This window comes from Drosophila hydei, unplaced genomic scaffold, assembly GCF_003285905.1.
Source record: "Drosophila hydei strain 15085-1641.00,03,60 unplaced genomic scaffold, DhydRS2 tig00000237-arrow-arrow-pilon, whole genome shotgun sequence".
Lineage (NCBI taxonomy): Eukaryota > Metazoa > Arthropoda > Insecta > Diptera > Drosophilidae > Drosophila > Drosophila hydei.
The window spans coordinates 1,506,969-1,567,916 of NW_022045691.1; the positions used below are offsets into that span (position 1 = coordinate 1,506,969).

At 41.0% G+C, this 60,948-nt stretch overlaps 1 protein-coding gene across 1 annotated transcript; it reads right to left on the reverse strand.

The window, feature by feature from the left end:
- Positions 1-24,414: 24,414 nt before the first annotated feature.
- On the reverse strand, positions 24,415-48,651 carry LOC111593989 (carbonic anhydrase-related protein 10). Its single transcript, XM_023307080.2, has 8 exons — positions 47,927-48,651; positions 33,437-33,484; positions 30,240-30,376; positions 29,935-30,126; positions 29,671-29,833; positions 26,690-26,844; positions 25,848-25,979; positions 24,415-24,933 (listed from the first exon to the last, which is right to left on the reverse strand). The coding sequence occupies exons 1-8, from the start codon at positions 48,006-48,008 to the stop codon at positions 24,847-24,849; spliced, it is 996 nt and encodes a 331-aa protein (XP_023162848.1). The 5' UTR covers positions 48,009-48,651; the 3' UTR covers positions 24,415-24,846.
- Positions 48,652-60,948: the final 12,297 nt, after the last annotated feature.

Genomic DNA, 60,948 nt, shown 5'->3' on the forward strand with positions numbered 1-60,948 from the left:
GATTTATGCAGCGCCATAAAACAAGCGGAGAATCGCCTTAAAGCTTACAACCAACAAGAAGACAAAAAAGCACCCAAAACAGACAGTGAAAGAGAGCGAGAGAGAGTCAGAGAGAGAGAGAGCGAGAGACGAAGAAGAAGAAGAACCAGGGCCCTCGCCAATGGTAACTGCTCCAACCGTAAGCCAGAGTTGAGTTCTTCCTTGCTGAGCCTTCGCTGGCAGCCAGCTCAACGTGTTGCGACGCGTCGCTGTCAAAGCGGAACGAGTTGGCGCAAATAAGACAAGCCGGACTTTTTTAAAGGGCCGTGCCCGACTAGCAGATACCCTGACTCGAATTATATTAAGCCAGACGGCAACTTTCTCCTACTGCAGCTCACATTTTATGGAAAAAAGTTCCTTGACTTGCATAATTTCCCATTGTAGAATGCTTGAGGAGTCTACATTATGCTTGAATATAACTAAAAAAATATGTAAACGAACCAAAGACCAACATGGAATGAGCTTACACTACGGAGATTGAAAATTCAAAAAAAAAAAAAATGCGGAAATATATTCAATATATTAATTGCGAGAAGCTACTTACCAAATTAGCCCTCTGGAGCTGTTAAGGCCTTTTAGTTAAGCTGCAATAACCAAGTCAATATATCGAATTTAAGCGGCTCGAAGCAAAGGCGTTCGTGGCTAGATCGTGGCAGCTGGCAGTTACATATATATCCTCTATACCCACATCTGCTGTCTCATACACTCGCCTCTAGTCAATATACCTTGCTCATCCATTGGCAGGGTATGCAAAATGTGGCGCTTGCAGCGAGCTCTATTGCACTTTCGCTTATGCGACTCAAGACCTTTGAGTGAAGCGCCTTAAGCTTAATTTTTTGGCAAGGAGTTTATGTTCGCCTTGGCTCACATTGGCATTAAAGAGACGCTGTTAAAGAGCTGCTCGAACCGAAACAGTTGCGCTGCTGTAAAAGGCTAAGCAGAGCTGTGCATGTTATGTTAAGTAACAGGACTGCAATTAGTTAACAGAATGTAGCTATGTTAATGTAGAAAGCCGGCCAGAGCTGACCTTTTAGCTTATCTCTAGTCGATTGTGTGAAGTTTTTTATTGTTCTTAGGCCAAGCCAAGCGAAGCAAAGCCAAATCCTGTCTGCAGCTCACGTAGCCTTTGCATGGATTCTCTGGAGTCATCAGCATTATAATGCATCTCGCCTATTTCTTTTTCCATTTCACTCAGAGGGTAAAGAGAGTATATTGGCTTTGCGCAATGTCTAACTGGCCAAAGGCCTGCCTGACTGCAAAGTTTGACAGTTTCAACTCTCCCACAGCTAGACCTATAAATCATTTAAGAAATACCTGAGATTTTTGAATGGAATTGAAATGTTTTTGAACCTGGGTCGCGTATTAGGCAGTCGTCACACTCTGCCCATAGCAACGTTCTTACTGCCTTTTATAATATCTCTTGGCCTTTTGTTGCACTCATTATGGAGCAACGTCTGGCTGGCTGGCTAGCTGGCTGGTTCGCTCTTGGTTATTTGCCGAGGCAATGCAACAGGCATCAAACTTGACGCCTCTTTTTTCTCTGCTTGTGTCTCGTATAAATTCAGTTCAGGTCTCGTGCGATTTTTCTGGCCACATGGCTGGCTGCACTTCAATCAAAATCAAATATTACAAGCCGTGGCAATGGGACCTGCTGCTTGGCCATAACTCACAAGCAGCAGCAGCAGCAGCCGCAGCTACAGCCACAGCAGCCATGTGGCATTCGACCCTGGACGACAGACACATTCATATATCCATCTATTCATCTATCCATATGCATTTCGCAATTCTTTGGGTCCTTTGTTGTGGCTCGACTCTGGCTCGAATGGCTTGATTACGCACGTTTATTGCTGGTTGCGGCATCGATTCCGTACTCTTGGCCATACGGCTTACGGTTACGGTTACGGTTACGGATGCCGGATATGCTACGGGTATCGGGCTGCGTTAGGTAAGGCTAGGGCTGGGCCTGGGCTATGCTTAGCTCATCAATATGCAACGTGTGAGCTGCAAATGTACAACATGATTACTTGCAAATCACGTGATTGTGATTGGGATTATTGCACACACACACATACACACACACACACACACACCGACACTTGTAGTGGGTGTTGCATATTGTATTGTTGCTGCTTCCAACAATTGTTGGACATGCTCAAAAATTCATGGGAGCGTAACGCGCTCTACTTCTTCATTATATTTCTAGTTTTCCAGGCAATACCCTGTACTTCGAAGTGCTACAAGTGCTTGATAGATATGTAGCGAGTCATGCACATGTAGACATAGAGTTAGATATAGACATAGTAGATAAAGTTGCCTCCCCCCTTCCCATCCACTCACATGCCTCGCTCTCTGTCAATCTCTAACTAACAAATCTCTGTCTTGGCCAGTTCATCTCTCAGTTTACAGGGTATACGGCTAGCAACTCAACGCTTGACTTTCGTTCAGCATGTAATTAAGAGTCGAGCAGTCAGAGTATAGAGTTCTTTTGGCATATTTTCGAGTTGGCTTCAGTTAACTTCGTCTAAAATAATGCATATTTTTGATCAGAGGCAATGGCATTGATATATGGCAGAACGTGTCATTGTCTTGCATCGCAATGCGAAAATGCGAAAGTCTAAATCAAAATTTGGCATTTGAGCAACCGAAGCTTTTCCTCATTGCAGCAGCAAAATATAACAAAAGAAATTTGGTTCGCAATAATCAAAAGGGGCAAGTGGAGTAGAAATTTGTAAATTGAAACGAAATTGAAATTCAGATTGCAACTGGTTGAGCTGCTTTGCCAATGATAGTAATCGGCTTAGTTTTGATAAACTAATCGACTAATTAAGCTGTGTGACAAGTAGAGCGAGAGCGAGTAGATATCATTGAGTGTGAGTTGGTTCTGTTGTTAGTTGCTCTACTGCTACTCGACAAGCGAAAAGCATTTGTTTGTCGGTGCTCGTTGGGTTATTAGACAAGTGTGGAGTTCCGTTTTACTGCTCGTTACTCGCTGCTATGTTGGACGAGCGAGTAGTCGCGCCGCTCGTTACTTACTCTTAAGAAAATAGTTGCCTTTGCTTGTTACTCGTTACTTTGTGTGACGAAAGTGAAGTTGACTTTTTCCTATTTTTTCCTTTTTTAGACAAGCGCGTAGTTACCATGTGCTCTTTACTCGTTACCATGTAAGAAAAGAAAGTATTTGTGTCGTTACTTAGATTAGAGCGAGTGCTGCTCTGCCACTCGTTACTTTGTTAGACAAGCGTTGGGCTGCAGTAGTTGCCTTTCTTTACATGTTGATTTGCTGTTGCCTTCTGCTGCTCGTTACTCTTTTCCAGCTGTTACTCGTTACTTTGTAAGAGCAGACGCCTTGCGCTACTCGTTACTTTGCTAGACTAGCGAGTAGTTTGATGATTGCGACTCGTTACTTTTGTCAGACTCTTGAGTACATTCTTTTCTGCATTATAAGTCTAGCGAGAGCTTGCACATTTGCTGCTCGCTGAGCGAGTGAACGCTTCGATTGCTTGGAGCATAGCAACAAGTTGGCTCAGCTAGTGGCCCAGCTTTACTTTAACAGTTATCAATAATCAAACGCATTTTCTGCAAGTGTCGACATTGACGTTGACGCACATGTCGCTGTCGCTGTCGCTGTCAGCGTCAGCGTCGGCGGCGGCGTCTACGTCAGCGTCAGCTTCAAATTGTGCTATGAATATTAATTTGGTTTTTAAGGGACGGCCGCAACAATGCAAACTAAAACCTGAATTACAACTAAATATTTATAACTCATTTTGTGTGTGCACAACAAACACACACACACACACACACTCATATCTCTATAAATAATAGAAAAACTGCAGACGCACACACACACACACACACACACTCGCCAACAGTTTTTGGCGTATACAAATGGATATATTTTGGGGCGTTGGTTGTTATGTGTCGCGTGAAAATACACAAAATTAACTTGTATTTAAAATTTAATTAAAACTTTTGCTGTTAGTTACATATATCAAATGCATACGTGTGTGTGTGTGTGTGTGTGCGTTCGTTTGCCCTTTTGCCCACGCGCTGCAAAGTAGGCAACACTTTTTGTGCGTCGCTCAACTTTCGCTGTTCGTGGCGCCTGGAGGCGTCGTGGCGGCAGGGCGTGGCAGGCGGCATACACTGCGCCATTGAATTAAATCATATTGTATTAAGCACACTTTATGTGCGTGTGTTTGTGTGTGTATTTAATTGAAATTGCGCTCACAATTTTTGGTTTGCTGAAAAAAGGAGGAAAACCCAGCGAAAAGAATTGAAGATCTTTAAAAAGCTGCAAATGAAATACCCTTCTTACATAGAAATCTGCCATGCTACAAAACACTCAGACTCTTACCTGAACTAGACTACAACACTATTGCAAAATCGATAGTTATCGATGATTCGATCGATTAATGATGAATTGAAAATATAATTCATTTGTTTAAACTAATCTCCATCATATACACTCTATGCTATTGCGCTAAATACTCACATTCAAAATCGATAATTATCGATAAGAAAAGATACTTAGAAAAAGCCACTTCATATGCTAATAAATCAGGTTACGTTCTTTGTCCTTGCTACACACAATTGCTCGCTTGAGCTACATTGCACTGGCATAGACTCCACCCTTATCGATAATTATCGATAAGCAATAGAACGAGTATATATCGATAATTACAAATTCCCTTAATTCGCTTAATGATCAATAAGCATTTCCTCGTTAACTTACAGACACTACTATAGGCAGAAAATATCGATAATTATCGATAAAAATTATAAAATTAGATCAGCTTCGCCGTTTCTTGGAGTACACCACACTCTCACCAATAACAGGGTATCACTAGGTGCTGAGCGTATTCCGTCGTGGCATTGGACTGAGCGATAGCAAACATCATTGACCATTGACCATTCAGGCCAGTCTGGCAGTCGGGGGCAGCAACGGGCCAGTCGCTCTATCGGCCATGGCTAAGTGGTTGTTGCGGTTTTACGCTGTTTAGCATAATTAGTCCTTTTGACCGCGTTTTGCGAAATGCGGTTTCAGCTTAAAGCCTTAACCCAAAAAATGCATTCAATAATCGTGCCACGCCCACCAGCCTGACCCCTGCTCCCCGCGCCCAGTTCGCATCAATTTCAGCAAGAGCAGCAGAAAATTATTCAAAATGTGCAAAAATTACAATTTATTTACAGTGATCACTCGCTACGATGAGCTGGCCGAATGACTGCTAGGCAATACTAGGTAATACCAGCTAATACTAGGTAATGCTCTAAAGTCTATATTTCGAATTGAATAGATTATAAGCATAGAGTAAAATGTTAATCTTGATGTTAGTCTCACTTTCTCTTTCTCTCTCTCTCTTCTGTTTAACATTGCTCGCTCTCTTTGTCGCGCTGTCTGTCTCTTATCTCTTTTTATATAGCCCATTCTCTCTCTATCTCACTCTTTATCTATATCTTTCTCAGCTTCATTCTTTTTGTCAGTCTCTCTTTCTTTTTTTGCGTTCATCTCTCTCACTCTTCCTCACTCCTTAACTTACTCTCTGGATTACTCTCTGGATCACTCTCTCTCTCTCTCTCTCTCTCTCTCACTTGTCTCTAGGTCTTTGCCTCTGTCACATTTCTTCCGTCTCTCTTTCACTCACTCTTAGTTTATTTTTTCCTCTCTCTTGCTTACCTTCTCGTGAGAGCAAAAGGAGAAGCTTATAGCTGCTTTAAGACAGCATATTCTGCCTTTATATTTCTTAAGCTTAGGTAGAATTTGACTAAATACAAAATAGCTGCTTTTTGCGAGGCTTCACTGTGCTTTGTTGCGATTTGCGGTGCTAATGAACAGGCGCTGGTTGCCACATCCACATCCATAGCCGCAGCCACATCCACATCCTCGTCCAAACTTTTTCGGGTGGTGGGTGGCTTGAACCACTCGACTGACCGTCGACGCCTTTGGTTGCCCATTGAGCGCAATTTCAATTTATGGTAAATTAATTTGTAATTAATTTTTCGTGCAAATCTAAACAACAAAACGCGACGAGACGAAACGGAATGGAACGGCCAAATGAAATGAATTTCTATTACCATATTGCGGCGCAAGAGACGTAGAGTTGAGTAAAGCTTCTTTTTTGGTAGCGATGGCTATTTGTGTGTGTGTGTGTGTGTGTTTTTATTTCGATTTTACGCTAGTTTAGTTTCAATTGCGTCCAATTAAACATGCGGTTGCCCATTTCCGATTACGACTCGTCGTTAGCCAACACTGGCCCTTGGCCCCTGCTGCTCTTGGCCCTTACTCAGCCATTCATTTGAGTGAGCAGCGTTTTGTGCTTTGTCGGAAATTGAAATTGAATATTTAAATGGCCAAACACAAAATAAAAAAAAAAAAACATTTGTACATTTGCCCCACTGTGCCTGAGGCATAGCATAATTCTGCCCACTGGATGCTGCTTGCTGCCTGCTGCCTGCAGCCTGTTGCCTGATTAGCTGCACGCAAATTTCAAATTTCAAATTTCATTTGTATTTCGACAGAATTCAGTGATTAGTCGAACAGGATATGGCCTGGCCTCTGACGCTCGTTGCGTTCTGTAAAATCATTTTCAGGGCTCATTCCAGGAATACTCGGAATTTGTATTCGTATCTTTTGTGAAAGTCCAAATGAGTTCGGGCGTTTGCTGATATGTGCCGGAGCTGTTCTTTAACCAAGCTAAATCAACTTGACCGTTCGCCTGTCAAGTCTGAAACTGCTGTAGGCTGTGCTATTCCAACATTCCTCGGCGTTTTCTCAAAGTTCCTATGAAACATTTCAGAAACCACTTTCATTGAAACAAGCTGAAGGAAGAAGAAAAATTCGTCTGGTTCATAAATATGTCAATGATACCTTGATAATTCGTTCCAATTCCAGCATTGCTTTGTGATTCCAACATTTCACTGGCAGAAGAGACTATGTGATTATATGATAAGAGATATAGCTATGACACATTAACAGTTTGTTTCATTTCCACATTCCACTGAAAATATCTCAGAGTTTGTTGTGTTGGTACCTTCTAAGCAGATGTTCTGCTTTTATTTTCCTTTGTGAACAATATATTTTTGTTTGGCAGATTGTGTTTCAATTTCACTGTTCCACTGTTTTCAATTACAACTGGAATTTGCTAGGGAATGCACTTGAAGAAAAGAGCATTTAATTTCAAGTGTATTTCATTTAATTGATGAGCTAGTTCATTTTGATTAGTTAACTTCGAATGAACTAGTTCCAAAATCATAAACATTTTCTTCAGGAAAGAAAATAAAAGTTTGCTTAAATTTTATTTTTTTTAGCTGAAAGAGGCGTACGTGAGCTAGTTCTTTTTGACTAATAAACTTTGTATGAACTAGTTCTAAATAATTCTCACTAAAAGAAAGTCAAAATTGTACTAAACTATTTAAAATATGAGTTAAATAGCTTAAAGATGACAAAGTAAACCAGTTCATTTTGGGTGGTTCTTTTAAACTAGTTCAAACAAAACATAAAAATAAAACCTTTTTTCAGCAATTTCAATTTCTATTTGAATTCAAAATTTGTTGCTCCTCCGCTCCGCTGAGTGAATAAAAAATGCGCATTTAATTGAATTTGTTTATTTTCGTCTTTATTTTTCTTTCGTCACATAGTACTATTTGCCTTTGCCTTTGCCTTTGCTTTTGCTTTTGCTTTTGCTTTTACATTTGTTTTTGTTTTTGTTTATTTTGTATTAATTTGCATTTCATTTTCAATTCGTTACTCATAATAATATTTGTTGCTGTCTTTTATGTTATGCATGGGAAAATAATATTAATAATATTACATATATATGCGTATATATAGAGAGTGGGCGGGGGGTGGGCGGTAGGGGTAGAGCGGGGCTGTCGGGTAGATGCATTTATAATTGAAGTTTTGTCAGCTGTTTTGTTTTTTTATTTGAATTTTTTTTTCAATTTTTTTTTTCTTTTGTTATTATTTACGTTATTTATGCAATTGTTTCTTTAATTTCAATTTATATGCGCTTCATAATTGTAGTATAGGATGTTTATATATATGTAAATATATATATATATATATATATATGTCGTATATGTATATATATATATATGTTTTTTATATAGTTAGTCGTATAGGGCAAACACATTAGTAACTTACAGTTGTCGCACGTGTTTTTCTTCTTTTTTTAGTTTCGCATTTTATACAAATAGACAATTTTATCTACTACATCTAATTCGTGTGGCTATTCTATACCATTCCATTTCATTCCTTTGCTTCAACTTAATTGCACAAATTGTTCAGAACAGAATAACCTATATCTTACAAACACAAAAGCTAATTGCTATGAAACTAAGCGCTATGCATTTACTTGTCCGCTGTCCAGCACTGTTTACTCTTACACACACACATACAGACGCACATACATAAATATATATATATCGGCAAAGTTCTTAACAATATACATATATATATAGTTATACCAAAAAAAAAAAAAAAAATCTGATTATATATTTTTTCTTTTGTTTTTTTTTCTGCACCTACTTAATATAAGCCTAGAAGTTTTTGTCGTTTTGCCGTCAACAAGCTAATCTAGTTAGAGTATAATTTATCGATACTTTAGCTATCGATGACATTTTGCTAATAAGTTATATATATATATATATGCATATAGCTTGTAGTATGCGTCTTAATAGACTTCATATAGTTGTTTTTATTTCACTTACTGGCTGGCCCTTAACTTGTTGTCTAGTGTAGCTCTTAGCCTATGTTTTTAACTATATATGTTAATATATATGTTAATTATGTGTATATATATATATATCTGCTTTATATAGTTAGTTTTTTGATGCCTTCAACTTCCATCTGCATTGCTCAATAGTTGTGGGTGGCGGGAGAGAGGGGTATTCCATCTAAGTTTCAGGCATGTCTGCCAAATGCTTTTCCACACACACATTTATGTGTATATATATAAAGAGATTTTTCTTTTGCTTTGTGTATACCATATCCATATATAACTATATAGTTTAATGCATATTTCATATGAATATTTATATGATTTTTTTGATTTATTTTTTAAATATGTATTTATATAGGTTTTGCTTTCATTAGTTATTGTCCACCCATCCAGTTTATGGAAATTCTTATTTCATTTGTTGTTTTTGTATTTTGTTGTGGCTTGTGTTTGCTTGAAGCGCTTGCAGCTAGTTCATTTAACCAGTTCTTTGCGGAACTAGTTGCTATTTTGCAACATTGCTCATTGACAATTCCTCTTTCATCGCCATAGTTTTAAGTTTTGCTACTAATATTCACTGCTAATGGGGTAAAGCGGGCATATTAGTTGTCAAAAAAGTGAAGTTGACAGGAAATCATTCAACGATAACGATCGATTTTTAAGATCGATTACGAAGAGCAAGAGTAGATTGATACAACCTGCTGTAGAGGTCAGCTCTGACCTCCTTTCTAAATAGATCTATTAGCCATTAGGCAATTGGAATATTTGGATCCTGAACGAGTATTAAGCAGTCGACTGCAGCTGTTGCCTTATGATTCATTTAGCAAGGGCATGTGCTAGTCGGTGTACCGATTTGAATATTGTTTGAAGTAGTTTTTCATGTTCGCCAAAATGAAATATAAAATTGAAACAAATAAAAAAATATTTAAATCCACAAATAATATTTAAATAATCAATAATTGGTCATAAATAAATGTGAACAAAAACTCGAACAGCAATTTAATAATACATTTCTGAGTGTGTGTGTGTGTGAGTGTGTTTGAAACTAATATTTGGCTTCGAAATATTTTTATTATTTCACAAATATGAAAAGGCAGCAATTAATTTGTGGGCACAGCATGTGGGCGCGTAAGTTAACAACTAACCCTCGCACCACTACGATAGATCCCAAGCAGAGCTCGAGAGCATAGCAGCGGTAACCTGATACTCGCAATATGTTGCAAGAGCAGCTTTATCACTAACGCTAGGTCGGCCTGCCGACGACTTTGTAGCTGCATGCGCCGAATTGTTGATGTTAAGATTATTCAGAATATTCCATGTTCACTAGCTTTAGTTCTGATTACTCCGGTTTGGCCGTTGACTTATTATTTCAAATGTTATCATTGAGCCACAAGGCCAGCGATTAAAATTATTTTCCCAACATAATCTTCTTTGAAGTACACCATCCACTGGAGGAAGCCCAAGGAACCAGGACATCAGGAAGAATCAATTAATTGGCGCCCAACGTATATTTGGGACCTACCCTAAATCGAGCTAGGAACCACAACTCATAAAATAACATGTAAGTGGAGTGCTCAATAGGGAGATAAAGCAGAAATACGATAGTGACGACAGCTGGTCTCAAGAGAGTTTAAGCGCAGACACACAAACAATAAACGAGCCGATAATAGCTCCACTTCAGTTAAGAGCTATAGTAGAAGGTGCAGTTAACAGTGCTTTAGCCGAACAAGAGAATGGATTACGACGGGCTTTTCAGGCAGAACTGGAGTCTACAGATAGAAGCAACCCAAATAGAAGTTTTCACTAGAATAACTGCCAATCCCTAAATTCAGTGTCAGGTTTGACTGCACCTAATAAACGAAACAAACAAAGCTGAGAAAGAAAAATAATAATTCAAATATATTAAATATTAAATAAATCCAATTCAAGTGTTTAAAATTTGAATCTTTGCATACAAAATTTTTAATAGATAAACAGTGAAAATCTTATGAGTGATCGTAAAGTTGAGGAACTTGACACTGAGTTAGAAGAACTAATAGGCGATTTAAAAGACAGATTAATACCAAACCAAGTAAAAACAAAAATGCCTTTTGACGAAACAACTATTAGAAGTCTGCCTGAGTATGCCGTTAATACTGCACTTGAAAACCAAGCAGCAATATTTAAAAGACAAAAAAACGTAAAACAAATCCTCGGCGATTACTATTTCAAAAATGTCTAAGCTAGTTACAGAGATAATTGTAAATTGGTAAGGTTGGAGAAAAAGATTGAGGACACTGTAGAGCTGATTGTGCTAGCAATCGTCGAATAGAACCGGACAATCCATTCAGTGGATAGAAACCGACAGATCCACGCATCGAGTGAAGGAATTGAGATGGCAAATAAAAAATAAGATAGTTAGTGCTCAGCAAACCAAATGGACAGAAATAAACCACATCGATGAAACAGGGTCTTCGAAGTAGGGCAACAATGTGTAGCCCCGCACAATCAATCGCATTATAACTTCTAATTGGCGCCCAACGTGGTTAAATCTACGCACCCTAACGTTTACAGAAGAAAGAGACAGTACAACACGTGTCCAGTAAATTCTTCAACCGATCAGCAGCAAATTCCTTAACAACTAAAACGAGCTAAGCCAGAACCAAAATCATGTAATGGAGTGCTTATTTAAAAAAGAAAAATAATAACAAAAAATATAGAAATAAATTAAAGATTAAAACCATTGCAAGTGTTTAGAATTTGAATCTTTGCAAAAATAAATATTTTAAAAAATACATAATTGAAACCTTATGAGCGAATGCAAAATCGAGGAATTCAACAGTGAATTAGAAGAACTAATAGGAGACTGAAAAAATAAGCTTATACCAAACAAAATGTCATTAAGCGAAGCAAGCATTAAAATCCTGCTCGAGTATGCAGTTAACTCTGCACTTAAAACTCAAGCAACAACGTTCAAAAGGGAAATAGAAGATTTAAAGAATGAGTTTAAGAACGCATCAGTGTCCGTACCCGAGGTAGAAATTATTAAAGATGCTGTAATAGACCGTAGTATACCGTGTGAAGAAACTTTAGACATGTGTAAGTTAACTGTGAGCGCCCAGCGAACCCGGCTGAGAAAGAGTATTCCCGCAGCGTTCACGTAACCGCGGCCGAGTCAGCGTTATCAGCGGTCAGCAAGAACGCTCCAAGTCGAGGCGTCAAGTTCAACGACGTCGCCGTCCTGTGAAGCTCCCGCAACTCTGTTGCACAACGTCCGCTGGGTAACTTAATACCCCACACGTAGCGCAAGCTTGCAGATTCTTCGGCGCGGCTACCAAGAGCCAGCGTCGGCAACTTTAAGTTAGATGTTAAGTATTTCAACAATTGTACTTTTAGTCTATAATTGAATTCAAAAGAGGCACACGGCCCTTAATAAATAACATTCATATATTCTCGCTAAAAAAAAAAAAAAAAAAAAAAAAAACAACAAGCAGCAACAAGCGGCAACAACGAGCAGTAACAACACTCTACGTATCTAGGATAGGAGCATGTAAGTGAGTTTTTTTTTCATGTTTAACGCTTAAGATTAGCGATACAAAAATAAAACAGTGAAAAAAAAAATTGCATGTGTGAATTCTGTTTCGTTGTTGGTCCATTCTCTTTGTCCCTCCATTTGCGCGTTGTACTTCCGTGACGCATTTGTAAAAGACGGTAAAGCTGCGATAGCGACGATAGTGTTTTAGAGGGTTTAATTCAAGATTTTCAACAAATCCAAGTGGCAGACTCAGTGACGCGCGAATCAAACATGAACGCAGAACAGGTACAAGCGGTTATAGAAGCGGCCTCAGCGACCCAAGCGAAGGTATTCGAAAAGAAAATTGAGGAGTTGACAGGGCGTTTTGAAAAATCGAATATAGCAGTGCCCACGATTAAAGTGTACAAGTTAACAACTAAACATATAAGATACACCCTCACAGTCAAACATTGTTATTTTTAAGTACACAACAACATACAGCCTTAAGCATTTTGGTTGCCCCCAGCAACAAAGTAATATTCTTGTAAATAATGCTGATCCGCTGCCAAGAGTTCTGCGCACAGCTGCTGCTTGCGCAGGAATGCTGAGTCGGCATGCCGACTCTAGCGTATGGCGTGATGCATTGTCTTGACAGGGAAAACCTAAGTCAGTCTCAATCTAGATCGCAACATTATAAGACGAGCGAATGATTAAACTCCGGCATTGCCTTTAATAAAATTTGTTTGCATTTTCAATCATAGTTGACCACGTCCGAGACGGGCAACTGGGAAAGTTCCCACAACCTAATCACATTGTTCCAATAGTGACCTGTTGGATTCATCACCACCTCACAAAGAGAAGAAGTCACCACCGTCCGATCAACCACACATCGCCGCCAGACAACGAAGTTACGACGGAAGACTTAATTTGCACACATACAAGTTAACACATCCGGTCAGACAAAGTCAACGACTGCAGATCTGCACGATCAGCAAAGCTGCAACAATGCCTAATGCCAATTATGCCAAACTCCACAATACGTTGCCGTCAACATTCCATGCGCCGTCGCGACGTTGAAACATAATCCATTCAGCATAATCGCTGACACAGCGATTATAGGTCAGCTTATGTTAAGAATATTTTGTCATTTATATTTTAGTACGGATTTGACCAATAAACGAACAAGTATAATTCTATCCCACTGATTTAACTTCGTGCAGAGATCACAAGTAAACAGTTTGAGTATATTAATTATTAACTTACATTCAAATGCGTGTATTCTTTTCTATTCCAAGAATTGAAATTGCGATTGAATTGTGCTGAATATTAGCTGCTACTTATGTTCAAATTTGCAACAGCTCGCGTAAGAAGGACAGTGGCTGCGTTGGTAGAGGCGCCGCTCGCTCGCTCAGTTTTGCTACTAATATTCACTGCTAATGGGGTAAAGCGGGCATATTTGTTGTCAAAAAAGTGAAGTTGACAGGAAATCATTCAACGATAACGATCGATATTTAAGATCGATTACGAAGAGCAAGAGTAGATGGATTGATACAGCCTGCTGTAGAGGTCAGCTCTGACCTCCTTTCTAAATAGATCTATTAGCCATTAGGCAATTGGAATATTTGGAGCCTGAACGAGTATCAAGCAGTCGACTGCAGCTGTTGCCTTATGATTCATTTAGCAAGGGCATGTGCTAGTCGGTGTACCGATTTGAATATTGTTTGAAGTAGTTTTTCGTGTTCGCCAAAATGAAATATAAAATTGAAACAAATAAAAAAATATTTAAATCCACAAATAATATTTAAATAATCAATAATTGGTCATAAATAAATGTGAACAAAAACTCGAACAGCAATTTAATAATAAATTTCTGAGTGTGTGTGTGAGTGTGTGTGTGTGTGTGTGTGAGTGTGTTTGAAACTAATATTTGGCTTCGAAATATTTTTATTATTTCACAAATATGAAAAGGCAGCAATTAATTTGTGGGCACAGCGTGTGGGAGTGTACGGTCTCTGTGTATTGTGTCTGTGTGTGTGAGTGTGTTTTGTGTGTGTTTAGAACTCTGTTTCGGTTTAGTTTAGTTTTAGTTAGTTTTCATGGAATTTCATTTATTATTTGTTATGAGCAGTTCTCTTTTAGTTGAGTATGTGCATATACCCTGGCAGAGGGAGACGGGGTAGCTTAGTGTTCGCTTATCAAATAAACATAAATTAAAGTAAGCTCATAGTTGTATAGAAGTTAATGAGTGCCCCTCGCACAAGTTATGCAACCAATTAAAGTCGCACAAACAAATAACATAATTGTACAAAAAGCCAAAGCTGGACAAACAAATAAGCTTATGCATGGAAATGCTGATAACGACGAGATCAGCATAATCATGCAGAGGTACTTGAACCGAGATCAAATTTCAAAAGCATAAACAACGGAAACGTCGCCGTCGCTTCCGTTGCAAATGTTCGATCAGCAATTTATGAAACAAACGAAATGGGCATTTGCATATGCCAAAGCAAATTATACTCGAGTCTTAAGATTCAATTGTAACCGGACAGAAGTTCCAGTTCTAAAAGCTAATAAAGAAACCCACGATATCTAAAGATATCTGTTGTCATTTAATTCAACAAACTTAATCAAAATTTAAATCTAAATTTAAATAAATAAATAAAGATATCTAAAGATATCTAGCGAATAAAAATTCGTTCTTTCAACAAATATAATTCACATGGTTGTATGAACTATACAAAGCTAATGTTGGCCAACAGCTACACTCGAGATGCTGAATCAGCAGCTCAGCTGCATAATATAATCAAACTTTAGCAATAAGACGCAGCTGCCATAGTCTAAACATAAACTTTACCATGATCGGAACCTGGAATCGTATAAAAGGCTCCTTAGAATTGAATAAGAGTTGAGTTTTATCTTATGCCACGAATAAAGAATCTTCATATGAAATGCGAGAAAATCGCATAGGCTAAGCGCACAACGATTCTTACTCCCTCTTTCTTTATTTGTTGCAGGTTCAAACTTGCAGTCCTTCACTGCCGGATTATCGACTACACCCACGCCAACTACATTCCGGTAATAGACGGGAAAGTATTGGTATGGGATCAAAGGGACTATCTGAGGGATTGAATTGATTTAAGTAATGAGTTGCAAGAAGGCGGACCATCTCAGTCCCCTCTCAGCTGCCCCCAATAAGCCGCCTCGCCTTGGTGCTGCATAAGCAGTTCTCTAAATCGTGTGGGCGACACTTGCTGACCAATACTATGTTGCCAAACTGCAACATCAGCTTTGGGCAGGATGTCGCGACACAGAAATATAGTCATACGATGCAGCTAGCTTGGTTTAGGGCTAGATATATAAGTTAAGACATAACACTTAATTGCCGATCATGACATTGTGGCGTGATGCGAGTTTTGGCTTAGCTTAAGTGAAATATTAGAGTTTAGTTTTTGAATACTGCGCTCTTCTAGTAAGTCGCTTAAATAAATATTCACTCCGACACTTGGCCGTTAAACAACTTGTTTCATTGTCTGAGCCCGAGGCCAGCAATAAGAGGCACAGTTGCCTCTCAACCTAATCTTCAGCCACCGCAGGACTGGAAGAAACCTAATTGGCGCCCAACTAGTGGTCGGACTCCACAACCAACAAGGAATATAACAGCAGCACAGGAGCTGCAACATCCAACATCAATTAAGACAGCAGCGCGGGAGCTGCAAGTGACTAATTATAAGGAGAATTTTTTTTAGTTGAATCATGTAAGTGGATACTCTAGCCAAAATGTTTCCTCAAGTTTAATTCTTAAAAAATTAGTTAGTGCTAGTGAGAGTGACTGCTTTGAGAATTTTAGTGGAAACAATTTATCATCCAGATCGTTAATAAGACTACTTTGTGTTACTCTCTGTGTGTCTAAAATTGTGCATACAGTTCTCGTAGTTCAGAGCTGCAACGTAATTCGACCCATCTTTTGACGGCCCGTTTTATTTTTCGCGGCCACTGGCCTGCGCATGTCCCGGTTCAACCAATATAGAAACCCTCGCAAGCAGTCTAGCGACTCAGATTCCGACTGTGACATTCGCATCAGAGTCCCGCCTACAAGACTTCTACCTGCAGTTCCCCCACCATCAGGTAAAGTGCATCCAGATCAGCTTAGGGAAGTAATAAGGACGCCTATCAGCAATGCTTTAGCCGAACAGGCCGCTGCAAACCAGCAGAGGGAGCTTGCATTGACTCAAAGAATTAATGAATTAGCTGAGCAAATAGCAGCAGCAAAGTAGTAGCATATGCTGCTATAGGAATTAGAAACGACATTCACTGTGACGAGATGCTAGATGCCGTCAAGTGCAGGAGTACAGGATTCTTATGTATCTTGGAGGCAGGCAGCATTAGCCGCTTATGAGATCTTCAGACCACATAATGGCAGTTCTCGTCATTATCAGGCTGTTATCATTATAAGAAGCAAGATTGGGGGCCCCGCAGATGCGGTGCTGGCCTCATTTGGTACTGTATTGAATTTTGATGCGATAATAAATCGCCTAGATTTCACATACAGTGACAAGAGACCAATTCATGTCATTGAACAGGAATTAGGTACCTTGGGGCAAGGTGGCCTGTCCCTGCTTCAATAGTACGATGAGGTAGAGAAGAAACTCACTCTTTTCACTAACAAAGTTAACATGTCATATGAGCCGGCTTTAGCAATGGGCCTATGTGAAAAATTCCGCGACGATGCGTTGCGTGTGTTCATATCGGGTCTCAAGCGCAGTCTGACAGATGTGCTCTTTGCAGCACAGCCCAGAGATCTGCCTTCAGCGCTAGCTCTCGCGCAAGAAGTCTAGTCGAATCATGAAAGGTATGCATTCGCAACATTTATATATAAGTTAACAACTAAACATATAAGATACACCCTCACAGTCAAACATTGTTATTTTTAAGTACACAACAACATACAGCCTTAAGCATTTTGGTTGCCCCCAGCAACAAAGTAATATTCTTGTAAATAATGCTGATCCGCTGCCAAGAGTTCTGCGCACAGCTGCTGCTTGCGCAGGAATGCTGAGTCGGCATGCCGACTCTAGCATATGGCGTGATGCATTGTCTTGACAGGGAAAACTTAAGTCAGTCTCAATCTAGATCGCAACATTATAAGACGAGCGAATGATTAAACTCCGGCATTACCGTTAATAAAATTTGTTTGCACCATCAATCATAGTTGACCACGTCCGAGACGGGAAACTGGGAAATAATCATCATTACTCCAACAGTTCACCTATTGGATCCTTCAACCTCGCATCGTCGCTGAAAAGGGGTTACGGAAGACTTAATTTAGACAAGGCGGTCTGTCGGTACTTGAGTATTACGACGAGGTTGAGAAGAAGTTAACCTTGTTAACAAACAAAGCACATATGACATATGACCAGGATCTGGCCAGGGGCATGTGCGAGAAATTCAGGGGGGACGCCCTTAGAGTTTTTATATCTGGCCTGAGACGCAACTTGACCGACGTGTTGTTCGCTGCTCATCCCCCCGATTTGCCGTCTGCCTTGGCGTTGGCTCAGGAGGTGGAGGCGAACCATGATCGTTACGCGTTTGCAACAAATTTCGCCAAAAGCCTTGAAGACAAGGCAAGGAACGAGGGTCGGAATCAAAACCGACAAAACTCTAACCAGCAGCAGGAAAATAAGTACCAGAATCAGGCAGGCCAGGGAAAAAGTCCCGCCTTTAGGAAGCAAAAAAACCAGCGAAGTGCTGAGGCTAGGTCGACAAGCGGAACTGGTCCAGTACCAATGGAAATTGACCCCTCAATGTCAAAGTTAAGGCAGCCTACTAATTTCCAGGGAGCACAGGGCTCCGATAAAACCAACCCATACAGGGGACAGGCCAATAAGCGGTCGAATACTTCTGATCGTATGACCGGTCCGAGGCGTCAGAGGCTGGACCACTTGTCCGCCAGTAATACTGACCAAGATGCAACATATAGCGGAAAGGCCGAGGAAAATGTTGCTGAGATGGAGGACGGCTCCGATAATGAATATGAGAGCGATGGTGTCAATTTTCTTTTTGACAGCGTCCATTTTTTAGGTCAAAGTCCCTGCTGCCGTTCCTTCGGCGAAGAGTAGCGGGGGTCAGCCTTAAGCTTTTAATAGACACGGGCGCATCTAAAAATGACATCAAGCCGTTTCAACAACTCAAAGGTGTGCACCCGGTCGAATCAAAATTCGTCATCGAGTCCATTCATGGTTCAAACAGCATAACCAAAAAGTGCGTGGTTCCCATGTTCGGGCAGATGGCAACATTCTTTATTTTAAATAACTTGTCCACGTTCGATGGTATCGTTGGCCTCGATTTATTAAAACAGGTCGACGCTGCTATTAACCTGAAAGAGGGTAAGCTGGTAGTAAGGGGTGTACCCGAAAAAATTCACTACTATAACTGCAAAGATGTAAATCACTCAAAGATTCTCGACATCGAAGTCCCAGCCGTAGCTAAAACGCAATTTTTGCAAGTACTAAAGGATTGTGTGAAGGCATTCGCAGACCCTAACGAGTCTCTGCCTTTTAACACAGCCGTTGTAGCCACCATAAGAACGATAGATGAACAGGTTGTTCATTCGAAACTATACCCGTACCCACGAGGGGTGGATGACTTTGTGGCCGCGGAGGTAAACGACCTTCTAAAAAACGGGATTATCAGAAAGTCCCGTTCGCCATATAATAACCCAGTTTGGGTGGTGGACAAAAAGGGGTTTGACAGCTACGGCAACACCAAAAAACGTTTGGTGATCGATTTCAGGAAATTTAACCAAAAAACGATTGCCGACAAATACCCAATGCCAAGCATTACAATGATCTTAGCCAATCTAGGAAATGCAAGGTACTTCACTACACTTGATCTCAAGTCAGGCTACCATCAGATAACTCTGGCGGAGCAGGACAGAGAAAAAACGGCATTTTCGGTAAGCGGTGGAAAATATGAGTTCTGTCGTTTGCCCTTTGGCCTGAAGAACGCAGGCAGCATCTTCCAGAGAGCCATAGACGATGTGCTTCGAGAGCAGATCGGTAAGTCGTGTTACGTCTATGTCGACGACGTCATCATCTTTTCAGAAAATGAGGGGGATCATGTCAAGCACGTCGAGTGGGTACTCAAAAGTTTGCGGGATGCAAATATGAGGGTGGCCCAAGAAAAGTCTCAGTTCTTCAAGAGCAGCGTAGAGTATCTGGGGTTTATCGTAACCAATAAGGGCGCAAGAACGGACCCAGAAAAGGTGAAGGCGATCCAGCAATACCCGGAGCCAAACTCACTATTCGCAATCAGGTCGTTCCTTGGGCTAGCCAGCTACTATCGCTGCTTCATCAAAGATTTCGCCGCAATAGCGAAGCCGCTCTCGGACATTCTCAAGGGAGAAAACGGGTCGGTGAGCAAATACAGGTCAAAAAAGATTCCAGTCAGACTGGATGAAAAACAGCGGCACGCATTTGAAAGACTTAGAAACATTCTAGCCTCAGAAGATGTAATGCTAATGTACCCGGATTACAAGAAGCCCTTTGATCTGACAACCGATGCGTCAGCATACGGAATCGGGGCAGTTTTATCCCAAAACGGGCGTCCGATAACAATGATTTCCCGGACTCTAAAGGACAGGGAAGCAAATTACGCTACTAACGAGCGGGAGTTGCTAGCCATTGTTTGGGCTTTAGCTAAGTTTCGGCATTATCTCTATGGTGTTAGGGACATAAATATTTTCACAGACCACCAGCCACTTACGTTCGCGGTGTCTGAGGGAAATCCAAACGCCAAAATCAAGCGATGGAAGGCACGCATTGATGAGACAGGGGCTAATTTGTTTTATAAACCCGGTAAGGAGAATCACGTAGCTGATGCCCTATCACGGCAAAACATCAACGCGCTTAATAGCGCCGAGCCCGAGTCGGATGCAGCGACGATGCATAGCGAAGCATCCTTGACGTATACCATTGAGACAACTGAGAAGCCAGTAAATTGCTTCAGAAATCAGATTGTTTTGGAGGAGTCTCGTTTCCCTCTTGCGAGGAACTATATCATGTTCGGCGAAAAAACGCGCCACGTGCTCAATTTCACCAACAAAGATGATTTACTTGATTTGGTGAAACCAATAGTTAACCCAAACGTGGTAAATGCCATACACTGCGAGCTGCCGGTTCTGGCCCGGTTGCAGCATGATCTCGTGAAAAGCTTCCCCACCACAAAGTTCTGGCACTGCAAGAACTTGGTCATTGACATTCTTAACAGCGGGGAGAGACGGGATGTTCTTGCCAAAGAACACAATCGTGCTCATAGGGCAGCACAAGAAAACGTGAAACAGGTAATGACCGACTATTATTTCCCGAAAATGACAAAATTAGCAAACGAGATAGTTCTAAATTGCCGCATTTGCTCAAAGGGAAAATACGACAGGCACCCCAGGAAGCAGGAACTCGGACAGACGCCGATCCCTTCGCGAGTGGGAGAAATGTTGCACATCGACATATTCTCTACAGATCGCAAATTGTTTCTCACCTGCATTGACAAACACTCCAAGTTCGCTACGGTCCAGCACATAGTATCTCGCACCATAGAGGATCTAATACCACCCTTACTTGCGATCATGAACATTTTCCCACAGACAAAACAAATCTATTGTGACAATGAACCAGCACTTAAGTCGGAAACAATAACGACTTTACTCCTTAACAGCTATGGGGTTAAAATAGTGAACGCGCCGCCCTTACACAGTACTTCGAATGGGCAGGTTGAGCGCTTCCATAGCACTCTCGCGGAAATAGCTAGATGTCTCAAGTTGCAAAGGGGTACAAACAATACAGTCGAACTGATAATGCACGCTGTGATCGAGTACAACAAATCAATACACTCGGTCACCGGGAGAAAGCCAATAGACACTTTGCATGACAACTCGCAGGAGACCCAACAGAAGGTTAGGGAAAGGATTGAAAAGGCACAGTTGGTGCAAAACTGCAGACTTAACCAAGACAGACAGAACAGAGTTTTTGATGTTGGCGAAAGGGTGCTCGTAAAGACAAACCGGAGACTAGGGAACAAGCTCACTCCGCTTTGCACCGAGGAAAAAGTAGAAGCGGACTTGGGGACAACAGTCCTTATTAAGGGGAGGGTGGTTCACAAGGATAACCTCCGCTGACTTAGTAGTTTAGTTGTAAACTTTAAGAGAGACCGTAAATAACTAAATACGTTTCATTCCAGGTTTTACGGGACATTACTGACGATACTGGTGACAGTGACAGCACGGATGACGGACTACTCGCACACGGACTACATACCTATTTCTGACGGGAACGTACTTGTTTGGAGCGACTACGACTACTTAAGACACACGACTAATCTTTCGGAATTTGCCCGAATGATCGACGAGACCGACAAATTAACGGACATGTTTCCACAGTCCCACATGCGGAAGCTGTTGGAGGTGGATACAGGACACGTACGAGACTTGCTGTCCGCTCTAGATGTGCACCACCAGCATGCAAGAATCCTCGACTTCTTAGGAACAATACTTAAGGTAGTAGCGGGCACTCCCGACGCACAAGACCTCGAAAACATTAGACTGACTGAAGCAGAACTGATAAGATCAAACAATAGACAAATAGAGATAAATTCCAGGACTCAGACGCAGATAAATTCACTGACCAACACAGTTAATAAAATTCTTAAAACAATCAAAAACAAACAGACGGACACCGCACACTTGTATGAGACGTTGCTAACAAGAAATAGAATTCTCATTAATGAAATAGGAAATCTCATGCTAACCATCACTTTGGCAAAATCTAACATTATCAATCCAAATATACTAGACCACGCTGATCTTAAGTCGGTTCTCATGAACGAGCTCACAGGGACCACAGTTACAGACCTGTTAGACGTATCTAGTATTAAGATATTTCAATCTTCTAATATTGTTAAAATCATTATAAAATACCCTAGAATAAGTAAGTCTTGCCGAAAGATAACTATCTTCCCAGTTACGCACAACAACACCATCTTGAAGCTCTCTAACAACGTAGTAGCAGAATGCGGAAAACAGGTTCTGGCAGTAACCAACTGCAAATCAACAACTACAGCTACGTTTTGTGAACAATCGCCGAACGAGACCTGTGCCCAGGGATTACACGCAGGAAGGTTGGCTCACTGCACGACGCAGCCTAGCCATTTGGAGCCCCTTACCATAGTAGTCGACGGTATCATCATCATCAACGACCGACCGGCCACCGTAGTGTCTGATGGCGACCCGGAGATCGTCGTATCCGGGACTCAGCTGGTTACATTCGACGACTATGCGCTAATCAACGGAACGAAGTACGTGAACCGCAACAACATCCAAGAGCGGTTCCCAGGTGTCGCAGCGTCACCACTGCTGAATATCACGGGTCACAGTGATACTCTCAGTCTTCCGTACCTCCACCGCTTGAGCGAAGAGAACCTCAACCACATCAAAGAGATAAGAGACGACGTCGTGTCTGGAACTAGGTCCATGGTAGCATTCGGAGCGGGCATCGTAATTTGCGCCCTAATCTGTGGAAGCGTGGCTCTCCGCCAGTACTGCAAGAAAAGGCAGGCTTCCCTGCGAATCGACCAGATGCTGAGAACTTACCACGTGACCAGGGACGGTCAGTCTTTGGAGGGGGGAGTAGTTAACTGTGAGCGCCCAGCGGACCCGGCTGAGATAGAGTATTCCCGCGGCGTTCACGTAACCGCGGCCGAGTCAGCGTTATCAGCGGTCAGCAAGATCGCTCCAAGTCGAGGCGTCAAGTTCAACGACGTCGCCGGCCTGTGAAGCTACGTCAGCGTCCCGCAACTCTGTTGCACAACGTCCGCTGGGTAACTTAATACCCCACACGTTGTGCAAGCTGGCAGATTCTTCGCGCGGCCACCAAGAGCTAGCGTCGGCTGCGGCAGAGCCGCCGGCAACTTTAGGTTAGATATTAAGATTTCAACGATTGTACTTTTAGTTTTGTAATCGAATTCAAAAGAGGCACACGGCCCTCAATAAAGAACATTCGTACATTCTCACTTAGTTCCGCGCCTTCAACTCTGAAACGGGCGGGAACTACTTTAAATAATTAAATAATATAATTTAAATAATTTATATGTATAAATATAAGTAAAATATTGTAAAATCGAGCGGAACCTTTTCTGTCGTACAACAAATAGGTAGGAAGATCACTGCGATGATCGATTAGGGAAAATAGACAGTTCAAGAAAAAACACATACTACGTATGTTCGATAATAGCATAAGTAAATTTGATGATATATCAATTATACCCACAATCGAAACTAAATCAGTGGACTCCACTGCTAACGTAATAAATAAAATCGAATCATCTAGTACTGATCAAAGATTAACTAATATACTATTATTAATAATTGTCTTAATATTGTGTGCATATATTGTATATAAGGCATACCTTTTACACAATAAACGAGTAACGAAAAAAGCACTAAGCAGAGCAAATGATTTAGACAAGATCTGATATCATATGCCCACAGACAATTTTAACAAAAGTATATTTAAAAAAAAAAGAATATAATAAAGAAATGAATACAGAAAAATGTATACGCATTCGACTTGAAAAGGAACAAATTCTGATAAAACTATAAGATCAGTTACATTAATACACCATGCAACTATTAACAACTCAATACAACAAGATAGTAAATACAATAAACCAAGTCAATGCTAAATTGACACAGTAACATAAATAGCAATGTAAAAATATTATAAAATCTTTAAAAACAAGACTACACAATATATTGAAAAAAAGAGATTGGTCATCGACTGTAGCAAGCTGAACGAAAAAACCATACCTGAGCGTTACCCAATGCTTAGTAGTCCCATGATGCTAGATTCTCACTACCCTCGACTTAAAGTCAGGCTATCATCAAATATGCCTTGCAGAACACGATCGCGAAAAACCTCAAGAGAATTTTATCTTCGCTGTTTAGCGCTAAAATATAGTTTTAGATTTCGATAAGGGCACACACACACATAAGCACACACAGTAAAGTTAAGCCAATCGGCTGGCGACAGCTCAGTGCCTGCTGATGCTTTAATGCATGATCAGCATTATGAGCGATCGCTACTCGAAATACGATCCGTCTGAGTGGAGCGCTGGGTCAGCACTTTCAGTGACAGGGCTAGCTTATGAATAAGTATATTATGTGCTTAGACTTCAGTTGTGATTTATGCAATAAAAATTGACAGACCAAAAAATAATAACTTAAAGATGGAAGAGCGAAAACAGGGATTTTGGGAATTTTGGGAATTTATTCCCTTCATAAAGACTCTTTGCCAGGGTATTTCAGTTTCAGTTATGCGCAGTTTTTACCTCTTTAAGAATGATGTATATATATATATATACGAGATAATTCTCGTAATTGTTGCTATTGTTGCCTGTGCATTTTAGGAATGCTGCAAGCCAAAACGAATCCTGAGCTCGTCCGTTTTCTTTCTGTTGCAAAAGATTTGAAAATGCGAAATGCAGTTGGTGTTGCTGTTGTTGTTGTTGTTGTTGCTGTTGTTGTTGCTTTAGTTGTTGTTTTGATTGCTGTTGTCAACGTATCAGAAGTCCCGTGTCTGGCGACCAGCGATTCGCACGATAGTACATATCCTTGTACATGGAAGGACATGCATTTTGATTCTGTTTTCAGAAATGGAAAGAGAATTCAGAAGGAGTTAATAGTGTTAGCAATTTACAGGGTATACATAATTTAGATTGATTGATTGATGCATGAATCTATGATCTATGAACGGAGTGATTGACAGGTAAAGGAATGCTTGAGTGGCAGATTGAAGATTGACTGATGGATGCATGATTGAGTGGAGGATAGACTGACTGATGGATTGATCGAATAGTGATTGATGAGTCAGTGTGATTGATAGAGGTATGATTAGGTTGGAGTAGACTGGCATTGATTGATAGATGGATGATTAACAGGCTGAGTGAAGGACTGATTGATTGACTGGTAAATGAATGATTAACTCTATATAAATTGATTGATAGGTTGATAGAAGAATAATTGAGTGGAAGTTAGACAGACTCACAGACTGGGATACGAATGATTGACTGATAGATGACAAATAGATTGATGCTCGAATAATGATTGACAGACTGATTGATTGATAGCCTGGAATGATTGACCTTAAGTTAGACTGACTGATCGATAGACTAAATGACTGATAGACTGATAGATGTATAAGACTGACTGATAGCCTGGCAGTTGAATGATTGACAGAATGATAGACTCAGAACATCTCGGAATATAAGACTGATGATTGATAGATGTTCTGCTTGATATGTTAAACTGTTGATGAATTGACTTAAGATTGGCGGATTGATTCATTAGTGATTAGTGAGTGACTTGACGGATTGAGAAACAGTTAGTCAGACTGATTGTACACTGACTGATTGATTGTCTGATTTATTGGAGTGCTTGATTGACTGACTGATGAAGTGATGGTCTTAATTGATACTTAATTACTTAATTAATTAATAATTAATAACTACTTAACTAATTGATTGATTAACTTATGGAGATTTCTCTTGCGACTTACCTTATGACGTTTAAAATCTATGTTCGTCCTTACGGTTCTATGGTGTAAGCTTTGCACGGGTCGCGCATTATTACCTAATGGAGCTTTCGGTGTACTCTCGGAGCCTTGCATCAGTCGACGGAGTTGATATAACTGAAAGTATAGCGAGATGCAAAGATAAGGTAATGAGAACTAAGTAAGGCTCCTTTGGGAAGAAGGACATTGTGGGGCTATGGAGGGCTTCGGAGGTCGTAAGATAGTTTGAGCTTAGCATTCTCTTTTCTCAAATGGAGTAGAAAACGCATGGGAACTGAAAACGGAGATGCTTCGCAGTTCTTAGAGCTGCAGCAATGACAAATAGATCTCAAAGTGAACGAGTATTGTGCAGTCGCTCACGCCTGTCTATTCATTTTTCATATGCTTGTTAGATTTCTCTTTAATGTTGTCTCTCTCTCTCTCTCTCTTTTTGCCGCTGCGTGTTGTCTAGTTACAAGGCTTTGCCCCCTGCCGTCCGTTCTTTGTGGACGCATATGCAAATTGATTAAACTAACCAAATATTGTTTTTTAATTATGCACAGAGCATTGCATTGACCACAGCTAAACCGCGCTGCGACCGTAGCCCAATTGATGAGAAATTTTATAATTGCATTTATGCAATATTTTTTTTCCAACAATTAAAAACATTAAAAAACAAATTACAAAAATAATAAAAAATTATACAATTCGTCTCTAATTGCAATTGCAAAACGCAAATGCAATTCATTATTTGCGGTCGCTTGTGAAATGGAAGAGAGCGAAAAAAAATCAGAAGCCGAAACCGGGGCAAGGGGTAAGGGGCTAGCGGGGCAGTGGCAGGATCTTACCTCTTGTTTGGTGATATAGATGGGTTTATTAACTAGTATCCAGACCGTGCTCTCCCAGCAGCCCGGATGCGTGGTGGATCCCTCGTACGTAATGTAATGATCCGTATTCGGCAGCAGCGATCGCACCGATATGTGCCGTATGGGCGTCGAAAAGCCTATAAAATAATGTTGTGTGACTCATTAAGGAATGTATCTAAGAGAACAAGAAGTAGAAATAGTTAATGCACTGTAATTTAGCGCTGGCTCAGCTAGTGAAAAGCTTGTTCAAATTGGTCCAGATCAGCTAAAGATCCATGTTGGACTAAGCTGAGGCTTAGATCAGGTTGAGCTAATGTTGGACGTCCTCGAATCTATTGACTGGGTTATGCTAGTAAAATTCGACTGTAGTTCAGATTGGTGCAAGTTAGCTTAGGTAGGGTTAAGGTACAGCTAGGTTGGTGTAGCTGCTATTAGGCTCTGCTAGGCTAGGTCATATTAGGCTAGGTAAGGTCAAGTGAGGTCAGGTAAGTTCAGGTTAAGTTAGAAAAGGTAATGCTATGTAAAGTCATATTAAGTAAGCTCAGGTTAGGTAAGGTTACGTTAGTTATAAACTCAGTTAAGCAAGCTAATTTGCAACTAGAGGAGGCTAGTTTAGGCCCTGGTCGATAGGTGTGGTTTAGGCCAGACTCGCTGAGGTTATATGTCGTTATCTTAGGATAGTCTATCCACGACTCATCCAACGATTCCTTTGACACTCTTTATTAGCTTAACAGTTAAAATAACACCTGCATTCATTAAGCTTCAATTTGAAGCCCTTTGACTTTTACAGGGTATCAAAAGTAAAGTTCAAGGTGCATCTGACATTTAAATGGAGCGCACATTTTGCCCTGTCTCGTTCGCAATATGAATGGCAAAACGTCGACGATACGAAAAAACCTAATGAATAATTCAGACTAGCTAGCAAGGGGGTGGGACAAGCCGACAAGGGGCGTGACAGGGCAATACATTGGAGCTTATGGGCTAATGGGGTGGCGCGGGGTATGAGTTTTGAGTCTGATTTGTTGGTTGCCTTCTCGTTGGTCACTTGAACGACGGCGCTCGACTTCATTCATACAAATCATTATGCCAAGCCGGAAATGAAGCGCCTCGCGGTTTATGAGACGGCGGCAAATGGTACTAAAAAAACGACTGGCTAGAGCGTTGGGCTTGCGGCCACAGAGCTGGAAGTTAGCTGTTAGGACGGCTCTGCTCGGGTCTAAAGGCATTCCAAATAATTATTTGCAACAGAATTGTTAGTTCTTACATGACGTATCCTATGCAACGTGCAGCAACAACTGAACACTCTACCTGAATGAATATTTACATATCGATTACTATCGATAAGAAATTGAATTGACTTTCAGAGAAGATATTGAAAGGGAAAGTCAAACTTGAAGCTGGATTTGAATAGCTAACAGAGTGTATACGAAAAGGTAATTGCATGTGTTATCGATAACTCGAGGCCACGACTTCTAGGATCCATGAAATTATATATCTATATATATATATTTTTTTTCACTGGGAGTTCATAAAAATGAAACTTATTTGGCATATCGATAACTTTGTGAAACTATCGATATTAATATTTTTTCCACTTTATATGCTGTATTCAATACTATCGATAAGTTTACCAAGTGATCGATAACATGCTCCATTTCCAGTTCAACCTTCTCCAAGAGTTCTGCAAGCTACAAACTTGTTCAGAGATTCTCGTTCTCCGCTTTTGAGTGCATTTGCTATTCGTTGTTTCACGCATTTGAACTTCGTCTTTTAAGTAGTTAAACTTTCAAGTTGTTTTGCCAGTTGGTTCGCAGAAATTGGCCGCATATTTTCTGCATTCTGAGCTCGAGCGGGGCGCTAAAGGAAACTCCAGGTTTTTCTTTATTTATTTTTATTTTTTTTGCACGTTTTTCCACTTTTCATGGAGCTACATAAAGTTGTACGACCTGTAAAAAGGCTATTAAACTGGGTCGGTCTGTCGGTCGGGTTGATGGGGGGAATTATTAAGTGTCGGTTTAGTGTAATTCGAGGTTTCATTTTCGTCACTTTGCGCGGCGCGGCGCCAATTTCGCGGCCAACGGCTGTCGAGCAATTTTTATGGCTCACTTTAGGACGTTGCCGCACATAATTATGCCGCTTGTTGTTGCAGCTACACAATTGTTGCAGTTCCACTTGCAGTTAGCAAGTTGTTGCTGCTGCGGAATGACATCATAAAAGTACTAGCCGCAGAGCCATGAGCCATGAGCCATGAGCCATGGCCAACAGCCACCAGCCGAGAACTGTGAGTTGGGCAAACGTTGCAACATTTCCGGTGCATTTTGCGTAACGGAAATGATGTTGGCACGCCCCCTCAGCCAGTAGCGCCCCTGTCGGTTGGCTGATGGTGCCAGTCGAAAGTCAGTTAACAGAGGAACTCATCAAACGAACTCGACTCTAGTCCATTGATGAAGAATGCCAAAAAGCCATGCGAGGCTCGGCTAGAGATGAGTCGTGAGTTGGTCAGACGTGACACGACCGAAGGAGCAAACGAATAGACTTCTAGCTGAGCCAGAGATGTAAATGTAGTTGGAGGTGGGTCGTAGAGCGTGACACGACTGCAAATCTAAGCAGAACTAGAGATATGCATCCAAAGTCGATTGCGTTGAGATACGATCTATTTGTATTTGTATCGTGACACGAGAGATGTGTGGTTCCGGTAAATATAAGTGGACCTAATAGAGATGAGCGTGAGTCGTGACACGTAAGTCATATAGCCCCATTTGATTGCAAAGAGATTTAAAAAGACGACAAGTTGTGGAGATGATCTAGAGAAGGGAGAAACAAATCAAGTCGCGTGCAGTCTAAGTTGAGTTTGCTGCCTCGTGACACGATGCATGTATATAGTTTTCAGATGCATAGTCTCAAATATATTCACCAGCAGTAAATCGTGCCGATACTATCGGCATTGGTATCGTATAACTCACCTCTGTAGAGAACCTTGTTGAATGTGCTCGTTATGATGCGCAGCTCGGGATTGGGCGTTTCGCCAATTTGCACCATCAACGAGAGTCCGACAATGCCCTGCGATTTATGCTGCGCCTCGGACATGTTGTGGTACAGCTCCTTGTTGAAGCCATAGATTTGTATCTGCGTGTGTGTGTGTGTGTGTGTGTGTGTGTGGTATATGTTACATTATTAATATGACTGGTTAGTCTGGCCATCCTGTTGCCGTCGCTTGATTGACCTACCTCGCCCGGAAAACTGTAGCCCTGTATGTAGTGCTCGGAGCCGCGACTGTTCTCGGTGCCGTAGTGTATGTAAATCTCCTCGAATTGGTAGCGATAGGCCAACGGACCTCCGGATATGTTCACGTGCTGCTTTGTGTCCTTGTCCACGCGAAAGACGAGTGATTGACCCGTGTTGTGCAGCGTGCCGGAAACCTGTTGACGACGACAGCCAAACAGAGATAGAGGGCGACAGGGCGAGAGGGAGAGAGCAAGAGAGGGTGTCAGTGAATGTCCTTTCCGTTGTGTTTGGGGGACGCTGCTCTTACCTTGTGCTTGTCAATGTGCAGCGGTCGCAGGTATGGATCGAAGAGCAGCTTGTCGGGCACCACATCAATGGGCGACTGTCGATGTCCTTTGTTGCACATGTTCCACTGCGGATTGATGAGACCCCAGAAGCTGGGACCTGCAAAATACAAATCGCTGATTAGCAAAAACTTGATGTAAATATCATAAATATCTGTGGATTAAGTGCGGCATGCTCGACTAGCAGATGCTCAGCATTGATTCTGTAGATTGCAATTCTTGAGTATCTCCGACAAAGCTCACATATCGCAGCTGAGCTCTGTCTCTGAAATATGTACTTTAAACACTTCCATAGCACATCTGACATTAGTTGATTGTTGATGGGTATTGCAAATGGAAGGGAATAGGAGTCTTCCACAGTTGACTGACTGTTTGACTAACTGTCAATCGTGTTGTTCGAATGGGAAATGTGTCCTGTGCGTCTGTCCGTCCTTTGTAAACAACGAGACGACAATGCAAACACCAAATGAAATTTCATAAGCTTCGCTTCACTCGCTGCCTCTCGCGTCAGTTTAAATAGCAATTAAATGAACCCAATTGGGAGCTCCACTGCGTTGCATAAAAACGCAAAAAACAAAAGGGTTGCAACACTTGACCCTTCCAGCCTTCCGCCCCAACTCCCTTTGCCCTGCAGCCCTACGTTTAGCTGAGCGAGTAGCTGGCCGTTGTCTGCATTCAATTTGATGTGACGGGCACAAACTGTCGAAACTTTTCAAAACAAACCCCATGAATGGCAGCAACTAGGGTAGGCATTGCGGGCCCCAGCCAGCCATATGGAAAATTTAAATATTTTTATAGATGGACCATGCCATGTGTGGCCTGCCGCTGACCGAATACGCTGCTAACCCATGATTCCCATACGACATAGCACTCAGATAGTGGATATAGTGCAAGTCGGTTCTTTAGATATTGCTTTCATATATGCACTTTGACAACAAGCTGTATTCACATAACGCTTTGATATGCAAAGCGAGTATATTGGCTTTGTGATGTGTTCCTTTTGCTGTCCGTCCGTCTGTCTATATGAAAGCTTTGAGAAGTATATTTAGAATGCATATATATATGCCTCAGCGGGTCAGGTGGAAGAGAAAGTTATGGATTCCGAGGTCTTAGAGCTGAAAACACTGCTGACTCCACAGATAGATCTCTGATATGGTAGACTACTATTTTCTATACTCTATATCTATAGATATTCTATTCTATCAAAGTTAATCTCTGATAGGTTTATTTTTCAGCGCCGGTGGAGCAACAATGTCAAGAGTGCTCAATGGATCAAGCGCAACAGAAATCTGTGCAGAGCGCTAAGTAGCTGCAGTGAAGGTGGGTGTGTCTATGCACGCACACTCACACACACACACACACACACACACATACACACACTCCCCCTTTATTTGCAGGTCAATGTTAGTGCAACATTTGTGGCAAGCGTTACTCATGCCACAGGCAGCTGCTGCTCATTTTCTGTTTGCATTCACTCACCCACTCACTCACCCACTCACTTACCCACTCACTCATTCATTTATTCACTTATTCATTCGTTTTTGTTGCCCGCGTTTTGTTTAATTTTTTGCTTTGTCTGTCGCCTGGCGCTCAGCCTCCGCCTCAGCCTGAGCCTGAGCCTGGGGCTCTACCACTGCTGTTGCATAAATAAAACTGCGTCCTGTTGCAAGCTGCCGCCGTGTGGCATAATAACAAAAATGGCCGCTGACCAGCTACAATTCCGCACACAGTTGTATTATACGCAAATATGTTTTCGCTTATTTCATTTATTTTGCTCACTTTCATTTGGAAATTTATCCAATTTACTTGCATCAAATGACAATTTTAGACACGTATTCCTAGCTCTAGCTCTAGCTCTATCTCACTTCACTCATCTTTCATCTGTAGTTGCAACTTTCACGTCTTTTATCGCTTGACACACCAAGAGTGTTACCATTTTCGATAACTATATTTCAGTCGCTGCTTCAGTTATCGATAACATTTGACATTTGTAGCATTCAGTCAGATTGGCCATTTGATTATTTGTGATACTTTTTCTATTCATATCTATAATTCCTATGCTATGGTCGTATGAGCCAACTGCTTGGTGAAAGACTTTCTACTTTTTGTATTTAGATGGGCAGCATCTTTAGTCTGATGCGATCATAATCAAGATCGCTTTTTTTTTTTTCTATTCTTATTTCCTGCTCTTTTTTCTCTTTCTTGTATCATCTTTTCAGTCTGAGTCTCTAGTCATGTCAGAGACCACAAATCTTCGTTTCTGTTTACTTGGTCACGTTCCCTGCTTCGTATCTCTTTTTGCTCTTTCCTTATATCGAATTTCTCTCTGTGTATTTGCTTTTAACAGTATCCTTCACTCGCTCGTCCTCCTGCTTGTTCTGTTTCCTGTGACATCTTTACTTTTTCTCTCTTTCCATCTTTTTCCTATCACTTGACCTTCTCATATCTATTTCTTTCTTCTTGTTTTGTTCTTTGTGCTTGCTTTATCATTTTTCCGGCTTCTTCCCTCCTTTTACTTTTGGCTTTTCTCTGTTGCTATGCTTTCGTATACCCTATTTCCAATCTCTCGAACTCTTTGCCTTGCTAAGTCTTTATCTTGCTTCTCTTTTGAACTTGATTTCGATCTCATTTCTCTCTGTGTATTTACTTGCATTCCAGCTCTAGCTCGACTTTCATCCCTGGCCTCTTGATCTACTTCCTTCTCTTTCCTACCTCACTTTTCCTGACTTTAACTCACTTGCTTTACTTTCTCATACCCATTTTCTCTCTGTGTATTTAGATTCCAGCTCCATTTATTGAATCTATCTTTGGCTTCTTCATTTTTGATCTACTGACTTCTCCTTCCCTGCTCACTTGCCAGGCCTTTACCTCCCTTGCCTTACTTGCTTATACCCAATTTCTCGCTGTGTATATATACATATTCGGTAATTTTCAGCACTAGCTCACATTGCATTCCATAATTGAATTCATTTACATTTGAAATGCTGTAACTTCATCTGTAGTCGATATTTATTTGCCTGATTGAGTGCAGCGCGTATTTGGCCTTCGTTAGATTTGTTAACGAGTGAATGCATCGAGTGCTATTCACTCTGTCTGGCAAGTGTTTAAATTCAATTGAGATACATAAGCTCGCATGGGAGTACAGAGCTGCGCAACTTACCCGATATGCCATCGTACGTCCACCATTCCTCCCAGCTGGACAGGACCTCTGAAAGGAAGAGAAGTTCATATGAGACAAAAAAAACGGGAAATGCATTAATGTGCCAGGGCTTTAAGCCAGCGTAAGACGAGTCTGGGAAACAATCAGAAAAGTACCTTGACAGAATTTGTCTAGCTAAGTCAGCCCCTTCAAGAAGACCCCAGCCACCCGCTCTAGCCTGTGTCAATGACACCCGGATATAGTAACTAGGCTGTCAGGGCATAGACCCCGTTTACCGCGGATCGAGAGGGAAGGGGAGCGAGATGGATGGCAGTTGGCAGCCAAATCTTTGGCTTTTCAATGCGCATAATTCGCTGCCAATGTAAACAGCGCATGAAATCAACTAATGTAGGACTTCCCACTGATGCCTGATGGCGTAGACAAACCGAACGTTAGTGCAAGAAATGAGGCAGACAAAACAAACAAAGCAGTGGCAGTCGCAGTGGCAGTGTCAGTGGCGCCTCTCTCAGCGCTTCTCACTGGCAGCCAACGCGACGCCAGTGCGCCCCAGGCATGTCTGGGGGCTTCCTTTCGCCAAATGCGTGTCGCATGAGTCAACATGGTTCAACATGCTGCTATTTCTGGATATACATATATACATATATATATATATATATATATATACAAATCTATATATGGCAACTGGCTTCCATTGGCATCGCCATAGCCATCGCCATCGCCAGCTTTCTGTCTACCTCCAATTCGGGCAAATGTTGTCGCCAGTCGGTCGGGCGCCAATAAAGTTTACACTCAGTTGCCACATTTCGTTTATGGGCAAGTTCTGCTTCCGCTTTATCAAGCGACAGACAATTTTCGCTATTTTTCTTTCGGACCATCCCCAGAACCAATCTCAATCTCCACCCCTCTCGGCCTGCCGCTTTGAGCGTATTCAAAATTTATGCTATATGCGTCGTGCCGCAGCGGGTAGCATACACAGAGCCAGTGCGGCGGCTGTGGGGCAGGATGTAAAGTCTGCTCGAAGATGAAGCGAGACAGGCAGAGACAGAGACAGAGAGAGAGAGAGGCGAGCGGGCGAGGGACACTCTGCATGGGGAAGGGGGCAATAAAGCCAAAAGAAATTGCTGCAAGCCAAAACGGAAGTTGAGCAAGGGAGTCGCTGGCATTGCTGCTGCTGCTGCTGCTGCTGCTGCTTCCTGCAGCTACCAACTATAGCGTTATGCTATGTCTTCTTTTCAATATACCCTTACGCAGTCTGGGCACTTTAACTAATTGAATAGAGAAAGAGAGAGAGAACGAAAGAGGCAGGGACGTAGGGAGGGAGGGAGTTAGGGCGAAGTTGTCCTTCTTAAACTAGTGCTTTAGGCTTTGTGAATAAACATATCGATACTGTCTGAGGACAGCTAATAGATTAACTAACTATAACAAAGAGAATTCTTCCAAGCATTATCAGATGCTTGCTAATGCATCTCTCGATAGGCATCTCTCTAAGGGCATACAAGGAAAACGCTTTCTTCCCATAGACTACTGCACAGTAGGCACTTCCACTGGCCATTTTATATCAGGTACTTCCCGTAGGCCACTTTCCAAAGGGCATTTGCCAGAGACAACTTTCCAAAATGATACTTTCATAGGTTCAGTTCATACGGCCTTCCCATAGGCCACTTTATTAGGCTACCTTCATAGAGAACTTTCCGGATAAAACTTCCGTAGGGCCCTCTACGATACCATGGGGTACTTTCATCAGCTCGTAAGCTATAACCACCCACCCATAGTGCCTAGACCTGACAAAGCCCCTCAGGGTTAGGGATCCCCCAGTGAGTTAGGGATCCTAAGCAGCTTTAGAGATAGAAGCTAAAAATCCCATCAATTTATATAGACGAGCTTACACTCGGTTGATAGGATCTGGCTGACGATAGAGTATCTACTATCTGCGCTTTTCAGCCATAAGACAGTAAGATTGTTTGAATTGTGGGCGCAGATAGCGCCGAGGCTCGGCGGCACAGGCATTTGGTGCGCGGGCAGGGACGGGTATTGTCGTGTTGCTTTTCTTAAAATAACAATGAACGTCCGTTTGGTTGAATACGCGAATTCGTGAAACGCGACTTGCCGTCACTTCATTTTGTTTGTTTGTCGCGTATTTTGTGGGATAGTTGTTTCGCAGCTCGAAGCACTTCCTCTGGCTCGACTTGACGCTGGCTGCCGCGGCGCCTGCTTAGCGCTGTAAAGTATGCTATTAAATTGGCCTCGCAAACGAAGCCAAACCGAAAAATGGCACAAAGCCTTCAATAAAAAACATTTGAGAATGTTTTACGGCATTTTGCAAAGGGTCGCTGGTTGCTTGCTTTTTTCTATTTTTATTCCTTAGCAACGAACACTTCTGCAGCCCTACAAGGGCACTCGCTCTATGGACACCCCTCGACACGGCTCGGCGTGGAGCGATTCGCCCTTTTCTCCGCCGCCAGTTCGTATTTCTCAAAGTCTCTAGCCGATTCGTTTCATCTGTCGTGATGATTCGTCAACAGATTGCACATATTCAGCGGGTGTTTTTGTACCCTGGCAGTGAGCGAGTTTGGGGTATATTGGTTCTGTGTGAGTGCGGTAACAGGCAGGGGAAGGCAGGTCTTATAAAGTATATATATATATTATATATATATAAAGTTGATATAGTAATATTCGCCCGTACGTCCTCCGTTTGTCCGTCTGTTCGTCTGTCCGTCCGTCCGTTTGTCCGTCCCCTGACCGCAACTAAAGTCTTGAGAGCTTCTAGAATACCTCTGCTCTACGCCGGCGTATCTCCTCGTCGTATCTCCTCCAGCGTATCTCCTCGTCGAGCAACGCTCAGCTTGATTTCCTTTGATAGAGGGAGCTACTAGCTTCTCTGACTTTCAACTTGCCCCCATTAAGCCATTTGGCAATTTGGGTTTTTATGCTGCAACAGCAACTTAATTTATTGTTATAACAGTTTTGTCGGCTCACATTCCAGTCGAATGTTGGCATTGGGGGTGCTGGTGGTGCTATGTAGTGGGGGCTTTCCCTCATTGCCCTTTTATTCTATCTATCAATTCGTTGGCTGGACCGCGTGTCGCCAATTTGGTTGTGAATGCTTTATGAAGAGATTTGCCAGAGTTTCATTATCTATTCAAATGGTGATCGTCGGGTATACATTTCCTTTATCTCCTTGCTGTGAATTCACAAGTTTTAAAGCTTTCGCCTTGTTGTTGCCTAATTGAGGTTACGCATTGGCTTTACCACTTTTAGCGTTTACTAAACTCAAATCGCTTTCAGTCATTCAACTGGACTTCGGCCCTAACTATCTGACTATAGTTCGGCTATTTTCTGACATGAATTCGATAAGAGCTTGACTTGACTTGATTTCTCAATTAGTATTCCTTTATTTGGATAGCACTTTTTTCGCTCAGACCATTGTCAAATGCAGCTCAAACTTAAACTTGGCTTAAGTCTTTGAGTCTTAGCTGCCAGAGTTTGCAAAAGAATTTCAGCTTTTTACAATTTAATTTGAAAAATTCAAATTTTAAATTTCGCTTTCATTTGTTTAGTTCATGTCTGAGGTCCGACCTACCGCATAAACTTAATATGTTAAGTAAATCATTGTTTCCCGGCCGCCTTTGGCCTGGAACATGCTCAAAATCTTTTGTTTGTGTTGGACAAGCAAAAACTTTCTAATAATTCCAAATCTGTTTCTGCGGCTTTCAATCCCAAAGGCAATAAAAAAGGCGCGCTGCAGTTGAGTGTCACCGACTGTCCAATGCTTGTTCAGGGTCATAAAGAAAACACTTCAGTTTGATCAGCATTCAGTTTTTTATATGATTGATAAGTCTAAAGCCCCCAGGAGGCGACTTTATGCTAGATGTCGTTAGAGAAGTAATCAGTGGCTTTAAATTTCCCAGGCTCTAAACGAGTATGTATTCCCAGCTCTAATAGCAACTGAAATCATATCATTTATGTTTGAGAAAGTTCTAATATTTCACGCTTTGGAATGGAGTCATAAGTATTGTTTGGATTGAAAGCTGATTGAACTGACTGACTGACTCAGTCTATTATTGATTGATGAGCCGTCTCATGACCCTAAATCAGACAGAAGCACGCGCAGCAGCACGAAATATGCTGAGCAGCCAATATACTCTCTTCGCACTTTGTGGACGAGCAGAAGCACACAAAAACAGAGCCAATAAACAAAAGTTTTCGGCTTATATCTATATATGCATATGCGTGCCTGTGTGTGTGTGTGTGGGCGTGTATTATTTTGGGAATGCTGGCCCAACTCCTTATCGATAACAAGCGATGACTAAATTAAGCTGTTGTTGCCATTGTTATTGTTGTTGTAATTAAGAACGTTAAATCAAAATCAAAATAGAGCGCGACGCAAAGCAGCGCAAAGGGCGAACTCTGAAGCATTGTTATGTGCTCCTTGATATGTTGCTTGCTGAAGCCGAAGTGCCTTTGAGAGGACAACAAGAACAAAAGTCACGCGCACTATAGAAGTTGACGTAAGTGTGTGTGTGTGTGCGTGTGTGTGTGTGTGTGTGGGTGCTTATAATGGCGTTGCGCATCAAAAGACAAAAGACAACACGCCCTGCTAACTAATTCAAGTTCAGGTGCGGACTTCAGTTGAAAGCGGGGCCCAACGGGGCGGTTAGTCTAGTGTCTAGTGTTGCAAAGTGTTGTAAAGTCTGCTAAATACATTGAGCTATAATGAATTGAATTTAGACCTAGATTTGATATTGGCGTTGAGTCTACTTGCTGCTTAAAAAAGTTCGATTTTGATAACACACTAAAGTGCTATGTGTAGATCAGTGTATTCACTACAGACTTAGATTATATATATATATTAATAAATTCACCAGCTCAAAATATTTTAAATTATTTATTTTTATTCTCTAAAGAGAATTTATTGTTAGCTAAATATTTTATATATATATATATACCTCTACAGAGAGCGCCCCAGTCAATGCGGCCCAAGTGCCAAATACGCTCCTGCTTAATTTAATTTGAAATGAATGCAATACACGCGACCAGAAACAAAAGTTGAATCCAAGATGGAAAAGACAATGGACAAGACCGCAAAGGCAATAACACACACACAGACACACACACACGAGCAGAGAGCCCTTTTATGTGTAAATTATGGGTTCAATATAATATTGACAAAGAATCAATAAAGGAAATGTCCTTAAAATTAATAGGCGACATTCTCTGATATCGAATTACTCGCTATGTCATCGCTTTTAATTAAAATTTCTAGACGGGGGCGCGACACACACACACACACACACACACACACACACACACACACACACACACACACACACACTCGCACATGTCCTGGGCAAAATTTATGACTTCCTGTTAAGCGCTCGCTGATTAGTATCTGAGAGTATCTGAAGGATCCAGCTCAGACGGCGGCTCAGTTTATCAAATTGTCGCCTCGTCGCGAAGATTGACGGGCATAACTTAGGTCTGAGCGCCATTCACATGCCACGCCCCCCCTATGACTTGACGGGTTTGAGGTTGGGTTCTTGGTTTCGGGCTGTGCCGTGGCACTTGAACCGCTTTTTGCCGGCCTTTTTGGTTTCGGTATGGATTTGGCTTCACATTGGCTTAATTTGCCTTAATGAACGTTCCCTTAAGAGTTAAATACGTCAAGTTTTTTTGTATGTAGAAGCAGAGAAGCTTAAGATTGAAATTATTTAACATTTTTGATTTATATTTTGTCATAAAACTTGAAGTTTAAAAGCCACAAGTGACTGATTGACTGCAGACTGAGTGATTGATGAGCTGATTAATTGATTGACTGCTGATTAAGTGACTGACTGAGTGACTTAATCAGGGTTTGACTATTTATTGTCTACTGAGTGACTGACCGACTGGCTGATTGACAGCGAGATGGACTGACCGATGAGCTATGTAAACACTTGACTGACTGAATGACTGATTGACTGAGTGGCTACTGATTGACCGGCTGACTGACTGACTGAATGATGAACAGACTGACTGATTGACTAACTGTCTGATTGCCTGAATGATGGATTGACAGACTGACTGACAATCTGACTGATGAATGGAATTATGGAATTATTGATGGAGCACTGTTAAGATTAATAATCTATAGCAAATAGTTGTGCTTCATTTTTATGTTGGCTACCTCAGGCTTCAGAGCTCGTTCAATGTCTTGTAAAATCAATTCAATTGTCATATGAAGCCATATCATTTTTGCTACGACGGAAATAATTAACAAACACAATCGACGGGTCTTTAGACAACTTCTCTAAATATTTTTCAAAACTTTTGTCCTTCTGCATTTCTTTTAAATTTTCTTTTCCTTCTGTTTGGCGGGCGAACACAAATGAATTTTTGCCAAAATTGTTGGCAATGATATCAAGAGTATTTGTTGTTGCTTACTTTTGCGAAGCTCAAAAAAAAAAACCCAAAAAACACGCGAAAAAATAAACGAAGTGAGACACTTCCAAATTCCAATTTCAGTTTGCGCCGGGCGCCCTAAACTAAATTAAAAAATAGGTCAAAACACAAAAACAAAAGCAAAAATAAACAGCCTAAAAAATTAGAGCGAAAACCAAAACAATAGCGGGGTTACATAAAGCAGAAAAAAAAGAAAACGAAAACAAAAAACAGCGGAGAGAAAAGCGAGAATTTGCAATTCACGCGATGAGTTAACAGCAAAAGTTTATTTTTTATACGCAAACCCATCGAAGTGTCGTCGCTGCTAGCCCCTTCCTAACCCCCACAGATAATATTTGAACGAGAATCTAATCTATTTTCACTTGCCATAGAGTTTGAACTCGAAACTGAAATCAACATTTATCGATAACCAAAATATCGATATTGAAGGCATCGATTAATATTTTGTTGCTATGCAGAAACTGGCAGACTCGTCATGATTGATTGATTGATTTGCGTTTTGGATGAATACTTTTTATATATGCGAATTGCTATGAAAGAACTTTTCATATAGAGCAAATTGCTGGGCATGATTGATGATGATTGATTGATTGATTGACACATAGATGTGCTTACTTTATGAGAGTTTAACGAAAATGCTTTTAAGTAACTCGCAAAAGTATTAAAGTGGTTGGAGTGATTGAATGATTGACGAGCGCCTTTGATGATTGATTGCATCATTGACGCTTCTTATTATATATAGGTTAACGATAATGCTTCTAACAGCTGGTCTATATCAAGCAACATTTATCTGTAGATAGGTAACTGCTCTGAGTTGATGATTGATGATGATTGATTGATTGTTGAGTGGCAAATCGAATGCTATTAAATATTTTTCAGACATAAGAAGCATTCTGAATTTTATTTTTGATAGTTTGATTGCCTGCCTGATTGAAAAACTGCGCACAGCAGAAATGATTGAAGCCAGTTAATTAAGTGTCTAACTGTCCAGAGACTTCAACTTCAACTTCCACTTGAATACAAATAAAAGTTTTCCATAACAAACACCTCAAAAACATGTTTTCTACATTTCACTAACATGAAAATCTCTTTTAAAGTTAAAGTTCAACTTGAATTCAACCTGAATGTTAATTAAATATTTTGTGAAGCGTGTGAAAAAAAAGATTTAATCACTGAAAAGCTGGCTATAGATATAGAATTAGCTTTAAGCAATACTGACAGGTTAGCTGGATACCCTGTGCCCCCTTGCGAAAGCTGCTAATTAAGAATTTATGTATAAGTATATTGATGATCGACTACAATATACCCTTGGAATACACTCTTAAGCTGCTTCATGGAAATATTTGGTTAATTCCAGTTAACTTGTCAGCTTCAGCTACTAATCTGCTCATGACCTAGGCTCAATCGACAGCTCTGCAGACTACCCTGTACTCGACTCAGTTTCTAGGTGGCTAATACCCTACACTGCTATTACGGGGTATACATGGATATAAATGCTTATATAGACACCCTCGCGGCGCTTCAAGCTGTCGCAATTTTCATGCCGCAGTCCAGAATACCCTTTCTCGCGTCTTAACTTGAGAGCAGGGTATACTTTAAATAAAACTTAATATTTTCTATGCAAATACACTGGCTATTCATACAAATGTGTGTAGAAGTTTTCGGTATTATTTAAAAGCCGACCAGATTTGTGGTTGCATAGGTCGGCGGGCCAAATGGAAGAGGAGCAAGGGGCGGCTGGGGTGGGAAGAGTCGAAAAAAGAGGGGAAACAAACACGAAACGTAAACAAACAAAGCGCATAGTATAGGCCACTCGCCTCAGTGCCCCCCTCTGGCCAGGCACTCACTAAAAACATGCCACACTTTTTTGTATACCCTAGAGCCCATTGAAAAGTGTGAAAACTGGGTATATTGACTATGTGAGGGCGTATGTAACGTACAATATCAGTATGCAGCTAAATATCGCTGGAGCTCTGAGCATTTCTTCACAAGATCGATAAATGTTGTTATCGATAATTGGTTTTGTTGACCTTATCACCTTTTTGTACACCATTCGCTAAATACCTTAAGAGTTGTATGACTGGCGCCTGGATGCTTCAGCTGTGACATGAATGCAGCTTGCCAGCTTGTTATAGGATATTTGTCAGTCGGGCATGCCCATTAGGCCACACACAAATTTTCTGTTTTTCATTTTTCTAGCAGCACAATTCACAGTGGCAAATTGCATGGCCCCCAGGCGCATGTTGTGGACGGACTCTCTAATGGCCAATTCCTTGACATGCCACAGCACACACACACACAGATACACATACGCACACACACACACATACACATAGGCAAATAATTGTGGTTACAAAAAGCTCATGTTAAGTTTCAAAATGAGCGACAGAACGGGGCTAGAGCAGACTAAGACGGAGAGAACCAGATATATAGACAGTAAGAGAGAGAGAGAGAGAGAGAGAGAGTAGAAAAGGGCTAGAGTGAGAGGGAGAATAAGCCGGAAAATGAAAACGTTTGAAAACCATAATTTGACTAAAAACCGTCTAGACGCGCCAACTAAGCAACTAACCAACTATCTTAATAAGTTGCTCGGCAAAAACTTTGCGAACACAAAATCCAGGCAAAAAGAAGTGGAAGAAGTAGAAGAAGAAGAAGAAGCAACAGCAACGGTCGAGGCTAGCAGAAAGAAGCATTCAAGAAGTGGGATTGAGCAGAAGCCAGGAAGTTGGCGCTGCTGTTTTGTGGCATATACAATTTCGATAATAAGCAACAGAGCGCATTACGTGAGCCAGCAACGGGGGAGTGGGCACTGACAGGTGGAGCCTTGTGGTGGGCGTGGCACACGTGTGCAATGCTAATGCGAGTCACGTCAACGCTGCATACGAAATCGTTGCAAAGTTCCCAAAAAAAAGGGAACTAAAAAAAAACATGGAAAACCTAAACTTGCCACAAGTTGCTGCACAAAGCTGAGCACCGAGCGCACAGAAAATTGGTCGAGAGTACTAGACGTGGGAATACCCTGTAAATGTTACAGAAATGGATCGAAATGGCATCAAATGTCAACTGCCTGAAAATGTGTTTCCTGTAAGACTTTATTGCCCATACTGATCTTTCAAGAGTGTAATAGACTTGCGAATACCCTGTAATTGTTAGAGAAGTGCTTTGAAATGGTCGCATGTCTGGCTGCAAATGCGTTTCTTGCATAGCTTTACAGAATTGACGTGTGTGCATACCTTAAACTGTCTGTTAATCAAGTGGAGTAGGCGTAGGTATACCCTGTAACTGCTTGCGAATACGCTGTAAAAGTTAGTAAATTGCCTTAAAGTCGTTGAATATATATCTCTTCAAATGTACTTCTGCTTTGATGTGTGTGCATACCTTAAACAGTCTGTTAATCAAGTGGAGTAGACGTAGGTATACCCTGTAACTGCTTGATGAGAGCGTTTAAGTGCTGGCAAATTAGCTTAAATGTGTTTCTTGTACGACTCTATTGCTAATACATATATGTGGACAGATTGATCTTTACAAAAGCGTAGTAGACTTGCGAATACCCTGTAAAAGTTAGTAAATTGCCTTAACATCGTTGAATATATATCTCTTCGAATGTGTTTCCTGCTAAGTACTTCTGCTTTGAAGTGTGTGCATACCTTAAACTGCTTTTTAATCAAGCGGAGTAGACATAGGTATACCCTGTAACTGCTAGATAAGTGCCTTCAAATGGTCTCTACTGCCTCCATATTTGTGTTGTTTGACTACCTTTACTGTCAATACATATGATTGAGCTGGCTTCTTACTAACCTTGATAGAGCATAACAGGCTGGGAGATACCCTGTAGCGTGAGTGTCTGCAGTGCTCTGTATTTTAGGTGCACCTTTCGCTCAGTGTAGCTTCGTTTTACAACACTTTTGGCTAGCAGATTGCGAGGCTGACCCAAAGCAGTTTCAATTACTGCCAATGCAAGTGGTGTGCGGGTGTGTTTGCGTGTGTATGGCATTGGCCTTTAAAGTGCCAACAGCAACAACGACGACTGGAATAAATGCCTTTGAGCTGCTCATTTGTCGATTTGCGGATTGTCAGTCGTCATTTATGCCCCGCAGCGAAATGCTGCTCTAATGCGAATGCGAACGTCTGCGGCTGAGTGTGTGTGCGTGTGTGTGTGTGTGTGTGCCAAGCAGACAAAAGCACAATCAGCTAAACACCCACATAACACGCCTATCGAGCGAGACAGAGCGAAAAAACTGTATATAATCCATGTCAAAGTGATTTTTCACCTCAAGGGCAAATTTAACACAATAATTTGCACAATTTGTCAAAACAACCCTCGGGCTAAATGGTATCATAAACCACAACAGCAGGCAGTCTAACACACACACACACACACACACACACACACACACACACACACACACACACACACACACACACACACACACACACACACATAGAGTTAGTCAAAAAGTCAGACAGTTGATTGAGCTGCGTGCAGTTTGGCGTCACGCCTTCAACTACACATATATATATATATACCCAGTAGAGTGCGCAGAGTGATAGGGTATGCACAGCCTGCGCCTGTGATGTCACTTGCAGTACCTACGCTTAAGCCTAATTAGCTGCTCATTATATGTTAACTTCATTCATCTCATATATATTATATAGTTAGATACCCTATGAAGTCGTCAAGCAGTTGGATTTATGACACTAGCGAGTGGCTAGGCTAGGGTATACACTATATCGTATATTATAAGTATTCTATGTGCACAACTTTGCTTGCAACCAGTCAGGCAGCTGCAGTTCGAGACTCACTTAATACCCTACAATGAGTTAATTTTATTTTTATTTAATTCTTTATGTAACTCTCTCTGAGTTTTAAGCTTAAATTCAAATAAATTCAAATTCTTATAGATTTTTTCTTAAATTTTAAAATGTCAAAACTTTTTAGATTGTTCTTTGCTTTCATATTTGAGTTTGGATTCATCAGGCTGATCTCTCAGTTATGTCATATATATTTATCATAAATATTTATATACATATACATATCATATATATATATTTCTCCTATTACAGTACGATTTAATCGCATCAGAGAAAGCTATATCTAGCGCTATTTTAGAGCTAAAATGGTCAGATTTGGCAGCTGCTGCAGAGCTAGAACTAAAGAGTGTATATGGGCGTGGCGTGTGTTTGAATCATGAAAGCGCATTATGCTGTGGGTTATGCCTAGCAAATCTGTTTTGCTTTTATGAATCGAAAACTCAAGTGGAGTATGAAAGCATTCGGCATCGGCATTTGGCAAATACTCGAGCCAAGCAAACTGAAGTCGTTTTTTGCTGAGACGCCATCAAATTGATGGAGTTTTTAATTTGCATTGATTTATTGGGAATTTGCTTTATTTAACCAAAAGTCGTTTTAATTTTTTATTAAACAAATTATTTATTTAATTTACAAGCCGAAACTCGATTTCAAATTGATTTGCGCTTGATAAAGTATCTCTCTCTCTCTCGCTCACTCTCCCACTCTCCATCTCTCTCTCTCTCTACTTTCTGGTAAATAAACATGCCAAAAGGTAAATTTCAAGTGTCGACGAGCCGGAAAAATTTCACTTTACTTAATAAAACAACAAAGAGAGAAAAAAATAATAATAAATTGCAATTTATGAAAAATTCAACATTTTCCGCATATTCAAATGATTTTTGCTCTTGCTCTTCCTCTTACTCCCTCCACTCTACGCCGTACCAAAAATATAATTGGAAATTGGGAATTCAGTTCGAATTTTTTGATCCGAAATCTTCTTTCCTGGCACTTATCTAATTAGAGAAGCAAAAACCACTTTTTGCCCATCCGACAAATATTTGCCTCAATTAACTCTAAATTCTTGGTATTATTTTTATTGTCTGCAATTTGTAGAATTCGACTGTGATTTGCCAACATTTTTCTTAATATATTATAAATAAATTCCATTTAATTATTCGCATCTAATTTACAAAAAAAGCGAGGGAGTGAAAGAGAGAGAATCGTTAATTATTTTCAAATTTGCGCTATGCTCCTCTAAGATGTGCTAAGAGAGCATATTAGTTTTTAATTTAAGCAGCTCTCTCTCTCTCTCTCTTTCACTCTCTGTCTGTATGTCTCCCCTCTGTATGTCTCTCTCTGTTTTTCTTTATCTCTTTTTAGGTCTATCTCTGCAGCAACTCCACAATAATTAAATTGCCAGAGTTGGCGATTTCAGCTCTCATTCTGGGATGGATATAGCTATAATTGATTTACGTTCATTAGGGAACAGTAAGGTAGCATTATTCAATTTTGCCACACCTCAAAATATGCCAAGTGTCAAGTTCAAGCTTCAATAGCAACGAAACGAACAGCAAGACAATCATTGCTCAAAGCCAATATACTCCTCTCACTACGTTGAACGAGCATTGGAATATGAAATTCCATTTGCATTTGCTGCAATGCCTCGAGAAAAACCGGCTGAATGCAATTTCAGTTATGCATGGCCTAAGCATCAATCAGTCAGTCAGTCAATCAATCAGCTTACAAAAAAATTTAATTTCAATTTATGAAAATGCAAAAGGAAAATATATGGAAAATGTGTTTATAGTTGGAGTTAGTTGCTCTTAGAGAGTGGGCACTTTTCGCTGAGATCTGGGCTAAACTGGGCAAAACGAACTAAAGCTGCGACTTTAAGTTGTGGAGGCGTGGCAGCTCGATGTCTAGGTCTGTGTGTGTGACAAGTGGAGAAGGCTAGAAGAAGCAAAGAGTTAGAAGAAGAAGACGAAGAGGAAGAGGAAGAAGAAGAAGAAGTAGTCGAATGTCTGTTATTGTGCAACAAAATGCATTAACTCAAACAGTTGCAACTGTTGCAGCGCAGCATTTGCTGAAGTTGCAACTGGAAACTTGTCTTCCCTCTGGCTCCCACGCTTTTCATCTCTGTCTGTGTGTGTGGAATGTGCCTCGCACAACATTTTACATTCGATGACGTTTTCATTGCCAGATGCAACGTCAACAATAACAGAAAATAGAAACAGAAAATGGAAAATGGAAAATGGCAAATGGAATAAAGTAGAAAAACAGCTTCAGTTCGCATGAATAACTGACCAGGCGGCAGACTGAATGACTGACTGACTGATGTACTGACTGATTGACTCAATGATGGATTGGCTGACTCAATGATTGTGTGATTGACTGCCGCAGTGATGGGCTGACTGACTGAATGGCTGACTGATTGACTGACTGATGGAGTGACTGAATGGTTGACTGATTGTTTTGTTGATTTACCGAGTGAGTGCGTGAAGGAGTGATTGAATGACTGATTGATTGGCTGACTGCATGAGGGATTCTCTGATTGAATGATTGATTGACTTACTGTCTGATTGTCTAAATATTCTAACAGCTTTAGCTGCCATTTCTTTCACTCAATCTCTCTACTTTCAGTTTTCATATATACCCTGTAAATATCTTAAAGGCTTTAAGCTTCCTTGTTCAATATTATGAAGAGAGCTAGAAGTAATTCTTTTTTTTTTTATAATAAAATTAAGAAGAAAATGTTAGTTAAAAAATGTTATTAATTTTTTTCGATGAGATTGGAAGAGAGACAGAGGTATTTCAATAAAAAATAAAAGAAAAATTTTTCGGAACATGTTAAAAATGTAGGATATCATCTAGTCTATCATTATTTCTGTCTGTCTCAATATTGAGACTTAAGCTTTATCTGTTAACAGTTGTTAGAGTCTAGACTTGAAATTTTAAATAAATTGAATACAGGGTATGTGCTAGTTGAGCAAGTTTACTGTCTATAACTAGTCAACAATTATTTTTGATCTCTCTAGTCTTTCGTTAAACTGAACTTTGAATCATTTGAAGCTAGGGTATCTGCTAGTTGGGCAATTGGTTTGGCTGAGAGTCACAAATCTGTCGACTTCTTGAGAGTCTTCCTTGTGGATGATCAAGTCAAGAGTTGAAATTGAACTAAAACATGACTTTATTGCAGGGTATCTGCTATGGCGCCGTCTCTATGTTTTTTGGCTTTATTTTGTGATTGCATATTTCACTTACCGGAACTGCAAAGCAGAACGATTGCTGAGCAAGCGATAAATCCAGCTGCGGAGAAGCAGAACGTCTGTCCGTGCAGCGCCATGATTGCAGTGGGCGAGCGGCTGCGGGGGGACGGCGGCGGCGGGGGGTCGGGGGTGTGGCCTGATGTACTTGGGGTGGACCAGCAGTTGATGAAGCTGTTGTCAATGTTGTTGTTGAGCGTTTTATCTAGTTGTCAGCTAATGCACAAGAGATCTCACTCTCACTCTCACACTCACTGTTGCTCACACTCTGCCTCTGTCTCTGCCAGTTGCACTCGGTATGGCTGTCTCTTTTGCTGGCTATAGTTTTGGCCAAGTCAAGTTCTTATTCAAAAAATGGCATCGAGCTGAGTTTTTGAGTGCCGAATACGTTTGCCAGCTTCATCGAGCTTTGGCATGCTGAACAACAGCAGCTGCAGCTGCTGCAGCCGCTGCAGTCCTTTGGCCACATTCTCTGCCTCTGCCTCTGCCCTTGGCACTGCCGCACGCCGTGTCCTGGGTCCTGGGTACCGTGTCCTGTGTCCTGTGTCCTGCTGCACATGCAAATTTTAATTTCCGTTGCTTTCTTCGATGTGCACACAACTGACATCCTTCATTTCCGTCCCGCAACACACACAAAACTTTCTTTTACTTTCTCTCGCCAAATTCGCTTCTCTTTTTCAATATTTTTCACTTAACAAAAAAAAACCAAAAACAAAAAAAACTTTTCGCGTTTTCTTCGATTCAATTCAATTAATTCCCATTTTATTTTGTTTTCTTTATATTTTTGCGTTTCTATTCATTTTCTTTTTTTTTAACTGAAAATTTAAAAAAAAATTTGATTAATATTTTTTATTTTTATATACTTTTTAAATAATATATTTAATTTATTTGTATGAGTAATTATATTTCAATAAAAAAAAATTGGTATTGATCATTTTATAATTTTGTTTTAATTATTTATAATATTTTATTTTATTAATATTATTATTTATTTTTATGAGTTTATAGTATAAGTTTTTTTTTAATTTTTATTTATTTTTTAATTAAAACTTAATATTTTATAAATAAGTTTAATACAAAATAAATAAGAAATATTTCAAAATTTAATTTTTAATTTCTGTTGCATTTATTGTATTTTAAAAATGTTTTTCGTTTATTTTCGATTTATAAAACTTATTTTTTTAGCTTACAATATGATTTAAAAGTTTCTCTCTTTTATTTGCGATCAAATTTCGCGTTATCTGTTGGCTAAGTGTTTCTTTTAATAGGGAAACAGGCGCACGCGTCCGTTTGTATCTGCATCCGAAATGAAACTGAGCTGCGTGCTTGCTTAACGGCTGATAGCAGCAACAGCAACAGCAGCAGCTGCAGCGGCAGCGACAATAGCGACAGCGACGGCGACAGCAGCAACAGCAATCGGCAGCCACTTCGTCTTCGTCTATGTGCTCGGGGCAGCGACAGCCGAAGCTGCCGAAATGGCTCGTCAAATACTGGTGGCTGGCGTATAAGTCAAACTTGTATTGAACTATTTCTGTGTGGGAAATTTGATAAAAGCTGGGAAATTCAGCTTTGAGCATGTGAGAACAGTACGTACAATTTATAATCTCAAAATATAAGTTAATATTAAATAAGAATGAAATTGTTGATTGACTAAAATGAGAAATAGTACATTTAGAATGAGAAAAATAAAATATTTTATATAAATTATTTATTTCAATTATATGCCATTTGCTTGCCCACAGCACTAACTGTACCCAGCTCGCTGTCAAACTGTTCTCGAAACAGTATTTTAGCCGGCTTTCGTCTGCTCTTATACTGCTCTTGCTTATACGAAGCTCTTCGAAATTGCGCTCGTCGCGAATCGCTGGCTGCGCTGCCGACGTTAACGCGACTTGTGTCGACAATTTTTCAACGAATTACAACGCTTGACGATGCGCTCGCAGCCACGTGCTGCCGCTGCCAGCGTCGGTAACTGCCGTTAGCTAAACACAGCGTAATATAGCTGCTGCGCTTGCTGTCTGCTGCGTGCTGTTGTTGTTGTTGTTTCTGTTTTCTTTTATGCCGCTGTCGCTGTCGCTTATCAGTGGGCGTCGTCGTAGGCAGCGCAAAACAACGCTACGTACCCAAACCCCTCCCCTACCGACCTAACCATCTCTTGCTACTCTCCCGCCCACACGCTGTTCGTAATGTGCCTTGCGCCTTGCGAGAAAAGCTTTGATATAAATTCTTATTGGCGCATTACAAATTGTCGTCTTCGTTCTGCATGTGTGAATGGCTGCGTGTGAGTCTCTGTGTGTGTGTGTGTGTGTTTGTGTATATAATGTAATCACTCACATAACGCAAACATGTTCAATCACACACACAGAGAGAGAGAGAGAGACAGACATCTCGCTTATTGTTTGTTTTGTCATTAGATTTCGCGCATATTTTGACGTAATTAGATTTTCACCTCATTTGCATACAAATGATGCCAAGCACAAAAATCAAATCCACCAACACGAAAAAAATTAGTCAAGAATCATGTTCCATTCACATATTTTCACGTTTTCATTGTCTTTTGATATTTTCATTGTTTTCTCGTCGACGGCCTGTGGAAGAGTCCCGATTGTATGCATTCATAAATTTGACGCTAATCAACTGGCTTTTGTTTCTTTCAGCTGTGGCATTTTTTTACCCATTCGAACTTCTTCCTCTATCCCTTCCTTCACTCTCTCTTCTCCCACTACTCTCTGTTGCCTTGCCACATATGACTGCCTTAACTAAATTACAGCATCTCATTATCATTATCATTATCATAACTCTCACTCGCTCGTCATTTTCGGCGAGTAACGAGTGCAGACTTCCCAGTCTTTAACCGTAATATACTTCAACTTATCGATTATCACTCGTTCTTTCTATCTGCTTACTAACCAAAATTTCTCGTTGCTCGTTCCCTTTGACTGTCTACTCGTTAGTTTCAGTTCGCTAGCAATAACTCCCTATTTTCCACTCGACATCTAATAATTATTGCCACTCGCCAGAGGAGAACTCTCGGCTCTCGTTACTCTCTTTATCGACAGCTCAACACTCGCCACTCGATACTCTCCACTCTTCACTAGTTATCATCAACTAGCTTCTCTTTACTCATTACTCGTTACTCGTCATTCTTAACTCGTCTCTCGTTAGTTTCTTTTCCCACTACCCACCGTTCACCACTCGCCACTCTTTACTCTCCACTCTTCATTAGTTATCCTCAACTCGCTACACTTTACTCGTCTCTTTTCCCACTACCTACTACTAGCCACTCGTTACTCTCCACTCTCCTCTAGTTACTCTCCGCTCGCCACTCGCCACTCGCCACTCTCCACTCGTCATTTTGATTCTTCCCATGTTGATATAACTTCATTTTCGAAGTCAGTTTATTAAATGAAGTCATACGGAAGCGGGAAATAAAAAGGGTAATGATGAATAGAGAAATATAAAATCTATACGAACGCAATCAGAGCGAAGAGCTGCTAATTTAATTCAAATGTCTCAGCTCAGTTTGAATGGTGTCTCGTTGCATTATTAAATTCGCGCCGCAATTCAATCAGAGACCGCAACGCACAACTCAGAGCCTCGCACACCTGAAAGGGCCCAAACCTCAAACGCCCTTCGCCCGAAACGCTGTCCGCAGAAACCAAAACCAATCACTTGACATTACAATTGAAAGCCAAGTCAGACGCGCCCCGACGTCAACAACAACAACAATTTCCATATTAAATTTAACACTCGGAATGGACTTTGCAATGCTCTATTTCGTCCCGCGTTGAGAGTTATGGAAATTTATAGAGAATTTATGAATTGGATATGGAATATGACTACATGTACTATTCAAAAAGCTATACGATCTATAAGATTCTATGTGTCTATATGATCTTTATGATCTATATGATCTATATGAACTATATGATCTATATAATCTATATGATCTATATGATCTATATGATCTAGTGGATCTATATGATCTATATGATCTATGTGATCTATATGATCTATATGATCTATATGATCTATATGAACTATATGATCTATATGATCTATATGATCTAGTGGATCTATATGATCTATATGATCTAGTGGATCTATATGATCTATATGATCTAGTGGATCTATATGATCTATATGATCTATATGATCTATATGATCTATATGATCTATAATTTAAATGGGTATCTGATAGTCGATCACTTGCAATTGCAATCTGCAGCAGTTTGAGATTGATTAAGGCTTTGAGCTAGAGTAAAAAATTTTGGTTTGCCCTTTGGGTTTCTCTGGCGTCTGGCGCTTGTTGTGGCTGCCAGTTTACACCTACCATTCACACACACTGTCACACACACACACACACACATAGAGACGCTGCATTGAATGCAATTGAATTGAATTCGTGGCAGTTTTAATGTAATTAGTTTTTACACCTTGCCAAACAGACACGATTGCTGCCACAAGGTGGGCGTGAGGGCAGGAGGCGTGTGCAGTTTGCTGAGTCCTTGAAGTGTATAGCAGTTCCCCGCACTGGCCCCGCACTGGCCCCGCACTGGCCCCGCACTGGCCGCCATCGTCTGCCTCCCTCTTTTGTCTGCGTGCATTTTCTAATTAAAAACGCCAACGGCAATTGTTATTGGCCGTGGCTAATTGGCAACAAGATAAATCGCTGTTGCAATTTGCCGCCGCGAATTATGCGACAGCAACAATTTGGGGGCCAAGGTCCAGCAGCAACTAGACAAGCTACCAGCCCCACCCACCCCCTTTCCATTTGGCAAGTGCAAAGCCAATTGAAGTGTGGCTCATAACAAATTTTTCTCGCTTTTACGACTTTTTGGTCGCACATTAAAGCTGCAAGGTGGTCGGCATAGAGCGTGAAGTGGGGGCGGGGCTTGTTGCAAGCGTTGCCAGCGAATTTCAAATTAATATAACTAAAAGGTTTTTGCACGCTGCGCGTAACTGACGCTTGTTTCGCTTAAAGCCCAACCACAACAACAACAACAACAACAACAACAACAGCGACTACAACCTGAACTCACTTACACTAACTGCTAGCTGGCCTCCCCCACACAGACGCCCTCCTTACCTGCCCTCATCATTCTTTTCATTTTTTTTACTATTTTTTTATTTATTGATTTCCACGCGCCCAAAATAAATAGAGCTGGAAAATAGTAGCGAGACGAAGGCAGATGTAAAGGAAGACGCTTACGCGTTTGCCTGCGGCCTGCTTTTAGTTTTCTTTGACGTTTCACAACACTCACACACACACACACGCACACAACCTCAGTGCGTATTGCTTTAACCCTTGATTGAATGGCAATCGAATGTTTTTCCCGCTGTCCAGCTGCAAAACATTAAAAAAGCTCTTAATGCGCAAATGAACGAACTAGTTCCAGTTCATTTATTGCTGTCGATTCACGCCGTTGACAGCACTTTAAAGGCAAAAGTTCACAAATCAAAGAGACTTCAAGTTGCTTTTTGGTAAACAATCTGGCAACGCTTTGGCTGGTTTTTCTTTGCTTCTAGAACATGGGTTTTATTTAAAGGCAGCTGAAAATACTTTTATTTTCTCCAATGATGCATGCTTACTAATGGCAACACTCTTGAAGGTGGACACCTTTTTTTTAAGTCTTTGTCAAGTGGCAACTCTCTTTACTCTCTATTAAGTGGTAACTCTCTCTCTCTCTCTCTTTAAATTGAGCACTAATCGTTTTATTTTCTTAGTTTGTAACTCCCTTTCAGTTGGCGCTCTCTCTCTTTCTCCCTCCCTGACGCTCCCTCTTCCCCTCTCCTTTCCTTGTCAACGCCATTTAAGGTGAGTGTTATTTCTTATGTGGCAACTCCCTTTCAAAATTCCATCTTAAGCTGAGCACACTTAACACAATTGAAAAATTTAATATTTATTTGCTCAAGCTAAACTAGTTGCGTTCCATAGCATTATGAACTGGTTCATTTGCTCAAGGCGCAACTGACTTGTATCGAGCACAGTTCATAAATTTATTCGATATAGCTAGTAAGTAACTTTTAGAGACCTTTTCCTTGAGCTAACCTGTTTCCTTTCCTTTCACTTGTTACTTGGCTGGCAGGCAGCAATAACTAGTTCCGTTCCGTGGAGTTGCTCAAGTTACAGCGGAAATCATATCTAAAAGTCACTTGCAGAAAATTACCTTTTATGCTCTGGAAATCGAAGGTTGGCTAAAAGGAATATATACGGTCATAATGTGAGCCTGTGAGTCTGGAACTAGCCAAGCTAGACCAAAAAGGATAACCTGAAGAAATGGGAGGCATTTGACATCTCCTTGAGGCATGTTTGGGTCAAGTCTAGCTTGACTTACTTTTTCCATCACATCAATCACTTTAGAGCTTGGTGAGCATCTTGTAGTCGTGCCTGCTCGCTTCTGTTGCTGCATTCGTCATTCGATTTCCGGTTTAGCTTAAAGCTCAATATCCTTTATCCGTAGCAAAGGATTTTTTTGCGCTTTCAGCTCTGAGCTCTCAGCTCTCAGTTTTCCTAGTGCGTGCGGCCTTCAGGTGTCAACATTATCTGCATTACAGCTGAAATTTATTGTTGCTACCAAGAAGAGGAAGAGAAAGAAGGAGATGAAGATGAAGAAATGCAACAACAACAACAAAAACAACAACAACAACAACACCAACTGTAAAGTGACCTCAGAGCTGAAGCTGCGGCAATCGCTGTGCGGTGAGTCGGGACTTTATCGCTGCAATTGAGGCGTCTCATGTTGCAAGCAGCTACATACATGACTTATGCCTTATACCCAGTACAAGCTGCAGCAAAGCAAAGGGTGTATTGTTGTGAGAGTAGTAACAACAGATCAATCGATAGCTCTGATCTTGATCGATAAACAAACGTAGCAAACATGATTATCGATATCATCGATATGCAACTATTGCATTTAAGTAAATCGGGAACTATATATATATGTTTATATTTTAAATACAGATTTTTTTATTCAATCGATAAATATCGATAGGTCTCTAAGTTCAAGAAGCATTAGTTTGTTTTGCTGTAACGCCGTCTGTCGTAGATAATGGTCAAAAAATTGTATTTTTATGTAACTTGAGTTCGAACTATCGATAATTATCGAAAAGTTTTATTTCTTGGCTTTTCTGGTACAGCTTAGCTTCTACGAGATTATGTCTTTATATCGAATATAAAATCGATAACTTTGTACTGTTAGCGGAGACATGCTTACAGGGTATCTGTTAGTCAAGCATTTTCAACCAGGGAACTTTAACTAGTTGGTTGCTGCTGCTGCTGCTGCTGCTGCTGCTGCGGCTGCAATGTGTACATTACGCTAAATTACATTTTGAATATTGAATCGATGCTGTTGACCTTCTCGCCCTCGACTCGAGTTCTGTTTATGCCACCTGTCTGCAAGCGAAGTCAACTTTGGGTTTCGAATTCAACTTTTCCTTCGACCCAAGCCGCACGCCCTTTTTTCTCGCTTTCTTTCGACTGCTTCAATTGCATTTTGTGGCTGCTCTTCTGAATGCAACTCGATTCAATGCGAGCGCAGTTCGACTTTAATAATATTCAATTATATATCGGCTATCGAACTCTACGTGCGTGTGGGTCTGAGAGAAGGTCAGATGAATAGATGAATAAGAATAGGAAGAGAAATGCATAGATACGTTAGGTAATTAGAGAGCTAAATAGAGATATATATAGATGGATGATAAGAGAGATATATATTTCCACATATATGAGTGAGAAGATAGATGCATGGAGATATATGATGTATGGATACAGTTAGCTAGGAAGATACATAGCTGAGAAGATGTAGATGGAAGAGGAGCTAAAGTAATCGATAGATGGATGCTAAGATAGATACATACATATATAGATAATTAGAGATAAAAAGATGAATAGATCCACATATTGAAGTATCTTCTCAAATACACAAAAGCAGCCCAAATCATTTCTTGCTCAACATTGATACAACATCAATTTAAATAAAGTTATTTCTATACAAGTCGTAACTCCAGTGTTCCTGGTCAATCATATTTCCAGCCAGTAAACACTGTAAATCAGCGCGTTTTCACTTTGATTCACTGATTTTCAGATTGTGATAGAGTCCGGATTCTAATTTCGTTGCGAGCCAGCTACGTGTGGAGTGCGTAGCTAGAACTGTCTAGAGAGCTCTTCAAATATATCTTTATACAAATACACGCATGTGTATAGGTGGATGAATGTAGATCTGTCTGTGTGTGTGTGTGAGCTGACGGCTTAGTCAGGCATTCAGTCACGCACAGGACACAAAACATTTCACAGACACGCAACACCTTAACTTCACACACAGACACGCACGCCCTCGCACACACACACACACACGCATGTGGGCGTCAAAATCATTGGCTTCCTTAGCCTTTTTTGTGTGTTTTCTTTGTCCAGGCTGAGCGTGTGTGAAAGAGGAAGAGCAGACAGAGAGAGGGCTAGCTATATTATAGCATTATTATAAAGCGGTATTAACTGGGAATAACAACGAATAACAAAGGCTAGAAAGCTCTTTAAGGCTTAAAGGCGAGCCGTATAGATGTAAACATATAAATACTTAAAGCTGTATTCAAAGAGCTTTAAAAAATGCTAAGATTACCTTAATTTAAAGCTCTCTTATGAAAAGTTTATTGCTTGCTTCAAAATCGGAGCAAAAAGTTGTTGAAAGCTGCTGAAAGCTTTTACTAAGCTGCTGTGCATTGTTAAGTAATACAAAAGCTCCTGACAAGTTATAAGCTTAGCAGCTTCCAAGCTTTATTTGTTCTTTGCTGGTTGACAATATTAGGCTGTGACTACTGTACCTTGCCTTTGGCTTTGGCTGTGCGTCTTGACTGCTGAAATGGCTTAACTTTGTCTAGATGAGTGTGAGTGTGTGTGTGTGTGTGTGTGTGTGTGTGCATTGGCTTGTTATAAAAAGTAATTTTAATGTGTTAATTCTGGTGGCATTGTCGCTGGCAGCGCGTCTGGGATTAAGTAGCCAACTCACAGGCAAGCGCCTGGCCAGAGTCGAGCCACCTGGTGTGACGCATGTGGGGCAGGTCAGTTGAGCCACTGTTGAACTGTTCTCTTATCAACTTAAAGCTGCAGCCAAGTGGAAAACGAGTGGTGCAACAACTCCCAGCAGCAACAATAACAAGAGCAATAAACAAACACTTGCTCGTTTTCAATTAACAACTTTTTCTTTCTATTTTCGAGCGAGCTCTCGGCAGCCAAAGCAGTGAATGACTGACTCCAAGTTACCCTGTAAGCAGATAACAAGCACAGAAAAAGTAACTCAGGTTGATGTGGGTCCCACTAAGCACAGATATATCTTCTATATATTTCAAGTCGGCAATTTCCAAGTCAAAGCCAATATACTCTCCTTTCACTGTGTGAACGGGTATAAAAAGAATGCGCCGCGTTGCCTAATTGATTTGCAAGTTGTGAACTGAAAAAAAAAACTACAGCGAACAACAGGTAACCCTTGTTTGCTTAAGTTGGTTTGGTGCTCAAGTCCTTAGGACCTTAGGTCCTTAGCTCTTTAGGTCGTTAACAGCTTCCCCTGCAGCTACCCACACCTGCTGCCTGGTTCGGTTTTTGCAATGTACACAATGAATGCATTTAGTCTTTCCACTCTCTCTCTCTCTCTCTCCCTCTCTGTCTCTGTCTCTTACTGTGTGTGTCTGTCGCCCAACTTCAGCATTCTTTAACTCGCGCATCCTTTGGTCCTGGACTCTGCCACCTTTTCCGTTTAGTTTTGCTTCGTGCTCATTTGTTGCCAATTAGTTTGCAGAGCATCGCAGTCAATTGGAAATTTCTGTGGCCCACAACTTTCCCAGAGCCCAAAAGCATTTCGTTCGCCTTGTTATTGTTGTCTGAAGTTTATTTTGTTGCCCTTTATACACTATCTTTTCTACTTGTCAAACGTCCCATTGTCTATGTTTAGAGCCGGAATATTGAGCTCTGTTATACACATTAGATGTTTGCTGGCTTGACTCAGCCTTAGCTGTACTTGAAGCAAAACTTGACTGCTTAAGAGAGATCTTAGCTAGACTATCAAAATTGGTATGAATAGAACTCGAACTTTGCATTCTTTGTACAGCTATAATATGAATCATATGGTCAAATCTACTTTACTTTAATGTACTTTACTTTAATGTACTTTACTCTAATGTAAGACCCCTCGACAGTGACAGACCCAACTAGGCTCCTATTCTCGAAGCTCTCAGGAGCTGATTGTAAAGTGGAGCTCGAACCAAGGACTCTTTAGGCAACGCATCTCTTTTGGCAAGGGCATTCCAATGGAGTCTTTGCTCTTTTTTGGGCCTGCGCAAAATGATGATGACAAAGTTGCCCGAGGGTTTTCCGAGCACCTTTGGTGGCCTTGTTATTGCTGTTGCTGCTACTGCTGCTGCTGCTGCTGCTGTTTTGGTTATCCATTTATCGATGCGGCAAACTTTTGTAATGACTTTGAAAATAAAACAAGCAAATAATATGGAGGAGTCCTGCAACCGCAAGCACCCAAGCCAGGTGGAAGAACGGAGCAAAAAAAGAGTAGAAAAAGAAGGCGAAAAAAAAAACAATAAAAAGCAAACGAAACAAAAGACTAAATTATCCAACTATTGACAATAATGAGCTCTGCTAATGAGTAATGCATAGTTGAGTGGGAAGTTCGACTCAGAAAGGGGATATACGGACAGAGACGGGCCGCCAGAGCGAGAGTGAGAGCGAGCGAGAGAGGCTATCAAATGACCGTCCCTAACAATGTGCAAATGACAAAAGTTTTCTCTGTCGATTTGCTCGGCCTCCATTCTCTATATATGCCCAGTGCTAGTCGCCCCATTTCTGCCTCCAACTGCAACTCGTTTGGTCAGTGGCTAAGGAGAGAAAAACTTGTTGTTTTCCAGCGAAATTATATGTTTACCGTTAATTAGGTGCTGAACATTCGAGCGCGTCGAATAAAGTGAATAACAGCGGCAAAAGCAACGCCCTGAAAGAGAATTTCAATTGAGTTGCATAGACAGCAAATCTAGTTTCATCGGGGAAGTACGAACTGAAAACGAAGTACAACTGGGTTGAGAGACAGAGCTGAAGGAACTTAGTTCAGCTAGCTCCTATCTCCTATCTCCTATCTGCTATCTGCTATCTGCTATCTGCTATCTCCTATCTGCTATCTGCTATCTCCCATCTCCCATCTCCTATCTCCTATCTCCTATCTCCTATCTCCTATCTCCTATCTCCTATCTCCTATCTCCTATCTCCTATCTCCTATCTCCTATCTCCTATCTCCTATCTCCTATCTCCTATCTCCTATCTCCTATCTCCTATCTCCTATCTCCTATCTCCTATCTCCTATCTCCTATCTCCTATCTCCTATCTCCTATCTCCTATCTCCTATCTCCTATCTCCTATCTCCTATCTCCTATCTCCTATCTCCTATCTCCTATCTCCTATCTCCTATCTCCTATCTCCTATCTCCTATCTCCTATCTCCTATCTCCTATCTCCTATCTCCTATCTCCTATCTCCTATCTCCTATCTCCTATCTGCTATCTGCTATCTGCTATCTGCTATCTGCTATCTGCTATCTGCTATCTGCTATCTGCTATCTGCTATCTGCTATCTGCTATCTCCTATCTCCCATCTCCTATCTCCTATCTCCTATCTCCTATCTCCTATCTCCTATCTCCTATCTCCTATCTCCTATCTCCTATCTCCTATCTCCTATCTCCTATCTCCTATCTCCTATCTCCTATCTCCTATCTCCTATCTCCTATCTCCTATCTCCTATCTCCTATCTCCTATCTCCTATTTCCTATCTCCTATCTCCTATCTCCTATCTCCTATCTCCTATCTCCTATCTCCTATCTCCTATCTCCTATCTCCTATCTCCTATCTCCTATCTCCTATCTCCTATCTCCTATCTCCTTTCTCCGCACCACCTTCTTGTCGCGTCTCGTCGCTTTTGTGTCTCATCAACTTTTCTCAGCTAAACGCCGCAAATTACCAGACAAGTTGAGACGCATAAAACAATTTGCCAGCTAAATAGCAATACGCAAGAGCCCCAACTACGTCATTCAAAAGCACCCGTTGCTCCTCCAGCTCCCTAGACAGGCTCTCTCCACCTCTAACCTTATGGCCATGCTTCAAGCTAACCTCAATTGGGGCTCTGCTCGCTGTGTCTGTCGCCTAACCACAACAAAGTGCAAGTTTATGCCACAATAAATGTTGTCCCATAGTCTAGTCACTGACAGAAGACAGAACGACACACAGAGAGAGCGAGGGAGAGAGTGAGAGGAGGCAAAGGGAGAGGAAGAGTGAGAGAGAGGGAGCCAAGTAGTTGACCAATGCAGTTCTTAAAGGCGTCGCGTTATGGCGCTTCAAAACATTTTGATGGGGCGACACCTATGAAGGACCTTCGACAACAATTCACATAAATAAAGCATGACAGGGGGCGAGGGGCTCGGCTTAGGATTAGGGTTAGGCTCTTGTCAATAAAGCAAAAGTAAAAACTTTGGAAGGCGTCCCACAAAACTGTCAGGCATCAGTAACTTATCGACCCTTAGCTTTTAAGTGGATGATTTCAGGTTTCAGATTTCCGTACACACACACAAATACACACCTGACCGTGTGTGTGTGTGTGCTAAGAGACTTTTATACCCTGTTTATAAGATGAGATATGTGAGCAGAATTTTGAGTCAAGTGGGGCAACAGGTGGACTAAGCAGACTCAATGCCTAAGGCAATGCCTAGGCAAAACTAGTTATATAGGTATATATTTGAAACCCGTATAGAGTACCGTAAGGCATCTATATATGTAAGCTTACAGGGTATCTGTGAGACACATTTTGCTTAGGTTATTTCAGCATTTTGGCAAATTTCTATTGTTTCCAAATTTTTATGTAGGAAACTTTTTGGTTCCTCAGCATATTTTTGTCTCACTTTGCTTTAGCATCAAATCGGCTTGGCATATTAACATATTTAAACACATCATCTTGGTTTATAGTTCCATTACCTCAAGGGT

What these genes read in the sequence shown, in the direction of transcription:
- LOC111593989 (XM_023307080.2), bottom strand. Translation starts at nt 48,008, where the DNA reads ATGGCGCTGCACGGACAGACGTTCTGCTTCTCCGCAGCTGGATTTATC. An exon ending in CGTTCTGCTTTGCAGTTCCG is followed by an intron (nt 33,485 to 47,926) that starts GTAAGTGAAATA and finishes TCTTCCTTTCAG; the next exon opens with AGGTCCTGTCCAGCTGGGAG. An exon ending in TCTATATCACCAAACAAGAG is followed by an intron (nt 25,980 to 26,689) that starts GTAAGATCCTGC and finishes CTATACTTTCAG; the next exon opens with TTATATCAACTCCGTCGACT.